Source organism: Cherax quadricarinatus, chromosome 97 (assembly GCF_038502225.1).
Source record: "Cherax quadricarinatus isolate ZL_2023a chromosome 97, ASM3850222v1, whole genome shotgun sequence".
Taxonomy (NCBI): domain Eukaryota; kingdom Metazoa; phylum Arthropoda; class Malacostraca; order Decapoda; family Parastacidae; genus Cherax; species Cherax quadricarinatus.
This window is the reverse complement of record NC_091388.1, coordinates 4,332,629-4,404,717: the sequence shown is the minus strand read 5'-3', so window position 1 is coordinate 4,404,717 and position 72,089 is coordinate 4,332,629. Positions and strand designations below refer to the sequence as shown.

The window sequence follows — 72,089 nt, the reverse complement described above, 5'->3', positions numbered from 1 at the left end:
TTCCGGGGTCACCTCACCAACCTGCCGCTACTATTGGGTGGCGCGACTTGCTGCATAAGTATTCCAATTTCTTTTTCTCCATTTACTGTTATAACCTGCTCACTTTTAGTCCTACCCATGGTTCCAATGAATAAAAGAAATGCTTTTCATTGTGGAAAGCACATACACTGTACATTGTCCATAAAGTCCATAAAAGATAAGGTGGTTTTGAAGCCACTGTCGGTCGCCATGAACTCAGCTCACTCAGATAAGCTGTGACTGGTAAATTTGGGCCTACATATGAAAGAATAGGTCTGTGTGGTAAGTGTGCACTATATAAAAAACAGTCCTGCAGCACGTAATGCATAATGAGAAAAAACTGCGACTTATGTTTATGGTGTAAATCCGAATTTGCAGTGTATTTTCATGTGGTCTGTATGGTTGTAGTCTTGTTTTTTGGTCTCATTTGATAGAATGGAAGATATATTACTGAAACAGATATAATTTTGATTGGTTTCACGCTGGAAAGTACCTTAAAATTGAGCTCAAAGTAACGGAAATGTTTGATTTTTGCCGATGTTCAAGAGTAAACAAATGACGTCACCATCCAATGTGTCCAACTGGCTGGTCTAATACACAATCACGAATGAATTGGCATTATTAACACAATTATTACAAAAATGCAGTAGCCTGTATAACAGTAAATCTTCTATTGTTTTATATGAATAAAATTCAAAATGGAAAGCAAGAATAATATAAGAGGGTCCTGGAGACGTGATTAATGAACAGAGATAATGTTATTTTAGTGCCAGGAATGTCTGCCTTGTTTATTCTGGACCCTATTTTGAAACTGGCATCTTTTTGAAATTTGTGTGAAATTGGTCAAACTACCGATTTCTGACCATGTTATTGGGTAGTTTATATCGGTGAATGAGTGGTTTCTTGTACTCAGTCGACAGAATAGAAAGAATACTAGTGAAATAGCTATGAGTTTGGTAGACAGGAACACTGGAATGGGCCAAAAGTAAGGCATAAAGTAGGTGATCTCGTCAATGCACAAATATCGCTGTTGGGTTAAGTGTATTCTAGCCTAACCATTCTGTAATCCAGCAAAATCACTAATCTGGTGCCCTACAGGTCCTAGTGATGCTGGATTAGTGATGGTCAACCTGTATTACCCTATTATTTTTATTATTATAAATACTATTATTACTATTATCATTATTTTTGTATTTATTATTAATAAATCCTGAAATGTCTATACAAAGGAACTTTACAAGTGAACTGACTGTATACAGTGGAACTTTATAATAGAACTGACTGTATATACTGGAACTTTATAAGAGAAGTGACTGTATATAGTGGAACTGGCTGAATATAGTGGAACTTTATAAGAGAACTGACTGTATATAGTGGAACTTTATAAGTGAACTGACTGTATATAGTGGAACTTAATAAGAGAAGTGACTGTATATAGTGGAACTGACTGTATATAGTGGAACTTTATAAGTGAACTGACTGTATAATAAAACTTACAGCAAGCTTGGCTCTCAGAACTTTCTGCTTGAGCTCTTCCTCAGCCTGAGCTTCATCGCGGCGCACACGGGCGATGTTGTCCTTCGTGCGCACATGCCACCTGTGAATGCAATAATAATTAGTATGTGTACATGTCTGCATACAGTATCCATACATATGTGTGCACATGTCACCTGTGAATGTAATAATAATTAGTAATGTGTACATGTGTGCATACATGTCCCAGGTTGAGGGACTGATTACCTCATACTCCTCCTCTCCTTACGCCTTCCTCTTTGTATTGGACTGATGAAGCCACTGTGTGGCGAAACATTTCCTGAATAAAGATTCCCATATGCTGCATAAGTGTCTCAATCTTCAATAACTGTGATGTTGAAATTAAGACACATGTGCAACGTCTACAATAAAGATACCCAGATGTTGCACATGTGTCTTAATTTCATCTTGTCGGTATTATATACCATTCTCGCACACCTGTGATGTTAACAAAAAAAAAGGCACAATACCGTGACTGGAATGATACACAAATAACAGTGTGACTTTGTAAATGGTCCGAGTCGGACTGAAACATCGTCGTAAAGGACGTAAAGGATGAATTGTAAAGGACCTGCCTAGTATGGGCCAACAGGCCTGCTGCAGTGTTCCTCCTTTCTTATGTTCTTATGTTATTATGTTCTTATCCCAAGAAGATGCAGTGTCTGACAGGTTTGTAGATGTTGATAAATTAGACACAAAGGTGCAGGTTATCTGTGTAACTGTGATGTTGATATACAGTAGTAAAATATTTAGTAAAAAGTAACATACGATGCTATGTAGGTACTTTATATAGCAAAGGTTTGACATTATGCCCTACCGAGTATGTTGGCAATTTTCTAAGATTTGACTTTAGTCTATTTTGACTTTCGACCGGTTGGTCGGAACCAAGCTTGGTCGTAAGTCAGATGGTACTAGTATGTACACAAATGCATACAGTATATATACACACGTGCATAAGATATCTATACACAAGTATGTGTGTACAGTATGTATACATGTGTGTACAGTATACACACATGCATACAGGCCATGTGTACACACAACAACATCTATACATATGTATAATGTATTAAACACAACACATGTCTCATACAAAACTCTGGCGACTCCCAGGAAATACAAAAAAGAAGAAACAGATTCACCATTGTTCATACAGTCCTCGTCTTCTAAGAATTATTATAATCATAACCAAGCACTTAACCCTTAAGGGTCTGTCTTGCCGGCCTCAGACATGAAATCTTAAGAGAATATCTGGGGAATCATGGACTGAATGGGGTTCAAACCCATGGTATGTGAATCCTGAATAATAATAAGTCTTATTATAATAAAAATAATAACAGCAATAATAACATTAATATTTATATTATTATTATAATCCTTATATTTAGGGTGAAGCACTAAACCCACAGGGGTCACATAGCATAAGGGTTACCGTGAAGCCCTGAGCTTCACTCCCTTGGATCAAGAACCTCAACCCCAGGGGGCTGCATGACCCCTACAGGTTTAGCTCTCAAAAGACCAGCAGACTCACCTCTTCTTGGGTAAGATGTTCATCTTCGGAGGTCAGGTCTGGGACCAGTCCTAGGGGGGTCCTGGGAGTCCTAGGACCAGTCCTTAGGGGGCCAGTGGCTCCCCAGAAAAGCTGTGACTTCAAGAAAGCTTATTAAGCTTGATAATAAGCAATGTAAGCTTAGTCTGGTCTGGGACCAGTCCTAGGGGGGACAGTGACCCCGAAGACACTACTGGCAACTTCGACCCTATTTTGGGGGGATTTGTAGCTTAGGATGCCTTAGTGATGTGTGCTGAGTAAGCTTATTAAGCTTGACAGTAAGCGCTGTCAGCTTAAACAGTCAGGTCTGAGCCCCAGTTCGTCCTCAGAATCAACACTGAAAATAATCATTTTTATTAACATTTCTGCTTTATTTTGGGTTAAAATTAGATAATATAACTTATATGTGTCCATAACAACTGTGTGCAGTCATTAATATTGCAAAAGATGTTGAATATATTGTAAAAAAAAAGGTTAAATATTGACTTACTTTCGTCGTTTTGTTGTTGTTGTTGGTTTATAGGGCCGCCGCTGATAGCGCCGTATTGAACCCTCTTTCCTGGGGGTACGGTCTTATTTTATTGATTTTACTGAGTTATCCTAGATTAAGCCTGCATAATATACTATGCATGTGTTTATATCACGTATGTGTCTTCTATTCCATTACAAAAATGTTGTATATCATCCATGAAAAGGTTAAATAATGACTTATAATCACTTCCAGCGCCGTAATGAATCCTCGTAACTGGAAACATAAACACATTTGCAGTTTGCAACTAATGTGACATTTTATTGTCGCAATGTTTCGCTCTCCATGAGCTTTATCAAGCAGTTACAAGCAATACATGGACACAGAGGGTATATATAGGCTCAGAGTGAGGTGCAATACTAGTGAGGTAACATTTCGATGTTCACTAGTGGTAGTAGTAGTAGTAGTAATACAATATGGTGGAGCAATTAATTCGTACATGAGTAAAAGGATATAAAAGCTATTACTTGGGTAACATAAAAATAGGTTGGACAAATATAGACTGGAAATAGGCAGCTTGTTTCAGTGTTCACTCTGTAATGTGCTTTGTGATTATCAAATGGTATACAATACCGACAGGTTGGTAGATAAGACACATAGGCAACTTTATTTCGAAACGTTTCGCCTACACAGTAGGCTTCTTCAGTCGAGTACAGAAAAGTTGATAGAAGCAGAAGAGACTTGAAGACGATGTAATAAGAACATAAGAACATAAGAAAGGAGGAACACTGCAGCAGGCCTGTTGGCCCATACTAGGCAGGTCCTTTACAATTCATCCCACTAACAAAACATTTGCCCAACCCAATTTTCAATGCCACCCAAGAAATAAGTACTGATGTGAAAGTCCCACTCAAATCCAACCCCTCCCACTCATGTACTTATCCAACTTAAATTTGAAACTACCCAAAGTCCCAGCCTCAATAACCCAACTAGGTAGACTGTTCCACTCATCAACTACCCTATTTCCAAACCAATACTTTCCTATGTCCTTCCTAAATCTAAACTTATCTAATTTAAATCCATTACTGCGGGTTCTCTCTTGGAGAGACATCCTCAAGACCTTATTAATATCCCCTTTATTAATACCTATCTTCCACTTATACACTTCGATCAGGTCTCCCCTCATTCTTCGTCTAACAAGTGAATGTAACTTAAGAGTCTTCAATCTTTCTTCATAAGGAAGATTTCTAATGCTATGTATTAATTTAGTCATCCTACGCTGAATGTTTTCTAACGAATTTATGTCCATTCTGTAATATGGAGACCAGAACTGAGCTGCATAATCTAGGTGAGGCCTTACTAATGATGTATAAAGCTGTGTACGAATGGTATATAATACCGACAAGATGAGAGTATGACCTCTGGACTTCTGTTGCTTACACTTCTTGATATAAATCCCAGTAATCTATTTGCCTTATTACGTACGCTTAGGCATTGCTGTGAACATTAAAATGGTATATGTGGCATATGTGTCTTACCTAACAACAGGCATTGCTGTCTTGGTTTAAGGTTGCTGCTCACCATAACCCCCAAGTCCTTTTCGCAATCTGTATGGCTAAGTTCTACATCATTTAACTTATAAGTACTAGGGTTATGGGCACTCCCAAGCTTCAGAACCTTGCATTTATCTACACTGAACTGCATCTGCCACTTTTCTGACCAAGAATAGAGTTTGTCTAAATCCTCCTGAAGTTCCCTAACATCTACGTTTGAATCAATTATCCTGCCTATCTTCGTGTCATCGGCGAATTTGCTCATAAAGATGCCAAAGTTTTGAGGTGGTCAGTCCCTCAGTCCGGAGAAGAGCATTGTTCCATAGTCTGAAACAATATGGAATTGAAGTAACAAAATCTACTAGTGAGAACGGCTGGATTTGAGAGGGACCTGACCTCCCAACATCTGCGTTCTTACTTCTACTAGTGACCTTCGTCTCACCTCTTGGCGCTATATAAGGCTCCATCCTGTCACTTCAACTCCATATTGTTTCAGACTATGGAACAATGCTCTTCTCCGGACTGAGGGACTGACCACCTCAAAACTTTAAGGGTGATGGACTGATTACATCGTCTTCAAGTCTCTTCTGCTTCTATCAACTTTTCTGTACTCGACTGAAGAAGCCTACTGTGTAGGCGAAACGTTTCGAAATAAAGATACCTAACTGTTGCATATGTGTCTTACCTAACAACCAACAGTGGTACCGAGTCGCTGCTCGGTACCACTGTTGAGATGGGGTATCACCTAAGACCTCCCCCATAAGTTTCATGGCTCTGGCAGCCACCAGTTTGGTCTGTCGTAGACTGATGGGGACAGTAATCCCAACATGTGGATAGTCTGTTGCTGCCTTGGCTGCATCATCTGCCGCCTCGTTTCCCCGGATGCCAGCATGGCTGGGGATCCAGTTCAATGTCGATCTGTTACCCTGAACTTCTAAGGCTGTCATTATGCTCAGGATCAACGTGATGAGGTGAACATTGTCCTGTGGTTGAGGATGGGAGAGGGCATTGATTGCAGAAGTGGAATCAACCCATCAAACCAAACCCCGGCCGGGATTGAACCCACGGTCAGAGAGTCTCAAAATTCCAGCCCGTAGCGTTAGCCGGGGTATGGTTTGTTTGCAATCGTGTCATTACGATTTCGTGAGTCGTGGAATCAACATGTATGACAGGTCGGAGTCGATATCGTAGGGCATGTGACAATGCCTGCTGAATCGCCACCAGCTCAGCTTGAAGGATCGTGCAGTGGTCAGGGAGTCGCCAGCCTTGTGTGTGACCATTGTGGTACAGTCCAGCTGCTGCTCTCTTCCCGTCAGGGTCGACAGAACCATCTGTGAAATACACTGCACATGTGCCTCCCTCTGCCAGTGCCATACTTGTCTCAGCATGATTGCTGAGGGTGTCTTGACTGCAGAGACGCTTAGAGATGGGTAGCTGCATGATGCAAACATCGGCTGGATCTGGGCGTCAAGGAGGTGGTGGATGGTACCCAGCAACAGGAAGGTCACAACTCTTCTCAAGGAGTAGTTGTATAGGCAGCAGCTTCCGCCCAGCAGCACAAAACGAACGAATTCAGGTTCAGGACTGTTTTCTGAAGCAGAGCGTGACAGAGCCTACCAGGGGTGATAATTTGCTAGACCTAGTCTTGTCAAATAAGGAAACACTCGTTAATAATCTGGAGATCACTGAAGAGTTTGGCGCAAGTGATCACAAATCCATCACTTTTAGCATTAACTGGGAATGCAAGAATAATGATAATATAGTAAAAATCCCTGATTTTCGTTCTGCCGATTATAATGGACTTAGGGAACATCTGTCTAATCTTGATTGGGGTTATCTAGCTAATGATTTTATTGACGATAATCATACTTATGAATATGAAGGGATCTGCTTTTATGATTGTTTTCTTAATAATGTACACCGTGCCCAGAGTATATACATTCCCCAGAGAGATATTAGGTCTAATAATAACGATCCCAAATGGATTAACAGTAGGTTAAAGCATCTATTAGGGGAGAAAAGGGGAATTTATAGGCGCATCAGAAGAGGAGAGGTTAACCTTACTGACCAATATGTTCAGCTTAAAAGAGAAGTAAAAAAGGCGATTAGAAAGGCTAAACGTGACTATGAAATTAGAGTTGCTAATGAATCAAAGATTAATCCAAAGGGGTTCTTTCAAGTGTATAGGACGAAGGTGAAGGAAAAAGTAGGACCTCTGAAAACTGGGAATGGACAGCTGACGGATAACGAACTGGAAATGTGTTCCTTATTTAATGACTATTTTTTGTCAGTTTTTACACCGGTAGATGTAAATGAGATTCCAGTAATTAGCAATTATTTAGTTCCTGGTGAATTTAAATTAACTAATATTACTGTCACGAGGGACATGGTTATTAAACAGATAGACAAACTGAAACAAAATAAGTCCCCGGGGCCCGACGAGTTATTTTCCAGTAATTAACAGTTATTTAGTTCCTGATGAATTTAAATTAACTAATATTACTGTCACGAGGGATATGGTTATTAAACAGATAGACAAACTGAAACAAAATAAGCCCCCGGGACCCGATGAGTTGTTTTCCAGGGTACTTAAGGAATGCAAGATGGAGCTTAGTCAGCCATTAACGAGTGTATTCAATGCGTCCATCCTTACCGGTGTTGTGCCAGAGTTGTGGAAGATGGCTAATGTGGTTCCTATATTCAAATCAGGGGATAAGTCCACTCCTTCAAATTACCGTCCAATAAGCCTGACATCTATAGTGGGCAAGTTATTAGAATCAATTATAGCTGACATTATCAGAAGTCACCTTGAAGAGCATAACTTGATAAATGAATCTCAGCATGGATTCACGAGAGGTCGTTCCTGCCTGACAAACTTACTGACGTTCTTCAATAGAACATTTGAGGCAGTTGACAGTGATAAGGAATATGATATTGTTTATTTGGATTTTAGTAAAGCCTTCGATAGAGTACCTCACAAGAGACTCTTAAGAAAAGTGGCAGCTCATGGTATAGGAGGTAAAGTTCTAGCATGGATAGAGGCATGGCTTACCAATAGAAAGCAGAGAGTTACCATTAATGGAGTGAAATCTGAATGGGGATTAGTCACTAGTGGCGTTCCACAAGGATCAGTTTTAGGCCCTCTCTTGTTCATAATTTACATTAATGACCTTGATGAAGGGATTACGAGTGATATGAGTAAGTTTGCTGATGATACAAAGATAGGCCGTATAATTCACTCTGAGGAGGATAGCAATGAACTCCAGGAGGATTTGGACAAATTAATGTCCTGGTCTGAAAAATGGCAGATGAAGTTCAATGTGGATAAGTGTAAGGTACTTGCCCTTTGTAATGAAAATAACCCTCGAAGCTATAATCTAGGTGAAGTAGAGCTTGGTCATACAGAATGTGAAAAAGACTTGGGAGTCATGGTAAGCAGAAATCTAAAGCCAAGACAGCAGTGCCTTAGTGTGCGCAACAAGGCCAACAGTTGTGATGAATGATTTGAAAAACCGGTTTTTCAAACCATTCATCACAACTGTCAGACACTGCAGCATCATGGGATCTTCTTACAAAGAATTCTTCAACGCTTGTTCAACCTTTGGACAAAGACCTACTTCGACTAGTGGATGGTACCACTATGATCCCGCCTCCGTCTGCTTCAAGTCACCTCACTACAGTATATAAGCCACGTCTACGGCCCTATGCTGTACATTCTACAAGATTGATGGACTGAACACATCGACTCCAGGCTGAGGGACTGATTACCTCATACTCCTCCTCTCCTTACGCCTTCCTCTTTGTATTGGACTGATGAAGCCACTGTGTGGCGAAACGTTTCCTGAATAAAGATTCCCATATGCTGCATAAGTGTCTCAATCTTCAAGGCCAACAGATTACTTGGATTTATCTCAAGAAGTATAAGTAACAGAAGTCCAAAAGTTATTTTACAGCTCTATACATCACTAGTGAGGCCTCATTTAGATTATGCTGCTCAGTTTTGGTCCCCTTACTACAGGATGGACATAGACTCATTAGAGAACATACAGAGAAGAATGACTAAAATGATTTACTGTGTAAGGAACCTCCCGTATGAAGATAGACTTAAAGCCTTAAATCTCCACTCTCTGGAGAGGCGTAGAATGAGGGGAGATATCATTGAAGTGTATAAGTGGATGACGGGCAGAAACAAGGGAGACATTAATAAAGTACTGAGGGTGTCGAACCAGGTAAGAACCAGGAATAATGGATTTAAGTTGGATAAATTTAGATTTAGAAAGGACATAGGTAAGTACTGGTTTTCTAACAGAGTTGTAGATGCGTGGAACAGTCTTCCCAGTGGGGTGATAGAGGTTAGGACCTTGGGTAGCTTTAAGAATAGACTGGACAAATATATGAGTGGGAGGGGCTGGGTTTGATTGGTGTCATTGGGTACAGGAGCTATTTCCAGGGAAGCTTTAGGTAGTAGTCGTTTTGATAAGGACCTGCCTCGCATGGGCCAGTAGGCCTTCTGCAGTATTCCTCCATTCTTATGTTCTTATGTTCTTAGTAGTCCGTGAAGAGTGTGGGATCTTGTCATGGTTGTTAATATCCGTCTCCTTAGTGGGGTACCTTGCTGCCGGCGCAGAATCGTGGCCACTTTGCAGGCGTTTATGTATCTTACTCTGTCAGCCAAGGAAGGAAGCCGGGCCTCAGATCTGGAGTTTACCCAGAGTTTACCTGGAGAGAGTTCCGGGGGTCAACGCCCCCGCGGCCCGGTCTGTGACCAGGCCACCTGGTGGATCAGAGCCTGATCAACCAGGCTGTTACTGCTGGCTGCACGCAAACCAACGTACGAGCCACAGCCCGGCTGGTCAGGAACCGACTTTAGGTGCTTGTCCAGTGCCAGCTTGAAGACTGCCAGGGGTCTGTTGGTAATCCCCCTTATGTATGCTGGGAGGCAGTTGAACAGTCTCGGGCCCCTGACACTTATTGTATGGTCTCTTAACGTGCTAGTGACACCCCTGCTTTTCATTGGGGGGATGTTGCATCGTCTGCCAAGTCTTTTGCTTTCGTAGTGAGTGATTTTCGTGTGCAAGTTCGGTACTAGTCCCTCTAGGATTTTCCAGGTGTATAGAATCATGTATCTCTCCCGCCTGCGTTCCAGGGAATACAGGTTTAGGAACCTCAAGCGCTCCCAGTAATTGAGGTGTTTTATCTCCGTTATGCGTGCCGTGAAGGTTCTCTGTACATTTTCTAGGTCAGCAATTTCACCTGCCTTGAAAGGTGCTGTTAGTGTGCAGCAATATTCCAGCCTAGATAGAACAAGTGACCTGAAGAGTGTCATCATGGGCTTGGCCTCCCTAGTTTTGAAGGTTCTCATTATCCATCCTGTCATTTTTCTAGCAGATGCGATTGATACAGTGTTATGGTCCTTGAAGGTGAGATCCTCCGACATAATCACTCCCAGGTCTTTGACGTTGGTGTTTCGCTCTATTTTGTGGCCAGAATTTGTTTTGTACTCTGATGAAGATTTCATTTCCTCGTGTTTACCATATCTGAGTAATTGAAATTTCTCATCGTTGAACTTCATATTGTTTTCTGCAGCCCACTGAAAGATTTGGTTGATGTCCGCCTGGAGCCTTGCAGTGTCTGCAATGGAAGACACTGTCATGCAGATTCGGATGTCATCTGCAAAGGAAGACATGGTGCTGTGGCTGACATCCTTGTCTATGTCGGATATGAGGATGAGGAGGAAGATGGGAGCGAGTACTGTGCCTTGTGGAACAGAGCTTTTCACCGTAGCTGCCTCGGACTTTACTCTGTTGACGACTACTCTCTGTGTTCTGTTAGTGAGAAAATTATAGATCCATCGACCGACTTTTCCTGTTATTCCTTTAGCACGCATTTTGTGCGCTATTACGCCATGGTCACACTTGTCGAAGGCTTTTGCAAAGTCTGTATATATTACATCTGCATTCTTTTTGTCTTCTAGTGCATCTAGGACCTTGTCATAGTGATCCAATAGTTGAGACAGACAGGAGCGACCTGTTCTAAACCTATGTTGCCCTGGGTTGTGTAACTGATGGGTTTCTAGATGGGTGATGATCTTGCTTCTTAGGACCCTTTCAAAGATTTTTATGATATGGGATGTTAGTGCTATCGGTCTGTAGTTCTTTGCTGTTGCTTTACTGCCCCCTTTGTGGAGTGGGGCTATGTCTGTTGTTTTTAGTAACTGAGGGACGACCCCCGTGTCCATGCTCCCTCTCCATAGGATGGTAAAGGCTCGTGATAGGGGCTTCTTGCAGTTCTTGATGAACACGGAGTTCCATGAGTCTGGCCCTGGGGCAGAGTGCATGGGCATGTCATTTATCGCCTGTTCGAAGTCATTTGGCGTCAGGATAACATCGGATAGGCTTGTGTTAACCAAATTCTGTGGCTCTCCCCCCAAAAATTAATTTTGATCTTCGACTCTCAGTCTGGTTAGCGGCTTGCTAAAAACTGAGTCATATTGGGACTTGAGTAGCTCACTCATTTCCTTGCTGTCATCTGTGTCAGGTCGTGCACGACCTACTTCCACATTGAACAAATGTGACACCACCTATGACTGCTGCACCTCTCCTGCCATATGGTTTATAAGCTGCTTCTCCGCTCATATGCCGTATTCTACTCAAGATTGATGGACTGAACACATCGACTCAAGGTTGAGGGACTGATTACCTCATTCTCCTCCTGTTCTTCAAGTTTCTCCTACGTATGGACTGATGAAGCCACTGTGTGGCGAAACGTTTCCTCAATAAAGATACCCAAGAGTTGCACATGTGTCTAATTTATCAACGTGTCTTTCTAAACCAACTTATCGGTATTTATTACCAAGGTTTATACCACGATACACATTAATCTCCAGTCAAATTGGTGACTGATATTAAGATATATTCTTCTGTTATGTAAATGTGTATATACATTCATATATTAATTTTAATATACAGTCCACAAATATATATATTTACCAGAGCTCCTGGTGATACATATTTTATCTGTAATTAATAGGTCCAGAGCAACTTGTGGATATGACAGTGGTAGGTATCGAAGGGGGACATTTTTTGTGACCTAGGAGTCCCAAATTCCTACTTGTCTATGTAACTTTGATAAATAATAATTATCTTTATCATTTACTGTTATGTATATAATGAGTTACATTCAGATAAATGCAATTTTCCACACAACTTGTACAGACCATAGCTCACACCAATGACATACTGCTATATAGAAAGTCACTTGTTATGTTGAGCATTTCCCGCAAATTATGTCAGTTTTGTCCCAGGATGTGACCCACACCAGTCCACTAACACCCAGAATGTGACCCACACCAGTCCACTAACACCCAGGATAACCCACACCAGTCCACCAACACCCAGGATGTGACCCACACCAGTCCACTAACACCTAGGATGTGACCCACACCAGTCCACTAACACCCAGGATGTGACCCACACCAGTCCACTAACACCCAGGATGTGACCCACACCAGTCCACTAACACCCAGGATGTGACCCACACCAGTCCACTAACACCCAGGATGTGACCCACACCAGTCCACTAACACCCAGGATGTGACCCACACCAGTCGACTAACACCCAGGATGACCCACACCAGTCGACTAACACCCAGGATGTGACCCACACCAGTCCACTAACACCCAGGATGTGACCCACACCAGTCCACTAACACCCAGGATGACTCACACCACTCCACTAACACCCAGGATGTGACCCATACCAGTCCACTAACACCCAGGTACCTATTATACTGATAGGTGAACATGGACAACAGATGTAGGGAAACACGCTGTTGTGATAGAAACACAGGCCTTATCTCTAGGCTTTATTGAACATAGAATCTTCATAGTACTTCTGCAACAACAAAATATAATGACTAGTACATCTAATAATGGCTTCTACAGGGATGGTGATGTCTTGCATATGTCAAGAGAAAAGTTATAACTACAGGCCATATATTTAAACTCACCATGTAATCTGCATCGCTGATAAATGTATAAAGTATGAGAGAATCACACACCATGTGTTGGTGCCCATGACCACACCAAACTGTTGTTGTTGTTAAGGGCCCCTAGAGGTGGTGCAGTATTATCCTGCTGCTGCTCCTCACAGGACCAGTATCACTACAATCTCCCCCTTCTAAAATATCAGAGACAGTAATCTCCCAAACTGTTAGGTGGGCGACGTACACGTCCCGACCTTCGTAGCCCTTGAGCCTCTTCACCAGGTTCGATATTTTCCAGCGGGGTTTGATTAACTGCTGGAGCAGAATCCTCTATTTCCATAGGGGTAGTCTCAAGGGGCTTTCCAGGAGAAAACGAAGCATCTTTCACATCTGTTGGTGTATCTTGAGATTCCACACTAATAGGGATTTCAACTGGGGCTAAATGTCTTGTAGATACTGTAGTCTCTTCACCATTTTGGTAGCGAATGTGGGCGTAATGTGGATTAGCTTGCAGGAGCTCTACCTCTTCCACTAAAGGATCCGTCTTGTTCATCCTACGGTGACTCTTCAGGAGAACGGGTCCAGGATGACATAACCAAGTGGGCACGGAGGCTCCCGTAGAGGAACGACGTGAATAGTTGAGGAGTCTTTCATGAGGGGTTGCATTAGTAGCTGTGCACAGCAGTGATCTAATAGAGTGAAGAGCATCCGGTAGGACAGTTTGCCAGTGTTGAACAGGTAGATTGCGCGACTTTAATGTCATTGTAACTGCCTTCCATATAGTACCATTGAACCGCTCCACTTGACCATTGCCTTGAGGGTTGTAGCTTGTTGTTCTGCTGCAGGCAATACCTTTGCTAGCCAAAAACTCCTGAAGTTCGTTACTCATGAACGAGGATCCCCTGTCTGAATGGATATAAGCTGGCATACCAAAAATAGAGAACAACTGTGAAAGACAACTAATAACAGTTGAAGCAGTTATATTTGCACAGGGGAATACAAAGGGAAACCTTGAATATTCATCTACTATGTTAAGGAAATACCTATTCTGATTTGTGCTTGGTAGAGGTCCTTTGAAATCTATATTCAATCTTTCGAAAGGCTGGGTGGATTTTATGAGATGAGTCTTCTCTGGCTGATGAAAGTTTGGCTTGCACTCTGCACATACTCTGCATGCTCTGATCACTTGTCGCACATCTTCCACTGAGTAGGGCATGTTCTTTGATTTGACAAAATGGTACAGGCGTGTAACTCCTGGGTGACACAAAGCCTTGTGGAGAGATGAGAGTGATTGCAAATCATGACATGCTGCTCCACAGTGGGACCTAGAGAATGCATCAGGTGAGATGTTCTCTTGACCCGGTCGGTACAGAATATCAAAGTCATAACACGATAGTTCCATCCTCCAGCGTAATATCTTGTCATTCTTTATCCTACTTTTGTGCCTCTTGTCGAACATATACATCACGGACCGTTGGTCAGTCCTTATGGTGAAATGTCTACCAGTTAAATAATGCCTCCAGTGGCGAACTGCTTCTATGATGGCCTGGGCTTCCTTTTCTACAGCAGCATAACATTTCTCTGATCCTTGAAAAGTTCTCGAAAAGAAGGCTACTGGTCGTCCTGCCTGAGATAAGACTGCAGCAATGGCAATGTCAGATGCATCCGTTTCCACTTCGAATGGTAGGGACTCATCAATGGCTTGAACTACTGAGTTTTCAATGTCCTGTTTGAGCGTATGGAAAGCGGCTTCTGCTTCCTTTGTCACAGGAAATGTGGTAGCACTCAATGGGCGGACTTTACTTGAATAGTTGTAGATCCATTGTGAGTAATAAGCAAAGAGACCAAGAGTTCTTCGGAGTGACTTTTTGTCTTGAGGCATTGGAAGTTCCCGTAGAGGTCGTAGTCGTTCAGGGTCTGGGAATATTGAACCTCCTTCCACTACATAACCAAGGATGCTAAGCCTTTTAGTTGAAAAAGTGCACTTTTCCTCATTGTAACTGATATTTTTCTTCTTGGCGGCTTCCAAAAACTTATCAAGGTTTGCATCATGTTCCTCCTGGGTCTTGCCACAAATGGTAACATTATCTAAATACGCATAAGTTCCCATGAGTTGCTCTTCCTGAATGAGTGAATCCATAATTCGTTGGAAGCAGGCTACCCCATTGGTGACTCCAAAAGGGACTCTGGTAAACTGATACAGGCCATCACTAGCCTGAAACGCTGTGTATGGTTTATCTTCATTCCTTATAGGGACTTGATGATAGGCACTCTGCAGATCAATTGTGCTAAACACGTAGTACTGAGCAATTTTGTTCACTGTATCGTCAATTCGAGGTAGAGGGTACCCATCAAGAAGTGTAAATTTGTTGATTGTCTCAGAGTAATCGATAGCCAGTCTCCGTTTCCTATAACCATCTTTAACAACAACAACCTATGCACGCCAAGGAGAATCACTCGGTTCTATAATACCCTCCTTCAGCAGCCTCTGAGTTTCTTTCTCAATGAACATCCGATCCTCATAAGAATAGCGGCGTGACTTAGCTGATATAGGATGGCAATCCGCGGTAAGATTTGCAAACAGCTTTGGTGGGTCTACCCTTAAAGTGCTAAGTCCACAGACAACAAGAGGAGGCAGTTCACCTCCATATGTTAAGGTGACACTACCATGCAGCTTCTGAAAGTCCTGACCAAGGATAACATCAGAGCACAGTTGTGGCAGAATAGCTAAATGTACATCTTGATAATCCTTTCCATTAACTCTGAGATTTACCTTACAAAACCCTAAGGTCTGAATAGAGAGAGATGTTGATGCCATGGAAACGGTACCTGATGAGTGATGTAGAGTCAAGGAGAGCCGTTTAACTAAGTCAAGGTTGATGAAACTCTCTGAGCTGCCACTATCAATAAGACCATCTACTTCTGTTCCTTTGATGAATACTTTCACAACTGCCTTTGACAGTGAATTTGGAGTAGCCGCAGAAGTCACTGTTGCTAGAGTCGCATGATCACTGGAATGTGTGGAGGCACTAGCTCTTGTTGATGTATTAGCACGACATACTTTCGCAAAGTGACCTTTCTTGTGGCATTTATGGCACATTGCTTCACGAGCAGGACACTTTGGACGTGGATGTCTTGAAAAACCACAAAAGAAACACACCGTACCTGCTGCTGCTGTCACTGAGGCAGGTTCCACAGTAACTTCATTGCAAGAGTCTTGGTCAGGAATTGCAGCACTTACCACTCGAGAAGGCTGAGTGGTACTGTATACTTCAGAATTCTTCTGGGCTGAATCTAGAGCTCTTGCCTGGTCAAAGGCAGCGGCTAAGTCGAGAGTTTTATTCTCCAATAAACGCTGCCTTATTATTGGTGATTGCAGGCCACTGATAAAAGCATCCCTGATGGACTCTTCACAATACTGAGCAGCTGTCACTGCTTGGAAGTGACAGTCCTTACCTAAGATTTTCAGTGCTTGAAAGTATTCCTCTAAGGACTCATCAATCTGCTGGCGGCGAGTTGCAAGGCGATAGCGTGCAAAGATTTCATTTGTAGGTTTAATATACTGAGACTTGAGGGTTTTGATAGCATCTTCGTAGGTATTACACTCAGAAATAGCCTCATATATCTTAGGTGACACAAAATTGATGAGCAGACTTAGTTTATCTAGATCTTCTTTAGGAAGGGCTCCCAAGAAGTTTTCGAAAGTCTTAAACCAGTGCTTCCATTCCTGAGCAGCCGTTGATAAGCTGGGGTCACAGTCTAGCCTCTCAGGTTTCAGTAAACGCTCCATGTTGTGATGTAGTCTAGCGCAGGATCACCACCAGGTAGCCCAGGATTCTATGTTCAATAAATTGTTGTGATAGAAACACAGGCCTTATCTCTAGGCTTTATTGAACATAGAATCTTCATAGTACTTCTGCAACAACAAAATATAATGACTAGTACATCTAATAATGGCTTCTACAGGGATGGTGATGTCTTGCATATGTCAAGAGAAAAGTTATAACTACAGGCCATATATTTAAACTCACCATGTAATCTGCATCGCTGATAAATGTATAAAGTATGAGAGAATCACACACCATGTGTTGGTGCCCATGACCACACCAAACTGTTGTTGTTGTTAAGGGCCCCTAGAGGTGGTGCAGTATTATCCTGCTGCTGCTCCTCACAGGACCAGTATCACTACACACGCCCAATGCTTTTACCCTCGCTGGGAATCAAACCCGAACACTCAACGTGTGAAGGCAGAACTTTTGCCACCAGGTCACTCTTATTGACACTTAAGGATACAACTCCACCTCTGTGTGTTTTAGCCACATGTTGTCAATACCACATATGTTTTAGCCAGACATGATGATGGATGTGACACATGTGCAACACTTGGGTGTCCTTGACAGTCGTTTCTCCGTTTCTGGTGTGCGAAACGTCTCGAAAAAACCCAGCTGTTGCAAATATGTCTTATCGACCCTGGAGTGAGTCGGTAACCGGCTCCAACAAGGCCGTAGAAATCTTCTGCTATCCAGGGATTTAGAGCCTCTCTCTCTCACTTCCTCGGATCAAATCTGCTTGTCTCATGCCCCCATTGTACCCACATGACCCTTACGGGTTCCATTTCGTCGATATATTTTGTGTTGCCTTATTATTCTTGCTAGGGGTCAAGGCAGCGGTCACCTGTGTCGGCAGATGTGGTTTAAGGCTGATTTTATCCCTTTTCTATCCATGTTTTGGTTAAAGTGAGCTATGTGTGTGTATATGCTGAGATATACACACCTCTGGGTGTGTATAGTGGTGTATATTTGGTGTATATATATATGTTGTAGGATCAGGTGGTCAGTACGATAACGTGATTTCCCTCCTCGGCAACACAGGGGAAATATAGCGGTAGCTTCGAAATATTTCCAGTGTACCGCTGGACGTCATAGAAGCGGTATCTGCAGCTCCCTTTTCCTCCACTACAATGACCACCAATATCCCACAAAAATCTCTAATTTTAAGCTAAAATTCTTGTGTGGGTGGTGAAGGTCAGGTGTGGGCAGCAATGGTCGCCTCTCAGGGCTATTTAACGCTGCTTTTAGTCATAAAAGGTGAGTTTGAAATTTCCTCTTTTTTTTTTTTGGGCGGGAATTTTCAGAAAAATATCACAGCGGAATTTTTTCTTATTATTTTGCTGATTAATTTTTTTGATTTAGAGGAGAAAATTATTATTACTAAAAGTGTAATGTATCAGTATGTATACCGGTGTATGTATGTCTGGATGTATGTATATATGCATGTATATCTGGATGTATGTATATCTGTATGTATATCTGTATGTATGTATATCTATATGTATGTATATCTGAATGTATGTATATCTGTATGTGTGTATATCTATATGTATGTATATCTGAATGTATGTATATCTGTATGTGTGTGTATCTATATGTACTCACCTAGTTGAGGTTGCGGGGGTCGAGTCCGAGCTCCTGGCCCCGCCTCTTCACTGATCGCTACTAGGTCACTCTCCCCGAGCCGTGAGCTTTATCATACCTCTGCTTAAAGCTATGTATGGATCCTGCCTCCACTACATCGCTTCCCAAACTATTCCACTTACTGACTACTCTGTGGCTGAAGAAATACTTCCTAACATCCCTGTGATTCATCTGTGTCTTCAGCTTCCAACTGTGTCCCCTTGTTACTGTGTCCAATCTCTGGAACATCCTGTCTTTGTCCACCTTGTCAATTCCCCTCAGTATTTTGTATGTCGTTATCATGTCCCCCCTATCTCTCCTGTCCTCCAGTGTCGTCAGGTTGATTTCCCTTAACCTCTCCTCGTAGGACATACCTCTTAGCTCTGGGACTAGTCTTGTTGCAAACCTTTGCACTTTCTCTAGTTTCTTTACGTGCTTGGCTAGGTGTGGGTTCCAAACTGGTGCCGCATACTCCAATATGGGCCTAACGTATACGGTGTACAGGGTCCTGAACGATTCCTTATTAAGATGTCGGAATGCTGTTCTGAGGTTTGCTAGGCGCCCATATGCTGCAGCAGTTATTTGGTTGATGTGCGCTTCAGGAGATGTGCCTGGTGTTATACTCACCCCAAGATCTTTTTCCTTGAGTGAGGTTTGTAGTCTCTGACCCCCTAGACTGTACTCCGTCTGCGGCCTTCTTTGCCCTTCCCCAATCTTCATGACTTTGCACTTGGTGGGATTGAACTCCAGGAGCCAATTGCTGGACCAGGTCTGCAGCCTGTCCAGATCCCTTTGTAGTTCTGCCTGGTCTTCGATCGAGTGTATTCTTCTCATCAATCTGAATGTATGTATATCTGTATGTGTGTGTATCTATATGTATGTATATCTGAATGTATGTATATCTGTATGTGTGTGTATCTATATGTATGTATATCTGAATGTATGTATATCTGTATGTGTGTGTATCTATATGTATGTATATCTGAATGTGTGTATATATGTATGTGTGTATATCTATATGTATGTATATCTGAATGTATGTATATCTGTATGTGTGTGTATATCTATATGTATGTATATCTGAATGTATGTATATCTGTATGTGTGTGTATCTATATGTATGTATATCTGAATGTATGTATATCTGTATGTGTGTGTATCTATATGTATGTATATCTGAATGTGTGTATATATGTATGTGTGTATATCTATATGTATGTATATCTGAATGTATGTATATCTGTATGTGTGTGTATATCTATATGTATGTATATCTGAATGTATGTATATCTGTATGTGTGTATATCTATATGTATGTATATCTGAATGTACTACACCTCACAATCACGTCACCATCACTCGTTCGTGGTTACAATAATATATAAATACTGCTGGTGAGGCTAGTACACCAAACAGGGATGAGAATGAAATTAGCTTAGAAGCTGCCACACCTCCGTATGCCCTCGGATTGCGGCCCAACAGCTAGCTATGTGCTGGCTGCACCATTCTTGTAGGTTTAAACGTGGTTTAAAACGTCATGTGGTTCTCGCTTACCATGAGGGAGGCCAGTACAACATGGGTTCGAATCCTTGGCTAGCGCAGTGTTGTTATTGATATATATATATATATATATATATATATATATATATATATATATATATATATATATATATATATATATATATATATATACATACGCACACATGCAATATCAGAATATGCAAAACAACCACTGTGCAAGGAAAGGGAAATTTCAAACGCTTTCGTGACTTCTCACATTATCAAGGATATATATATATATATATATATATATATATATATATATATATATATATATATATATATATATATATTCGTGTGTGTGCTCACCTAGTTGTGGTTGCAGGGGTCGAGTCTGGCTCCTGGCCCCGCCTCTTCACTGGCCGCTACTGGGTCACTCCGCTTTATCATACCTTATTTTTGACAGGCCTGTCAAAAACAACAGCATGTTATTTTGACAGGGTGTCAAAATAACAGCATGTGAGCTGTCACCCCAGGCTATCACCCCAGGCTGTCACCCGAGGCTGTCACCCGAGGCTGTCACCCCAGGCTGTCACCCGAGGCTGTCACCCAGGCTATCACCCAGGCTATCACCCCAGGCTGTCACCCCAGGCTGTCACCCAGGCTGTCACCCAGGTTGTCACCCCAGGCTGTCACCCCAGGCTGTCACCCCAGGCTGTCACCCGAGGCTGTCACCCCAGGCTATTAATGACTCACTAGAGTCTAGAAGGTGCGGGTAACATGGAGGTTAACCAAAGAGGTGGTGCATACTCCAGGTGTAGCCAGAGATATTTATGAGAGTATGATACACTGAGGGATGCGTATATCTGTGTATAAACACAGAGGTGTATATGTCAGTGTAAAGATACTGAGAGATGCATATATCTCTGTCTATATACTCAAGTGTATATCTGTCTATATACACTTAGCGGTGTATATCTGTCTATATACACTGAGCGGTGTATATCTGTGTATATACACTGGTATTTTACCAATGTATATATACTTGTATGTTATCAGTGTATATACGCTGGTAATTTATATTAATCACTATTTTAGGTATTAAAGAAATATGAAAAGGGCAGAGGTAGAGAGGAGGAGATATAGACGAGGTCAAGTGATGAGTGTTGTCAAGTGTGGAACATTTAACAATGTAATGAGAAATACAGGAATGTAGATTCACACTAGGAAAGTTGTGTATAAGTGATGCTTCAACAATTCTGTGTCTGAGAATTTTAGAAGAAGGGTAGACAGCGTCTGTGAAGGCTAGAAGTAGGGTAGACAGCGTCTGTGAAGGCTAGAAGTAGGGTAGACAGCGTCTGTGAAGGCTAGGAGTAGGGTAGACAGCGCCTGTGAAGGCTAGAAGTAGGGTAGACAGCGTCTGTGAAGCCGGAAGAAGGGTGCACAGTGTCTGTGAAGGTTAGAAGAAGGGTAGACAGCGTCTGTGAAGCTGGAAGAAGAGTAGACAGCGTCTGTGAAGGCTAGAAGTAGGGTAGACAGTGTGAAGTCTAGAAGTAGGGTAGACTGTCTGTGAAGGCTAGAAGAGTAGACAGCGTCTGCAAAGCTAGAAGTAGGATAGACAGTGTCTGTGAAGGCTAAAGTAGGGTAGACAATGTCTATGAAGGCTAGAAGAAGGGCACAGTGTCTGTGAAGGCTAGAAGAAGAGTAGACAGCGTCTGTGAAGCTGGAAGAAGGGTAGACAGCGTCTGTGAAGTCTAGAAGGGCATACAGCGTCTGTGAAGGCTAGAAGTAGGGTAGACAGTGTCTGTGAAGTCTAGAAGAAGGGTAGACAGTATCTGTGAAGGCTAGAAGGGTACACAGTGTCTGTGAAGTCTAGAAGAGTAGGCAGCGTCTGTGAAGTCTAGAAGTAGGGTACATAGTGTCTGTGAAGCATAGAACAGGGCAGACAGTGTCTTTGAAGGCTAAAGGGGTTGACTGCATCTGTGAAGGCTGGAAGTAGGGTAGACAGTGTCTGTGAAGCTAGAAGTAGGGTAGACAGTGTTTATGAAGGGTAGAACTAGGTAGACAGTGTCTGTGAAGGCTAGAAGAAGGGTAGACAGCGTGTGTGAAGGGTAGACAGTGGCTGTGAAGGCTAGAATTAATGTAGAAAGTGTCTGTGAAGCCTAGAAGGGTAGACAGTGTATGTGAAGCTAGAAGTAGGGCAGACAGTGACTGTGAAGGCTAGAAGAAGGGTAGATAATGTCTGTGAAGGCTAGAAGGGTAGACAGCGTATGTGAAGGCTAGAAGAAGGGTAGACAGTGTCTGTGAAGCTAGAAGTAGGGTAGACAGTCTCTGTGAATCTAGAGGTAGGGTAATCGTGTCTGCGAGGCTAGAAGTAGGGTAGAGTGTCTGTGAAGCTAGAAAGAGGGCAGACAGTGTCTGTGTAGGATGGGTATGGGGTGCATAATAAACATATTAAACTAAACTAACAGTGTCTGTGAAGCTAGAAGAAGTGTAGACAGCGTCTGTGAAGGCTAGAACAAGGGTAGACAGCGTCTGTGAATGCTAGAAGAAGGACAGACAGCGTCTGTGAACACGGCTGTTCACCTAGCAGTACGACAATTACTATTCCACACAACAGTGGATAGCTTTCCTCAGTAAATAGTAAATAAGTCACTCTGTCTGACTTTTTTGGGTTATCCCAGGTTCTCTACACATATGCTGCTATGTATGATAATTCTATGTAACTGTATTTGTGTATACCTGAATAAACTTACTTTCTCTCTCTCTCTCTCTCTCTCTCTCTCTCTCTCTCTCTCTCTCTCTCTCTCTCTCTCTCTCTCTCTCTCTCTCTCTCTCTCTCTCTCTCTCTCTCTCTCTCTCTCTCTCTCTCTTTCTACGTACTTCATGCAACCTCTCTCAACTTTTACTACCACCACCACTACCACCTCCCACCACTACTACCACCTGCCACCACCACTACCACCTCCCACCACTACTACCACCTGCCACCACCACTACCATAGTCATGCACTACCTACCATACCTTCCCATGAACACCATCTTTCTTCTTATCTGTCTGCTCATTAACTCACTCTCTCTAGCGTGTCATGCGTGTCAGCCACTATGCTGTGTCATGCACTACCGTCCTGACACTAGCATGACCCCTACAACACCATCATGCTGACATTATGTTCCTGACATGCTGCTGCTGCTTAGTTTCAGCCTGATTTAGTTAAGTAAAGTTTAAGCGGGGAATGTGGCTAGGCCTGGGGACAGTTGGTCCCAAAGATGAGGGGGTACTTGTACCTCCTCCCATGGGAGACTTAGGTCTCAGACACTCCCCAGATAGGGAGCCAAGGCCGGGTCACCACTACTTGGAAAAGACCCGGGCCGGGAGAATACCGGCGAATAAAATAATAATAATAATAATAATAATAATAATAATAATAATGTTTATTTCTACACCAGTACATGATACAACTTATACAGACCATAGCTGAAATCAATGACATACTATATAGAAAGGTTCCTGGTTATGTTCCCTGGATGCCACCCACACCAGTCCACTAACACCCAGGTACCTACTTACTGCTAGGTGAACAGTGACAACAGGTGTCTTAAGGAAACACGTCGTAATGTTTTCACCCGTACCAGGGATCGAACTACGAACCTCAGTGCGTGAGGTCAGTGCGCTACCAACCCAGCCACGGTTGGATTGTATCAGTCAGGGACTGGTGATCAATAGGTCTTGTCTGATTAACACTGCGTCAGCAGACTTCAGCAATACTACTGTGTGAGTCAGCAGAGATCACTATCACCAGTGTATGAGTGGAACTAGTGTGTTATGTATACAGGACGATACAAGTGTATGTGTGTGTGTGTCTGTGTATGACAGTGTACAATACTGGTGTATTATACACGATGATGCAAGTGTATGTGTATGTCAGTTGTGAAAAATACTTATGTATTTTGGTATACAGGATATGTATGATGACTCAGAGGATGTGTATGAAATACTGAGTGTCATTGTGGTCAGAAGGTTGATGTGATTGAGGAAGTAAGATTCTCTCATACAACAGTAAGACTGTCATTCATACAACAGTAAGATTGTCTCTCGTACAACAGTAAGACTGTCTCTCATACAACAGTAAGATTGTCTCTCATGCAACAGTAGGATTGTCTCTCATGCAACAGTAAGATTGTCTCTCATGCAACAGTAAGATTGTCTCTCATGCAACAGTAAGATTGTCTCTCATGCAACAGTAAGATTGTCTCTCGTACAACAGTAAGATTGTCTCTCATGCAACAGTAAGATTGTCTCTCATGCAACAGTAAGATTGTCTCTCATGCAACAGTAAGATTGTCTCTCATGCAACAGTAAGATTGTCTCTCATGCAACAGTAAGATTGTCTCTCATGCAACAGTAAGATTGTCTCTCATGCAACAGTAAGATTGTCTCTCATGCAACAGTAAGATTGTCTCTCATGCAACAGTAAGATTGACTTATCTTATACAACAGCAAGATTGAGTCATACAACAGTAAGATTATTTGTATCATCATTAAGGATACTTTGTGGAAGTCTCCTTGTTTTACCCCTTGTGATGTGATGTGATGTGTGTTGTGTTGTGTTGTGTGTGATGTGTTGTGTGTATTGTGTTGTGTGTGATGTGTTGTGTGTGATGTGTTGTGTTGTGTGTGATGTGTTGTGTTGTGTGTGATGTGTTGTGTTGTGTGTATTGTGTTGTGTATTGTGTTGTGTTGTGTGTGATGTGTTGTGTTGTGTGTGATGTGTTTTGTGTTGTGTGATGTGTTGTGTTGTGTGTATTGTGTTGTGTGTTGTGTTGTGTGTGATGTGTTGTGTGTGATGTGTTGTGTTGTGTGTGATGTGTTATGTTGTGTGTATTGTGTTGTGTGTGATGTGTTGTGTTGTGTGTGTTGTGTTGTGTGTGTTGTGTTGTGTGTGTTGTGTTGTATGTGTTTGTGTTGTGTGTGCTGTGTTGTGTTGTGTGTGTGTGGTGTTGTGTTGTGTATGTTGTGTTGTGTGTGTTGTGTTGTGTGTGTTGTGTTGTGCGTGTGTGTGTGTGTGTGTGTACTCGCCTAGTTGTACTCACCTAGTTGAGGTTGCAGGGGTCGAGTCCGAGCTCCTGGCCCCGCCTCTTCACTGATCGCCACTAGGTCACTCTCCCTGAACCGTGAGCTTTATCATACCTCTGCTTAAAGCTATGTATGGATCCTGCCTCCACTACATCGCTTCCCAAACTATTCCACTTCCTGACTACTCTGTGGCTGAAGAAATACTTCCTAACATCCCTGTGATTCATCTGTGTCTTCAACTTCCAACTGTGTCCCCTTGTTACGTGTCCAATCTCTGGAACATCCTGTCTTTGTCCACCTTGTTAATTCCTCTCAGTATTTTGTATGTCGTTATCATGTCTTCCCCGTCTTCATGTCTTCATGACTTTGCACTTGGTGGGATTGAACTCCAGGAGCCAATTGCTGGACCAGGTCTGCAGCCTGTCCAGATCCCTTTGTAGTTCTGCCTGGTCTTCGATCGAGTGAATTCTTCTCATCAACTTCACGTCATCTGCAAACAGGGACACCTCAGAGTCTATTCCTTCCGTCATGTCGTTCACAAATACCAGAAACAGCACTGGTCCTAAGACTGACCCCTGTGGGACCCCGCTGGTCACAGGTGCCCACTCTGACACCTCGCCACGTACCATGACTCGCTGCTGTCTTCCTGACAAGTATTCCCTGATCCATTGTAGTGCCTTCCCTGTTATCCCTGTTTGATCCTCCAGTTTTTGCACTAATCTCTCGTGTGGAACTGTCAAACGCCTTCTTGCAGTCCAAGAATATGCAATCCACCCACCCCTCTCTCTCTTGTCTTACTGCTGTCACCATGTGTGTGTGTGTGTGTATGCTTACCTAGTTGTGGTTGCAGGTGTCGAGTCACAGCTCCTGGCTCCGCCTCTTCACTGGTTGCTACTAGGTCACTCTTCCTGCTCCATGAGCTTTATCATGCCTCTTCTTAAAGCTATGTATGGATCCTGCCCCACGACATCACTTTCCAGACTATTCCACTTCCTGACAACTCTGTGACTGAAGAAATACTACCTAACATCTCTGTGATTCACCTGAGTCTTCACCTTCCAACTGTGACCCCTTATTGCTGTGTCCCATCTCTGGAACATCCTGTCTCTTTCTACCTTGTCAATTTCTCTCAGTATTTTATATGTCGTTATCATGTCTTCCCTATCTCTCCTGCCCTCCCGTGTCGTCAGGTCGATTTCCCTTAACCTCTCCTCTTAGGACATGCCCTTTAGCTCCGGGACTAGTTTTGTTGCAAACCTTTGGACTTTCTCTAGTTTCTTTACGTGCTTGGCCAGGTGTAGATTACAAACTGGTGCCGCATACTCCAATATGGGCCTAACGTACACGGTGTACAGGGTCCTGAACGATTCCTTATTGAGATATCGGAACGCTATTCTTAGGATTGCTAGGCGCCCATATGCTGCAGCAGTTATTTGGTTAATGTGCACCTCAGGAGATGTGCTCGGTGTTATAATCACCCCAAGATCATATTCCTTAAGTGAGGTTTGTAGTCTCTGGCCCCCTAGACTGTACTCCGGCTGTGGTCTTCTTTGCCCTTTCCCAATCTTCTTGACTTTGCATTTGGTGGGGTTGAATTCCAGGAGCCAGTTTCTGGACCAAAAATAAATAACAAAAAGGCACAATACCGTGACTGGAACGATACACAAATAACCCGCACATAAAAGAGAGAAGCTTACGACGACGTTTCGGTCCGACTTGGACCATTGACAAAGTGACTCTGTCAATGGTCTAAGTCGGACCGAAACGTCGTCGTAAGCTTCTCTCTTTTATGTGCGGGTTATTTGTGTATGTTTCTGGACCAAGCCTGCAGCCTGCCTGTCCTATGTGTGTGTTGTGTATGTGCGTGTGGGTGTGTGTTGCGTATGGGTGTTGTGTATGTGTGTGTGTTGTGTATGGGTGTTGTGTGTGTATGTGTGTGTGTGTGTGTGTGTGTGTTGTGTATGGGTGTTGTGTATGTGTGTGTGTGTGTGTGTGTGTGTGTGTGTGTGTGTGTGTGTGTGTGTGTGTGTGTGTTTGTGTGTGTGTGTGTGTGTGTGTACGTGTGTGTGAGTGTGTGTGTGTAAGTGTGTGTGTGTGTGTGTGTTGTGTATGGGTGTTGTGTATGTATGTGTGTGTGTGGGTGTGTGTTGTGTATGGGTGTTGTGTATGTATGTGTGTGTGTGGGTGTGTGTTGTGTATGGGTGTTGTGTATGTGTGTGTGGGTGTGGGTGTGTATTGTGTATGGGTGTTGTGTATGTGTGTGTTGAACATATCAGTATGTCTACCATGCCATTGTGTTCGTTATGAACTAGTGAAAACTGCTTCTATCTATTATTATTCAGAGAGAGACTGAAAAACATTAACCAATGCATTTGCATGTAAGATCTACCTTGCAATTGTTTGTAATGCTTCAGTTGCAACCTGTCTCTCATGGTAATTGCTTTGATGCCTCTGAGGGGCTCTTGATTCAAGGAAGTAGATATATTCTCCCCTTGGAGGGTAGATGACTGACTTCTTTATCAGAAGATGCAGTGGTACTGACTACCTTCTATCATAACTGTGGGACTGACTACCTTCTATCATGACTGTGGGATTGACTACCTTCTATCATGACTGTGGGACTGACTACCTTCTATCATGACTGTGGGACTGACTACCTTCTATCATGGCTGTGGGACTGACTACCTTCTATCATGACTGTGGTACTGACTACCTTCTATCATGACTGTGGTACTGACTACCTTCTATCATGACTGTGGGACTGACTACCTTCTATCATGACTGTGGTACTGACTACCTTCTATCATGACTGTGGGACTGACTACCTTCTATCATGGTTGTGGGACTGACTACCTTCTATCATGACTGTGGGACTGACTACCTTCTATCATGACTGTGGTACTGACTACCTTCTATCATGACTGTGGTACTGACTACCTTCTATCATGACTGTGGTACTGACTACCTTCTATCATGACTGTGGGACTGACTACCTTCTATCATGGTTGTGGGACTGACTACCTTCTATCATGACTGTGGGACTGACTACCTTCTATCATGACTGTGGTACTGACTACCTTCTATCATGACTGTGGGACTGACTACCTTCTATCATGACTATGGTACTGACTACCTTCTATCATGACTGTGGGACTGACTACCTTCTATCATGGTTGTGGGACTGACTACCTTCTATCATGACTGTGGGACTGACTACCTTCTATCATAACTGTGGGACTGACTACCTTCTATCATGACTGTGGGACTGACTACCTTCTATCATGACTGTGGGACTGACTACCTTCTATCATGACTGTGGTACTGACTACCTTCTATCATGACTGTGGGACTGACTACCTTCTATCATAACTGTGGGACTGACTACCTTCTATCATGACTGTGGGACTGACTACCTTCTATCATGACTGTGGGACTGACTACCTTATATCATGGCTGTGGGACTGACTACCTTCTATCATGACTGTGGGACTGACTACTTTCTATCATGACTGTGGGACTGACTACCTTGTATCATGACTGTGGTACTGACTACCTTCTATCATGACTGTGGGACTGACTACTTTCTATCATGACTGTGGTACTGACTACCTTCTATCTTGACTGTGGTACTGACTACCTTCTATCATGACTGTGGTACTGACTACCTTCTATCATGACTGTGGTACTGACTGCCTTCTATCATGACTGTGGGACTGACTATCTTCTGTCATGACTGTGGTACTGACTACCTTGTATCATGACTGTGGTACTGACTACCTTCTATCATGACTGAGGTACTGACTATCTTCTGTCATGACTGAGGTACTGACTATCTTCTGTCATGACTGAGGTACTGACTATCTTCTGTCATGACTGTGGTACTGACTATCTTCTGTCATGACTGTCGTACTGACTATCTTCTGACATGACTGTAATACTGACTATCTTCTGCCATGACTGTAATACTGACTATCTTCTGTCATGACTGTAATACTGACTATCTTCTGCCATGACTGTAATACTGACTATCTTCTGACATGACTGTAATACTGACTATCTTCTGTCATGACTGAGGTACTGACTATCTTCTGTCATGACTAAGGTACTGACTATCTTCTGTCATGACTGTGGTACTGACTATCTTCTGTCATGACTGTGGTACTAACTATCTTCTGCCATGACTGTGGTACTGACTATCTTCTGTCATGACTGTGGTACTGACTATCTTCTGCCATGACTGTGGTACTGACTATCTTCTGTCATGACTGTGGTACTGACTATCTTCTGCCATGACTGTGGTACTGACTATCTTCTGTCATGACTGTGGTACTGACTATCTTCTGCCATGACTGTGGTACTGACTATCTTCTGTCATGACTGTGGTACTGACTACCTTCTGTCATGACTGTGGTACTGATTGTCTTCTGTCATGACTGTAATACTGACTATATTCTGTCATGACTGTAATACTATCTTCTGTCATGACTGTAATACTATCTTCTGTCATGACTGTAATACTATCTTCTGCCATGACTGTAATACTATCTTCTGTCATGACTGTGGTACTGACTATCTTCTGCCATGACTGTAATACTATCTTCTGTCATGACGGCGGTACTTGCTGTATGTCTTAATTGCCCCTTGTTGTTACAGGGACAGTATGCCACACAACACACAACAACGAGACTGTTGTTGCTGGCATCCTGCAGGGAAGCTGGTTCTCGTGGGAGGAGGGTCGTAGTGTTAACACAGAGATCAGTGCCAGGAAGATGAGTGGACTGGGCACTGTGATCGAAGGAGAGGCACTACGAACTGGCACCTTCCAGTATATCTTGAGGCATCAGTCACCTTGCTTCACCTGTGTTGTATTCATTGTCAGGACATGGAATATATTGGAGAGATTCCAAAGTAAGATTATGATGAGCCTATCAGGTGTAGGCCTACTTCAATGTTCAGTATAACTTGTCAAGTGTAGACTCGTAGGCCTACTGTATTCTTCATTGTCAGGGCATGGAATATATTGGAGAGATTCCAAAGTAAGATTATGATGAGCCTATCAGGTGTAGGCCTACTGTAATGTTCAGTATAACTTGTCAAGTGTAGACTAGTAGGCCTACTGTATTTTTCATTGTCAGGACATGGAATATATTGGATTCCAGAGTAAGATTATGATAAGCCTATCAGGTGTAGGCCTACTGTAATGTTCAGCATAACTTGCCAGGTGTAGACTAGTAGGCCTACTGTATTCTTCATTGTCAGGACATGGAATATATTGGATTCCAGAGTAAGATTATGGTGAGCCTATCAGGTGTAGGCCTACTGTAATGTTCAATGTAGCTTGTCAAGTGTAGACTAGTAGGCCTACTGCATTCTTCATTGTCAGGACATGGAATATATTGGAGAGATTCCAGAGTAACATTATGATGATCCTAGCAGGTGTAGGCCTACTGTAATGTTCAATATAACCTGCCAGATGTAGGCTAATAGGCCTATTGTGCTCTTCATAGTCAGGTCATGGAAAATATTGGAGAGATTCCAGAGTATGATTATGATGAGTCTATCAGGTGTAGGCCTACTGTAATGTTCAATATAACTTGTCAAGTGTAGACTAGTAGGCCTGCTGTATTCTTCATTGTCAGGACATGGAATATATTGGATTCCAGAGTAACATTATGATGAGTCTATAAGGTGTAGGCCTACTGTAATGTTCAATATAATCTGCCTACTATAATGTTTATTCTTGTGTTCCTGTAACCTGTCAAATATGGTCCAGTAGACCTACTGATACATGTGGTTAAACGTGTCTTAACTGAGTGTACTTATGTGTCATACATGTGTCTTAACTAAGTGTTCTCATGTGTCATACATGTGTCTTAACTAAGTGTACTTGTGTGTCATACATGTGTCTTGTCCAATATACTCATGTGTTACACGTCTCACCAGGTACATGTGTCAGTGAAGGGACACTGAAGAACTCTGAGTGGGAGATGTGTCTTGGTTTGAGTGATGGTCGTACTGGATACATTATGTTTCGTCAGGATCCAACTTTTCTTAACTGTAGGCCGGCGATACATGGCCTGTATCACTTCGCCTGGCAGAATACATTCAGGTGAGACACACAGTCACTTAGATGGCCTGTTTAAGTAAGTGGTATTATAATGTAGTGTGTGTATGTGTGTGTGTGCTCACCTAATTGTGGTTGTAGGGGTTGAGCCATAAGTCCTGGCCTCTCCTCTTCACTGGTCGCTACTAGGTCACTCTTTCCCTGTTCCGTGAGCTTTATCATATCTCTTCTTAAAGCTGTGTATGGATCCTGCCTCCACTACATCACTTCCCAGACTATTCCACTTCCTGACAACTCTCTGACTGAAGAAATACTCCCTAATGTCCCTGTAACTCATCTGAGTCTTCAACTTCCAGTTGTGACCACTTGTTGCTGTGTCCCATCTCTGGAACATTCTGTCTCTGTCTACCTTGTCAATACCTCTCAGTACTTTATATGTCATTATCATGTCCCCCCCATCTCTCCTATCCTCCAGTGTCATCAGGTCGAGTTCCCGTAACCTCTCCTTGTAGGACATACCTCTTAGCTTCGGGATTAGTCTCGTTGCAAACCTTTGCACTTTCTCTAATTCCTGACGTGCTTGACCAGGTGTGGGTTCCAAACTGGTGTTGCATACTCCAATATGGGCCTGACGTACATGGTGTACAGTGCCTGGCGTACATGGTGTACAGTGCCTGATGTACATGGTGTACAGTGCCTGATGTACACAGTTGTGTACAGTGCCTGACATACATGATGTAGAGTGCCACACTTACACAGAGTACAGTGTCTGACATACATGGTAATACAAGGTAACTGCTGCAGCAGTTACAGTATTTGGATAATGTGCACCTCAGGAGATGTGCTTGGTGTTATACTCACCCCAAGATCCTTTGACTTGAGTGAGATTTGTAGTCTTTGGCCCCCTAGACTGTACTCTGTCTGAGGTTTTTTTTTGCCCTTCCTCAATCTTCATGACTTGCACTTGGCTGGGTTGAACTCCAGGAGCCAGTTGCTGGACCAGGCCTGCAGCCTGTCCAGATCCCTTGTAGTCCTGCCTGGTCCTCCGACTGAATTCTCCTCATTAACTTCATATTGTCTGCAAACAGGGAGACTTCTGAGTCTATTCCTTTCATTATGTCATTCACATATACCAGAAACAGCACCCCTGTGGAACCCAACTCATCACAAGCGCCCATTCTGACACCTCGCCACGTACCATAACTCGCTGTTGTCTTCCTGACAGGTATTTTCTGATCCATTGCAGTGCCTTCCCTGTTATACCTGCCTGGTCCTCCAGCTTTTGCACTAATCTCTTGTGTGAAGCTGTGTCAAGAGCCTTACAGTCCAAAAAAACACGATCTACTCACCCCTTGGTCTCTTATGTTACTGCTGTCACCCTGTCATAAAACTCCAGCAAGTTTGTGCTGGTTGTTATTGATAAGTTCTAGGTGCTCCACCACTCTTCTGATAATCTTCTCCATGACTTTGCATACATGTCAATGACACTGGTCTGTAGTTTAATGCTGCATGCCTGTCCCCCTTTTTTTTTTTAAAACTGGAACTACATTTGCTGTCTTCTATACCTCAGGTAGTTGCCCTGTTTCGATAGATGTGTTGAAGATTGTTGTTAGTGGTACACAGAGTGCCTCTGCTCCCTCTCTCAGGACCCACAGGGAGTTGTTATCTTGCCCCTTCGCTTTTGAGATATCTAGTTTGTTTAGCAGCCGCTTTGCCTCCTCAGTTGTATGTATCGTGTCCAGCACTTGATGATATACCCTACCTCTCTATCTTTCCGGAGTCCTTTCAATCTCCTCTGTGAATACTTGTTTAAATCTCATGTTGAGCTCCTCACATACTTCAAGGTCGTTTGTTGTGATTTCCCTTCCTTCCTCAGCCTGATTACCTGGTCCTTGACTGTTGTTTTCCTTGTGATGTAATTGTACAACAGCTCTGGGTTGGACTTGGCTTTCGCTGTTATGTCATTTTTGTATTGTCATTGGGCCTCCCTCCTTCTCTGTGCATATTCATTTATGGCTCTTCGACTACTCCCTTTATTCTCCTGGGTCCTTTGCTTTTTATACTTCCATTATCTAGCACATTTGGTTTTAGCGGTGAACCAAAGGCTCATCCTGGCCTAATTGATTCTGTTGGCCTTGGGTACAAACCTCTCCTCAGCTTCCTTACATATTGTTGTCACATATTCCATCATCTCATTTACTGACTTTCCTGCCAGTTCTCTGTCCCACTGAACCTCGTGCAAGAAATTCTTCATGCCTGTGTAGTTCCCTCTCTTGTAGTTTGGCTTCATCCTGCCATTCCTGCTTTCCTCTCTACTTGTAACTACTGTATATTTGAAGCTCAGAACCACATGATCACTAGCTCTGAGGGGTCTTTCATATGTGATGTCCTCAATATCTGCACAACTCAAGGTGAATACTAGGTCCAGTCTTTCTGGTCCATCCTCTCCTCTCTCTTTCAAGTAGTGTCCCTAATGTGCTGATGCATGAGGTTTTCCAGTACCAGCTCCATCATCTTAGTCCTCCATGTTTCTGGGCCCCCATGTGGCTCCAGTGAAAATAAATGGTATAAAAATAACAAAAAGGCACAATACCGTGACTGGAACGATACACAAATAACCCGCACATAAAAGAGAGAAGCTTACGACGACGTTTCGGTCCGACTTGGACCATTGACAAAGTCAATGTGACTTTGTCAATGGTCCGAGTCGGACCGAAACGTCGTCGTAAGCTTCTCTCTTTTATGTGCGGGTTATTTGTGTAAATGGTATAAAATACCGACACTATGGAAACATAAAAACATATGCAGTTTAATGTGATCCCTTATTGACAACGTTTTGCCCACACAGTGGGCTTTTTCAAGTCACAAACAGATCTGTTTGTGACTTGAAAAAGCCCACTGTGTGGGCGAAACATTGTCAATAAGGGATCACATTAAACTGCATATGTGTTTGTTTCCATGTGGCTCCAGGTTTTCCCAGTCACTTTCTTTGTGATTGAGGTCACCCACACCACTAGCTTTGCCCTGCCCACATGGGTCCTTCTGGCCACTTTAGCCAGTGTGTCAACCATTGCTCTGTTACTATTATCATATTCTTGTCTTGGCCTCCTGCTGTTCTGTGGTGGGTTATACATTACTGTAATCACCACCTTGGGACCTCCAGTCTGAAGTGTTCCTATTATGTAGTCTTCTGCTTCCCCTCTGTCCCTTCTCCCTAACTCTTCAAAATCCCATTGGTTTTTGATGAGCAGTGCCACTCCTCCACCCCCCATCTCCTGTTCCCTTTGTCTTTCCTGGGGATCTGATATCCAGTTAGAAAGATAGCATCTGTTATTATTTCTTTGAGCATGGTTTCTGTGAGAGCTGTGATGTTTGGTGATGCCTCTGTGATTCTTTTGTGCAATTCTTCCAACTTATTCGTTATACCATCAGCGTTAGTGTACCATATCTTCAGTTTCCTCTCTAACACTGTATTCTGGAGGTTTGTGGGGGTGGGGGCCTGGCAGGTGCTATGGGATTCTGCTGTGTAGTGTGGGGTGTGGTTTGTATTACGATAGTATGTTTGGCTGTGGGGTTCTCAGGGTGGTTCTGTGGGTGTTTATGCTTGTTGCTCCACTCAACTCTGGTTGTTCTCTACTGACTCTAGCTTTGTATCTCGTTCTAGCCCCTTTCGACTCTGGGTCCTCTCTCTCAGCTGTTGTCATTCTGTCCTCGTTCTGTTGCAGTCTAGGAACACCCTCTGGTATGTTGCTGGTTCTCTTAACCATGGTTTCTCCTGCAGGATCCTATCCTGCACTGTTTGTCTTGAAAATCGGTTTGACTGGCCGATTTCTCCCCTTCAAGTACCCCCCTATGCTGTGCGTATGTGTGTGTTACATGCTGGGTTAGTGGCTTAGACACCCACCAGTGTATATACACTGAGTTATGCACCTCTTAGTGTATATACAATGAGATATACACCTCTCACTGTATATAAGAACATAAGGAAGGAGCACTGGCCCATGCGAGGCAGATCCAAGTCATCTACTGGCCAAAGCAGTCATGTCCAAGTCACATCCACCTAAGAAGGATGGAGCATTGCATCATATCCATTAGTGCAAGCTAGTCAGGTCCAACACACACCTACACACACACATGTACTTGTCTAAGCTATTTTTAAAATTACACAAGGTTGTAGCTCCAATGACGGAGTTTGTTCCACCCATCCACAACTCTATTATCAGACCAGTGCTTTCCTATACTCTTCCTGAATCAAAATTTTTCCAATTAAAACCATTACTGCAAGTCCTGTCTTGGCTAGATATTTTTAGCACGCTATTTACAACCCCTTTATTTATTCCTGTTTTCCATTTATACACCTCAATCATGTCCCCCCCTAATTCTGTGCCTTTCTGGAGACTGAGATATACACCTCTCATTGTAAATACACTTGAGATATACACCTCTCAGTGTATATACACTGAGATATACACCTCTCAGTGTATATACACTGAGATATACACCTCTCAGTGTATATACAATGATATATACACCTCTTAGTGTGTATACAATGAGATATACACCTCACAGTGTATATACAATGAGATATACACCTCTTTGTGTATACACTGAAATATATATCTCTCAGTGTATATACACTGAGATATACACCTCTCAGTGTATATACACTGAGATATATACCTATCAGTGTATATACACAGATATGGTTTAGAAAGACACGTAAGCAAGCACTATGACATATTTATTAGAAAACGTTTCGGTCCTGGGACCTTGATCACTGGTTAGAAGTGATCAAGGTCCCAGGACCGAAACGTTTTCTAATAAATATGTCATAGTGTTTGCTTACGTGTCTTTCTAAACCAACTTGTCGGTATTTATTACCAAGGTTTATACCATACACAGATATACACCACTCAGTGTATATACACTGAGATATACACCTCTCAGTGTATATACACTGAGATATACACCTCTCAGTGTATATACACTGAGATATATACCTTTCAGTGTATATACACTGAGATATACACCTCTCAGTGTATATAAACTGCACTACTGTGATAAAACACTGTACTGGTCACCTTTCCAGTCAGTGACTCATGTATATTTATTACTAACCTTGGTGTGTGTGTTGCTTTGAATATCAAGTCTTGCAACATTACTATCTCAACACTTCCTCTCTGCAACACTGGTAATGACCCTTGTGTAGTACATAGTTGTTAAACCCCATTAGCCAAACAACCAGTCTTAATGACCCTTGTGGAGTATATAGACTTTAACCCCATTAACCAACCAGCCAGCCTTAACGGCCCTGGTGTAGCAGATAGAGTTTAACCCCATTAACTAACCAACTAGTCTTTATGACAGGGGTGTAGTAAATAGATTTTAAACCTCATTAACCTTAACCTCTCCTCAAGGGCATACTCCTTAGCTCTGGGACTAGTCTTATTGCAAACCTTTGCACTTTCTCTAATTTCTTGACATGATTGACCAGTAGTGGGTTCCAAACTGGTGCTGCGTACTCCAATATGGGCCTGACATACATGGCGTACAGTGCCTGATGTACACAGCGTACAGTGCCTGATGTACACAGTGTACAGTGTCTGACATACATAGTGTACAGTGTCTGATGTACACAGTGTACAGTGTGCTAAATGACTCCTTACTTAGATGTCGAAACACTGTTCTTAGGTTTGTCAGGCGCCCATATGCTGCAGCAGTTATTTGGTTGATGTGTGCCTCAGGAGATGTGCTCAGTATGATGCTCACCCCAAGATCCTTTTCCTTGGTGAGGTTTTGAATTCTTTAGCCCTTTAGCCTGTACTCTCTCACCAGTGTTCCTTGACCTTCCCCAATCTTCATGACTGCACTTGGTGGGGTTATTCTCCAGTTGTTGGACCAGGCCTGCAACCTGTCCAGATCCCTTTGTAGTTCTACCTGATCCTTATCTGAGTGAATTCTCCTCATTAACCTCACGTCGTCTGCAAACAGGGACACCTCTGAATCTATCCTTTCAGTCATGTCATTCACATGTACCAGAAACAGCACCAGTCCTAGGACTGACCCTTGTGGAATCCCGCTTGTCACAGGTACCCACTCTGACAACTTATCATGTACTATCACTCATTGTTTCCTTCCTGTCATGTATTCTCTGATCCATTGCAATACTTTTCTGCCTATTCCTCCCTGCTCCTCTTGCTTTTCAACCATTCTCTTGTGTGGTACTATGTCAACAGCCTTTTTACAGTCCAAAAAGATGCAGTCTACCCATCCCTTTCTCTCTCCTGTCTTACTTCTGTTGCCTTGTCATAAAATGTGCTGGTTATCATGCATAAGCTCATTCCTTTCTAGGTGCTTCACCACTCTTCTGATAATCTCCATAATTTTACATACTCTTCATGTCAGTGACACAGGTCTGTAGTTAATGATACATGCCTGTCTTCTTACTTAAAGATTGGGACTACATTTTCTGTCTTCCACACCTCAGGCAGTCATCCTGTTTCGATAGATGTGTTGAAGATTGTTGTTTATGGTACACAGAGTGCCTCTGCTCCCTCTCTCAAGACCCATGGAGAGATGTCTGGTCCCACCACCTTTGAGGTATCTAGTTACACTTAGCAGCTTCTTCACTTCCTCAGTTGTGTGTATTGTGTCCAGCACTTGTTGGTGTACCCTACCATTCTTCTTCACATAATTCTTTGTCATTTCTTGTGATCTCCCCTCCTTCCTTCCTCAGTCTGATTACCTGATCCTTGACTTGTTGTTTTTCCTCCTGATATGGCTGTACAACAGCTTCAGGTCAGATTTGACTTTTGGTGCTGTGTCATTCTCGTATTGTCACTGGGCCTCCCTCCTCATTTGTGCATTTTCATTTCTGACTCTTTGGCTGATCTCCTTATTTTCCTGTTTTCTTTGTCTTTTTACTTTTTCCATTTTCTAGCACACTTAGTTTTGGCCTCTCTACACTTTGAGTGAACCAAGGGCTCATTCTGGTCTTCCCATTATTTCTTCTACCCCTTGGGAACAAACCTTTCCTCTGCCTCCATGCATTTTGTGGTCAAGTATTTCATGATTCCATTTAATGTCTTTCCCTCTAGTTCTCTTTCCCTCTAGTTCTCTTTCCCTCTAGTTCTCTTTCCCTCTAGTTCTCTTTCCCTCTGTACCTCATGCAGGAAATTCTGCATGCCTGTGTAGTCCCCTTTTTTGTAGTTTGACTTCTCATATCCTACTCGTGCTTCTTTGCTCTCCACTTGTAACTCTACAATGTATTCAAAGTTCAAGACCATGTGATCACTAGCTCCAAGGGTCCTTTCATATGTGATGTCCTCAGTGTCTGAACTACTCAAGGTGAATACAAGGTGCAGTGTTGCTGGTTCATACTCTCCTCTCTCTCTGTGGTAGTATCCCTAACATGTTGATGCTGGAGGTTTTCCAGTACCACCTTAACCATCTAAGCTCTCTCAGGTCCCCCATGTGGCTCCAGGTTTTCCCAGTCACTCTCCTTGTGACTGGAATCACCCACAACTAATAACTTTGCCCTGCCCATGTGGGCTCTTCTGGCCACCTCACTCAGAAGGGCCCATATGTCATCTGTGCATTGTGTATGTGTTATTTTTTTTATTAACACATTGGCCATTTACCACCAAGGCAAGTGGCCCAAAAAAGAAAAACTTTCATCATCATTCACTCCATCACTGTCTTGCCAGAGGCACGCTTACACTACAGTTATAAAACTGCAATATGCGTGTGGTGTGAATTTGTTTGTTGTGTGTAAGTTATCACCAGTTATCAGCTATCCCTGAGTGTAAGATATATTTTAGTTTCACAGGAGAGTGTAACCATCCAGATGCGACAATCAGATCCTGCCAGGCTCCTGGTAGTCAGTACCTGATGGACAGTCAAACCTTCACTATTAACTACAAGAAATGTGAGGGACTTGGCCACTCCTTCCAGGCTAGTAAGTACCTACTTTACTGCTGCTCCTTGAGTTACTGCTGCTCCTTGAGTTACTACTGCTCCTTGAGTTACTGCTGCTCCTTGAGTTACTGGTAGTTTTGAAGATTCTGACAGATAGTGAGTTTCTTGAGAGTTCTGGCAAAGAGTCAGTGGCGTCGTAAAGGGGGTGGGGGCCGCCCCGGGTGACACCATTTAAGGGGTGACACCATAGAGCCTCTGAAGAAGGTGACACTAATGCCCAAAACAGTGCTGCACCAACATAAGAGAAGAATCTTTCGTTTCTATATAGCCTATATAGGCCTATAAAGGGAAAATCATTGATTTTGATGATGTGATAGATGATTTTGCAGGATTGAAGGCAAGGAAATGTAAGATCAGATTCACTGAGATGTTACCTGTACTCAAGGTCAAATCAGAACTAGTGTTTCTCTGATATTGCAATGTTTTTCTTTATTTTTCAAGTTTTTTTTTTGGGGGGGGGGTTAGGATTATTGAAGATGAATAAATGTAGGATCTGTTAGCTGTACTCAAAGTGGTATTTGAGTTTGTTTCCTCAATATTACTAGGATTATTTATTTTATCATTAATAAAGTTGAGAAGTATTCTCCTGTTCAGTGTATGGCTCTTAAACATTCTCATTGCTAAACATTAGTTACTGGTCATGCAGTAGTGACGTAACTAGAGTTTACTACCCCCCATCCCCCCGCCCTTGGATTTCATGGGGGTGACATCAATGATGCTGCCCCGGGTGACACCCAAGATTCCGCCCCGGGTGACACCAACCCTAGCGACGCCTCTGCGAAGAGTTCCAGATTTTGAGTCTTTTATAGACATTTGAGTTTTACAAAGTTTAAACTGGACATGGGAAATATCATAGAGATTCTTCTGTTTAATATTATGTCTGTATTAAAATACAGTGGACCCCCGCTTAACGATCACCTCCAAATGCGACCAATTATGTAAGTGTATTTATGTAAGTGCGTTTGTACGTGTATGTTTGGGGGTCTGAAATGGATTATTATACTTCACAATATTCCTTATGGGAACAAATTCCTTCAGTACTGGCACCTGAACATACTTCTGGAATGAAAAAATATCGTTAACTGGGGGTCCACTGTATATTGTTCTGTATATATGGTATGTGTAGTGGTATGAGTCAGTATTTGTTTTGAAGAGTGGGGGGTAGTATGATTGTTGTGTCCATGAGTATGATTGTTGTGTCCATGAGTATGATTGTTGTGTACATGAGTATGATTGTTGTGTCCATGAGTATGATTGTTGTGTCCATGAGTATGATTGTTGTGTCCATGAGTATGATTGTTGTGTCCATGAGTATGATTGTTGTGTCCATGAGTATGATTGTTGTGTCCATGAGTATGATTGTTGTGTCCATGAGTATGATTGTTGTGTACATGAGTATGATTGTTGTGTCCATGAGTATGTTGTGTACATGAGTATGTTGTGTACATGAGTATGATTGTTGTGTACACAAGTATGTTGTGTACATGAGTATGATTGTTGTGTACGCGAATATATTGTGTACATGAGTATGATTGTTGTGTCCATGAGTATGTTGTGTACATGAGTATGATTGTTGTGTCCATGAGTATGTTGTGTACATGAGTATGATTGTTGTGTACACAAGTATGTTGTGTACATGAGTATGATTGTTGTGTACGCGAATATATTGTGTACATGAGTATGATTGTTGTGTCCATGAGTATGATTGTTGTGTCCATGAGTATGATTGTTGTGTACATGAGTATGATTGTTGTGTCCATGAGTATGATTGTTGTGTCCATGAGTATGATTGTTGTGTCCATGAGTATGATTGTTGTGTCCATGAGTATGATTGTTGTGTCCATGAGTATGATTGTTGTGTCCATGAGTATGATTGTTGTGTCCATGAGTATGATTGTTGTGTCCATGAGTATGATTGTTGTGTCCATGAGTATGATTGTTGTGTCCATGAGTATGATTGTTGTGTCCATGAGTATGATTGTTGTGTACATGAGTATGATTGTTGTGTCCATGAGTATGTTGTGTACATGAGTATGTTGTGTACATGAGTATGATTGTTGTGTACACAAGTATGTTGTGTACATGAGTATGATTGTTGTGTACGCGAATATATTGTGTACATGAGTATGATTGTTGTGTCCATGAGTATGTTGTGTACATGAGTATGATTGTTGTGTACACAAGTATGTTGTGTACATGAGTATGATTGTTGTGTACGTGAATATATTGTGTACATGAGTATGATTGTTGTGTCCATGAGTATGATTGTTGTGTCCATGAGTATGATTGTTGTGTCCATGAGTATGATTGTTGTGTCCATGAGTATGATTGTTGTGTCCATGAGTATGATTGTTGTGTCCATGAGTATGATTGTTGTGTACATGAGTATGATTGTTGTGTCCATGAGTATGTTGTGTACATGAGTATGATTGTTGTGTCCATGAGTATGTTGTGTACATGAGTGTGATTGTTGTGTCCATGAGTATGTTGTGTACATGAGTATGATTGTTGTGTCAATGAGTATGTTGTGTACATGAGTGTGATTGTTGTGTCCATGAGTATGTTGTGTACATGAGTATGATTGTTGTGTCCATGAGTATGTTGTGTACATGAGTGTGATTGTTGTGTCCATGAGTATGTTGTGTACATGAGTGTGATTGTTGTGTCCATGAGTATGTTGTGTACATGAGTGTGATTGTTGTGTCCATGAGTATGTTGTGTACATGAGTGTGATTGTTGTGTCCATGAGTATGTTGTGTACATGAGTATGATTGTTGTGTACATGAGTGTGATTGTTGTGTCCATGAGTATGATTGTTGTGTCCATGAGTATGATTGTTGCATCCATGAGTATGATTGTGGTGTCCATTAGTATGATTGTTGCATCCATGAGTATGATTGTTGTGTCCATGAGTATGATTGTTGTGTCCACAAGTATGATTGTTGTGTCCACAAGTATGATTGTTGTGTCCACAAGTATAATAACTACCATCATGTCACAGGTATAATAACTATCATGTCACAGGTATAATACCTACCATCATGTCACAGGTATAATAACTATCATGTCACAGGTATAATAACTACTATCATGTCACATTTATAATTACTATCATGTCACAGGTATAATAATTACCATCATGTCACAGGTATAATAACTATCATGTCACAGGTATAATAACTACTATCATGTCACATTTATAATTACAGTGGACCCTTGCCTAACGATATTAATCCATTCCTGAGAGTTCAACGTTAAGCGAAATTATCGTTAGCCGAATTAATTTTCCCCATATGAAATAATGTCATGTACAATTACATGACACTTACCTTTATTGAAGATCTGGTGATGATTGATGGGATGGGAGGAGGGGAGAATGTGGATGGTGTTAATGTTTAGAAGGGGAATCCCCTTCCATTAGGACTTGAGGGTGTCAAGTCCTTTTCCGGGGTTACTTCCCTTCTTCTTTTAATGCCACTAGGACCAGCTTGAGAGTCACTGGACTTTTGTCGCACAACATATCTGTCCATAGAGGCCTGTACCTCCCGTTCCTTTATGACATTCCTAAAGTGTTTCACAACATTGTCAGTGTAATAGTCACCAGCACGGCTTGCAATAGCTGTGTGAGGGTGATTTTCATCAAAAAAGGTTTGCACTTTAAGCCACATTGCACACATTTCCTTAATCTTTGAAGTAGGCAACTTCCTCAATTTCTCTATCCCCTCCTCCAGAGCAGTTTCCTCAGGTCTGGCCTCTTGCTGTTGAAGATGATCTTGCAGCTCATCAGTGGTTAGTTCTTCATTGTTCTCCTCCACCAACTCTTCCACATCCTCCCCACTAACCTCCAACCCCAAGGACTTCCCCAATGCCACAATTGATTCCACAACTGGCATACACTTCTCAGGGTTAGCCTCAAACCCTTCAAAATCCCTTTTGTCTAGACATTCTGGCCACAGTTTCTTTCAAGCAGAGTTCAAGGTCCTCTTAGTCACTTCCTCCCAAGCCTTACCTATAATGTTTACACAATTGAGGATGCTAAAGTGATCTCTCCAAAACTCTCTTAGAGTCAGTTGAATTTCTGAGGTCACTACAAAGTGCCTTTCAAACATAGCTTTTGTGTAGAGTTTTTTGAAGTTTGCAATGACCTGCTGGTCCATGGGCTGCAGGAGAGGAGTGGTATTAGGAGGCAAAAACTTCACCTTAATGAAGCTCATGTCCCCAGAAAGTCGCTCTGCCACATCTGAAGGATGACCAGGAGCATTGTCTAATACCAGGAGGCACTTAAGGTCCTATTTATTTTCCAGGAGGTAATTTTTAACAGTGGGGGCAAATGCATGGTGTAACCAGTCATAGAAAAGGTCTCTAGTGACCCATGCCTTACTGTTTGCCCTCTACAGCACACACAAATTAGCCTTGAGGACATTGTTTTTCCTGAACACTTTGGGAGTTTCAGAGTGATACACCAATAAAGGCTTCACTTTGCAATCACCACTAGCTTTAGTATACATCAACAGAGTAAGCCTGTCTTTCATAGGCTTATGTCCTGGGAGTGCCTTTTCCTCCTGAGTAATGTAGGTCCTGCCTGGCATTTTCTTCCAAAACAGGCCTGTTTCATCACAATTAAATACTTGTTCAGGTTTCAGTCCTTCACTGTCTATGTACTCCTTGAATTCCTTCACATATTTTTCAGCTGCTTTTTGGTCCGAACTGGCAGCCTCACCATGCCTTATCACACTATGTATGCCACTACACTTCTTAAATCTCTCAAACCAACCTTTGCTGGCCTTAAATTCACTCACATCACCATTAGTTGCAGGCATTTTTCTAATTAAATCCTCATGCAACTTCCTAGCCTTTTCACATATGATCGCTTGAGAGATGCTATCTCCTGCTATCTGTTTTTCGTTTATCCGCACCAATAGCAGTCTCTCAACATCTTCTATCACTTGCGATCTCAGTTTCAAAAATATAGTTGCACCTTTGGCAAGAACAGCTTCATTGATTGCCGTTTTCTTAGCCACAATAGTAGTGATGGTTGATTGGGGTTTTGTGTACAACCTGGCCAGCTCAGAGACACGCACTCCACTTTCATACTTAGCAATGATCTCTTTCTTCATATCCATAGTAATTCTCACCCTTTTTGCTGTAGGGTTGGCACTAGAAGTTTTCTTGGGGCCCATGGTGACTTATTTTGCAGGTGCAATCACTAAAAAGGCTGTGATAATATGAAATGTTCCGATTGTATGTTTGGATGCGACCGCAGTGGCTGGCTTGTAAACACTGGCACCCACGAGACAAGTGAGGCGCGCTCAGGCCACACGTGGACGCGTCTTGAACGGAACGAATCGCATTGGGCGAGTTTTTTAGCACTAGCCGAGGCAAAATTTTTGCGTTAAAAATGTATCGCTAGGCGGATTTAACGTTATGCAATGCATTCGTTAGGCGAGGGTCCATTGTACTATCATATCACAGGTATAATAATTACTGTCATGTCACATGTATAATAACTGTCATATCCACAGGTGTGGTGTTTTCATGTCTGGGCGATTGGTTTGTGGGCAAGAACCACTACTTTGCAGTCGTCAACACGAAAGAGTCACGCAAGGAGGAGAAGTATCGTTGTTTCATTCGTAATCGTGAGGACGACTTATACCTGGGACACTCTATCACTCCAGAGTGTTCCCCTCTTAAGACTCCAGAGAACAGTCCTATCAGGTTCAGACTCTCTTATGGTGAGGTTCAGTTCTGTGGAACCTTGGGCAACCAGTGGCTTCTCCAGTGTGAGATGGGAATGTAAGACAGTTGTAGAAATGGTAATAAGTCCCAAGGACTGATCACCTTATGTTCTACTTTTGCACTGATGAAGTCACTGAATGACCCAACATCTACAACATAAATTCACATTGTCAGCATTGTGTACAGGTGATATTGTCAGCCTAGTTGTGTCAGGAACCTTTAGCCTATGGTGACATTGTTGGGAGTTCTTGCAATGATACATGCCTCTGTATGTACCTTTGTAGTGCTTATTGCAACCCCAGTCTTCAACCTTTCCTGCTGTTGTGACTTTGTAACCACACCTAACTAGCTACAGAGCCACTAGTATAAGTAGCACCTTCCATTTAACCTTTCCTGCTACTGTGACTTTGTAACCACAACTAGCTACAAAGTCACTACTATACTAGCACCTTCCATATAGCCATAATCACTAGTACCATATAATCCTACATAGAACACTAATAATAATAATATTTATTACAGTAAAACATGAGGTGGTACCACCTGGATGTTTCCTGCCCAGGAACCTGACAGGTGACTGGCAATCTACTGGCCCAGGTGAACCTCACCTCACCATCAATGCTACACACATACAGGAGACTACCTGGAGGGGCTACTCTGCCAAGACTTCCATCTACGTGTGTCTACAACACCGGGGTAGTCGCTACCTGATGGCCAAGCTTAGTGTAGAGGGTTGGTGAGTGTGTGTCTTGTTGTTTGTTAGTGAGTGTTTTGGTGTGAATATTGGGAGAGTATGTATGTGTATTAGTGGACAGAAGGAGAGAAACAAGAGACAGTGAGTGAGCGTGTGATTGTACTCACCTAATTGTACTCACCTAATTGTGGTTGCAGGGGTCGAGACACAGCTCCTGGCCCCGTCTCTTCACTGATCGCTACTAGGTCCTCTCTCTCTCTACTTCCTGAGCTGTATCATACCTCTTCTTAAAACTATGTATGGTTCCTGCCTCCACTACTTCACTTGCTAGGCTGTTCCACTTCCTGACAACTCTATGACTGAAGAAATACTTCCTGACGTCCCTGTGACTCGTCTGAGTCTTCAGCTTCCATTTGTGACCCCTTGTCCCTGTGTCCCCTCTCTGGAACATCCTATCTCTGTCCACTTTGTCTATTCCCCGCAGTATCTTGTATGTCGTTATCATGTCTCTCCTGACCCTTCTGTCCTCCAGTGTCGTCAGTCCGATTTCCCTCAACCTTTCCTCGTACAACATTCCCCTGAGCTCTGGGACTAGCCTTGTTGCAAACCTTTGTACTTTCTCTAACTTCTTGACGAGGTGTGAGTTCCAGACTGGTGCTGCATACTCCAGTATGGGCCTAACATACACAGTGTACAGTGTCTTGAACGATTCCTTATTAAGGTATCGGAACGCTATTCTCAGGTTTGCCAAGCGCCCGTATGCTGCAGCAGTTATTTGGTTGATGTGTGCCTCCGGTGATGTGCTCGGTGTTATGGTCACCCCAAGGTCTTTCTCCCTGAGTGAGGTCTGTAGTCTTTGCCCACCTAGCCTATACTCTGTCTGCGGTCTTCTTTGCCCCTCCCCAATCTTCATGACTTTGCATTTGACTGGATTGAATTCGAGAAGCCAGTTACTGGACCACATGTCCAGCCTGTCCAGGTCTCTTTGCAGTCCTGCCTCATTTTGTTTTGTGGGCTAGGGGCTTGGACTTCCAGCAAGCGTGCATGAGCGTGTTAGATAGGAGTGAATGGAGGCGAATGATACTTGGGACCTGACGATCTGTTGGAGTGTGAGCAGGGTAATATTTAGTGAAGGGATTCAGGGAAACCGGTTATGTTCATATAGTTGGACTTGAGTCCTGGAAATGGGAAGTACAATGCCTGCACTTTAAAGGAGGGGTTTGGGATATTGGCAGTTTGGAGGGATATGTTGTGTATCTTTATACGTATATGCTTCTAAGCTGTTGTGTTCTGAGCACCTCTGCAAAAGCAGTGATAATGTGTGAGTGTGGTGAAAGTGTTGAATGATGATGAAAGTATTTTCTTTTTGGGGATTTTCTTTCTTTTTTGGGTCACCCTGCCTCGGTGGGAGACGGCCGACTTGTTGAAAAAAAAAAAAAAACTTCACATCATCTGCGAACAGGGACACTTCAGAGTCTATTCCTTCCATCATGTCGTTCACATATATCAAAAATAGCACTGGTCCTAGAACTGAACCCTGTGGGACCCCGCTCGTCACAGGCACCCACTGTGATACCTCTTCACATACCATGACTCGTTGCTGCCTCCCTGTCAGGTATTCCCTGATCCATTGCAGTACCCTCCCTGCTACATGTGCCTGATCCTCCAGCTTCTGCACTAATCTCTTGTGGGGAACTGTGTCAAAGGCCTTCCTGCAGTCTAGGAAAACGCAATCTACCCACCCCTCTCTCTCGTGTCTTACTTCTGTTACCTTGTCATAAAACTCCAGGAGGTTTGTGATACACGATTTGCCTTCCATGAACCCATGCTGGTTTTCATTTATAATCTTGTTCCTTTCCAGGTGTTCGACCACTCTCCTCCTGGTAATCTTCTCCATGACTTTGCACACAATACATGTCAGAGAGACAGGTCTGTAGTTTAGCACCTCGTTTCTGTTTCCTTTCTTAAATATGGGAACTACATTAGCTGTCTTCCATTTCTCAGGTAGTTGCCCAGTTTCAAGGGATGTGTTGAAGATTGTGGTTAGAGGCACGCACAGCATCTCTACTCCTTCTCTAAGGACCCATGGGGAGATGTTGTCCAGTCCCATCGCCTTTGAGGTGTCAAGGTCACTTAGGAGCTTCTTCACCTCCTCCTCGGTTGTTCGTATGTCATCCAACACTTGTTGGTATATTCCCTCTTGATGTTCCCTTCTGTGCTGTCTTCCCACAGCCCTTCCTGTCTCTACTGTAAAAACTTCCTTAAATCTCCTGTTCAGCTCCTCACATACCTCCTGATCATTTCCTGTGAGTTCTCCACCTTCTGTCCTTAATCTGATCACCTGGTCTTTGACTGTTCTCCTCCTCCTGATGTGGCTATACAACAGTTTCGGGTCAGTCTTGATTCTCGATGCTATGTCATTTTCATACTGTTGCTGGGCCTCCCTCCTTACCTGTGCATACTCATTCCTGGCTCTGCGACTGATCTCCCTATTTTAGTGTGTTCTCTGCCTTCTGTACTTTTTCCATTCTCTATTGCACTTTGTTTTTGCCTCCTTACACCGTCGGGTAAACCAGGGGCTCGTTCTGGTCTTCCCGTTGTTACTGTTGCCCTTGGGAATAAACCTTTCCACTGCCTCCTTGCATTTTGTTGTTACATATTCCATCATTTCATTTACTGGTTTTCCTGCCAGTTCTCTGTCCCACTGGACCTCCCGCAGGAAGTTCTTCAACCCTATGTAGTCCCCTCTTTTATAGTCAGGCTTTTCCCATTCAACTCCTGTTATTCTCTCCACTTGCAGCTCTACTATGTATTCAAAGCACAGAACCACGTGATCGCTAGCTCCTAGGGGACTCTCATACTTGATGTCCTCAATGTCTGAGCTGCCCATGGTGAACACAAGGTCCAATCTTGCTGGTTCATCCTCCCCTCTCACTCTGGTAGTGTCCTTAACATGTTGGTGCATGAGGTTTTCCAGCACCACGTCCAACATCCTGGCTCTCCATGTTTCGGGATCCCCATGTGGCTCCAGGTTTTCCCATTCAATCTCCCTGTGGTTGAAATCTCCCATAACCAGCAACTTTGCTCTGCTGGAGTGAACTCTTCTTGCCACCTCAGCAAGTGTGTCCACCATTGCTCTGTTGCTCTCTTCATATTCCTCTCTTGGCCTCCTGCAGTTCTGTGGTGGATTATACATCACTGCAATGACCACTTTGTGTTCCCCAGACTGAAGTGTACCTACTATGTAGTCTCTTTCTCCCGTCTCATCTATGCCTTCCATTTTCTCGAATTTCCATCTGTTTTTTACGAGCAGAGCAACCCCACCTCCCCCTCTGCCCCTTCTATCTTTCCTCATGATCTGGTATCCTGGTGGGAAGATTGCATCTGTTATTGTCTCCGTGAGTTTTGTTTCTGTAACTGCTATGATGTCTGGGGACTTCTCATTGATTCTTTCTTGCCATTCCTCATGTTTATTCGTTAATCCATCTGCATTTGTGTACCAAACCTTCAACTTCTGTTCTAGTACTGTAACTGTGGTGCAGGGGGTGGGAACAGAGGGATCGATGTGTGATGGTTGGTTTGGATTGTTCAGTTGCCTTGGGGGTGTCGTGGCTGGAGTCCTTCTGCAGGTGTTTCTGGGGGGTGTGCTTGTCCTTCCATTTGATCCTGGGTTATTCTGCTCTCCTTTTTCATTTCCTCCCATTTCTCCTTTCGTTTTTGAACTCTCTCTTTCATCGCCTTCCTTTCGTCCTGTGTTCTGTCTCGATCGAGGTACACACTCCGGAACTCCTGCTTGCCTCTCAGCCGTGCTTTCTCCTGCAGGATCATGGTTCGGGTTGATTCTGCCTTGAAAATTACGTTGAGAGGCCGATTGTGTGAGTGTGTGTGTGTGTGTGTTTTCTGGTGTACATGTGTGTGTGTGTGTGTGTGTGTGTGTTAATGGGAGGGTATATGTGTGAGTGTACTGGTGTGTGTGTGTGTGTTAATGGCAGAATGTTCTCGCAGCTGGGGTTGATGGGATGAAGACAGAAATGTTAAAAGCAGGGGGTTATATAGTTTTGGAATGGTTAGTGCTTTTATTTAATAACTGTATTTAAGAGGGTAAGGTACCTAGAGACTGGCAGAGACCATTCATAGTTCATTTATATAAGGACAAAGGGACAAGAAAGTGTAAGAATTATTGGGGAATAAACCTGTCAAGTATACATGGTAAAGTGTATGCTAGAGTTATTGTTGAAAGAATTAAGAGTAAGACAGAGAGTAGGATAGCAGATGAGCAGGGAGGCTTTAGGAAGGGTAGGGGGTGTGTAGATTAAGTGTGTACAGTGAAACATATAGGTGAACAGTATTTAGATAAGGGTAAAGAGGTTTTCTTTGCATTTATGGACTAAGAAAAGGCATAGGGAATAGGGAAGCAATGTGGCAGATGTTGCAGGTGTATGGAATAGGTAGTAGGTTACTGAAAGCAGTGAAGAGTTTTTACAAGAATAGTGAGGCTCAGATTAGAGTATGTAGGAGAGAGGCCTTAGACAAGGCTGTGTGATGTCACCATGGTTGTTCGACATATTTATAGATGGAGTTGTAAGAGATGTGAATGCTTGGGTGTTGGCAAGAGGTGTGGGATTAAGAGATAAAGAATCTAACACAAAGTGGGAGTTGTCACAGGTGCTTTTTGCTGATGACATTGTGCTTTTGGGAGATTCTGAATATAAGTTGCAGAGGTTGGTGGAGGAGTTTGGTAGGGTATGTAAAAGAAGACAGTTAAAAGTGATCATAGGAAAGAGTAAGATCATGAGGATAACAAAAAATTTAGGCAGTGGAAGATTGGATATCACATTGGAGGGAGAGAGTATGGGAGAAGTGAATGTATTCAGATATTTAGCAGTGGACGTGTCAGCAGATGGGTCTATGAAAGATAAGGTGACCATAGAATTGATGATGGGAAAAAGGTGAGTGGTGCACTGAGGAATCTGTGGAGACAAAGAACTTTGTCCATGGAAGCAAAAGGGGAATGTATGAGAATATAGTTATGCCAACACTTTTGCAGTATATGGGTGTGAAACATGGATGGTGAATGTTGCAACAAGGAGAAGGCTGGAGACAGTGTAGGAGGAGGCTGGTGGCAATGGATAAAGAGGCTGGAGGCAGTGGAGAAGGAGGCTGGAGACAGTGGAGGAGGCTGGAGGCAGTGGAGGAGGCTGGAGGTAGTGGAGAAGGCTAGAGGCAATGGAGGAGGAGGCTGGAGGTAGTGTAGGAGGAGGTGGCTGGAGGTAGTGGAGAATGCTAGAGGCAGTGGAGGAGGAGGCTGGAGGTAGTGGAGGAAACTGAAGGCAACAAAGGAGGAGGCTGGATGCAGTGGAGATATGTCTGAGGACAATGTGTGATGTGAATACAATATGGAGAATCTGTAGCTTGGAGATCAGAAGAAAGTGCTGTGTTACTAAAAGTATTATCCAGAGGGCTGATGAGGGGTTGGTGAGGTGGTTTGGTCATTTAGAAAGGATGGGACAAAATAGGATGACTTGGAGGATGTATATATTTGTAGTGGAGGGAAGGACGGGTAGGGGTTATCTTAATAAATATTGGATGGAGTGGTAAAAGAGGTTTTGTATGCAAGGAACTTGGACTTCCAGGTGTGTGTGAGCAGATTAGATAGGAGTGAGTGGAGACAAGTGATTTTTTATGACTTGATGTGCTGTTGGAGTGTGAGCAAGGTAACATATATGAAGGGATTCAGGTAAACTGGTTAGCTGGACTTGAGTCCTGGAGGTGGAAAGTACAGTACCAGCACTGAAGGATGAATGGAGATATTTGCAGTTTATTGTTAACAAATCTATACTTATTTCACTTGTTTTACAATAACTGTTAACAAGGCATCCCATAGCTGGATTGGTAGTGCACTCAACTCACACACTGATGTCCTGGTTTGATCCCTAGTATGGGTGGAAACATTAGGGCATGTTTCCTTAAGACACCTGCTGCTCACCTAGCAGTAAGTAGGTACCAGGGTGTTAGTCAACTGGTGTGGGTGGCATCCTGGGGATATAACCAGGGACTTTCTATATAGTTTGTCATTGATGTCAGCTATAGTGTGTATAAGTTATATCATGTGCTGGTGTAGCAATAAGCATCATCATTATTATTATTCTTACAGCCTCTCCTCACTTAACGACAGAGTTCCGTTCCTAAGATCACGTCGGTAAACAAATTCGTCGCTAAGTGAGGAGCATACTATAATGGTAGTGGGTTTGTGTGAGTCATCTTTATTATTGTTTTAATGTCACCTTTGCACCATTTATAACATTTCTGGTATATTATTAAATGTTAATACAGTAGTGTACCATATATTGTAATAAACAGAATAGAGGAAATTGGCTCTAATATGCATTATTTGGGTATGCATACTGGTCAGAGAGCCCGTTGTAAGTCCGAGTCGTCGGTACTCGAGTACGTTGCTAAGTGAGGAGAGGCTGTACTGGTGTAGAAATAAACATTATTATTATTATCATTATCATTATTATTATTTTACAGTCAAACAGAGTACGTGTGTTGGGAGATGGTTCCTCGTCACCACAACATCGTCAGGTTTAGGGTAACCTGGCCACTTATCTACCAGGGTTACTACCAGGTGTGTGACTACGCTAACTTCCGCAGTGGTAGGGAGTGGCAATACCACACACTAATAGGTAGGTGAACCAGCCTGTGTTGGTGGGTGTGAGTTAGATCTGACTAGCATGGGCCAGTAGGCATAATGCAGTGCTCCTTCTTTTTTTATATTCCTAAGTGTTAGGTGGGTTTACTGACCTGACTGTATATAGTGGAACTTAATAAGAGAACTGACTGTATATAGTGGAACTTTATAAAAGAACTGACTTCATATAGAGGATCTAAGCCTACTGAAAATTTTACTGGCCCACAGCTGATCCTCCAGAGCCTATCTCCTGTCCCATTGGTGGACGATTCTCCTTTGTGCAGCGTGGACCGTCACCCCTAACTAAGAGGATTCTAGGGGGTATCACATCCTCTCCCCTGGACACCTACCCCTGCCACAGACAGGTGTCAGATCTGTCTGTCTGTACACCGGATCGTCGGTGGATCAATATTGACATGGATCTCTGTCTGTCTCTCAATAAGGATGGTCATCATGTTGATTATAACAGTAAGTATGTCTCTTGTGGGGCCAGGAGCTGTGACTCAACCCCTGCAGCCACAAATAGGTGAATACTGATTGCTTATGCATTGGTCGTTGAACACTAAGGTACTGTAAGTTTAGGCACTGTACTTCACTCATCCTTCAGAGTACAGGCACTGTACTTCACCCATCCTTCAGAGTACAGGCACTGTACATACTTCACTCATCCTTCAGAGTACAGGTACTGTACTTCCCACCTCCAGAACTGTAACATCCTCACTCATCCTTCAGAGTACATGCACTGTACTCACCTTTGAGGACCCTGTCTGTCCTACTAGGATAAACTGAGGTCCCTGTCTATCCTACAAGGATAGACTGAGGGCCCTGTCTATCCTACAAGGATAGATTGAGGGCCCTGTCTGTCCTATGAGGATAGACTGAGGACTCTGTCTATCCTACGAGGATAGATTAATTAGAACTGCAACAGGCTTACTGGCCTATGCTAGAAATATCTAGCCAAGACAGGACTCACAGCAATGGTTTCAAGTTAGAAAAAAATTAGATTTAGAAAGAATATAGGAAAGCTTTGGCAATATAATTGTCAATGAGTGGAACAAACTGCCAGATAATGTTATTGAAGCTAAAACCTTGTGTAGCTTTCAGAATAGGTTGGATGAATGTATAAGTGGGTGTGAGTTGAACCTACCTAGTATAGGCCTATTGTGGTATTGTATCATATTTATGTTCTGTTATTTTTACAGCATATTTGAGCACTTTTTCATGTCAGATTATGAAATGAGTGAGAGTTTAAACTTCTGTGTTTCCAAAATTTATCAAACACGCTCCAGCAGGCATGCATGAGCGTGTTTGATAGGAGTGAATGGAGACAAATGGTTTTTAATACTTGATGTGCTGTTGGAGTGTGAGCAAAGTAACATTTATGAAGGGGTTCAGGGAAACCGGCAGGCCGGACTTGAGCCCTGGAGATGGGAAGTACAGTGCCCGCACTCTGAAGGAGGGGTGTTAATGTTGCAGTTTAAAAACTGTAGTGTAAAGCACTCTTCTGGCAAGACAGTGATGGAGTGAATGATGGTGAAAGTTTTTCTTTTTCGGGCCACCCTGCCTTGGTGGGAATCGGCCAGTGTGATAATAAAAAAAAAACTATGTAGAGACTGCATATATGATCAGTTGATTAGTTATTGTCTTATTAGGCTTAAGATAGGCCTATGTTTATGTAAATGCTCTGCTTATTAAGAAGCTTTCTGCTTGTACACCTGAATGCCATTATCACTGTACAAACATTGTATCAGGTACGGATCTATTATGAAAATAATAAAGGCTAAGCTTCAGGGCCCCTAATCCAGAAAGAGAGAGAGGGGTAGGTAGTTAAGTAGGTACTGGTCATGCCACTTCAGGGTCTCTAATCCTGGAGGCACCCCTGGAAGTGACCTTAGTCAACATTACTTAAAAATTTTGAGTCTACTGTAGGGGTTGCAAAGGGGCTCCCATAATGGTCTAAGCTTCAGGGCCCCAGAAATGTAGGTCCCCCCCACTGGGCCAGTGTATTCACCATGAGTACAGACCTCACCCATTACCTTAGTTGCTTACACTGTTGTCATGGGTTGATATCTGCAACTTCTGCAATAGACGAAGATTCTCGTGGCACTAGGAGAGTTAAGAAGAGATCGGACAAATATATGAGTGGGAAGGATTGGCTTTGGTTAGTACCTACCTGGAGAGAGTTCCGGGGGTCAACGCCCCCGCGGCCCGGTCTGTGACCAGGCCTCCTTAGGTCAGTGTCCCAGGATGCGACCCACACCAGTCGACTAACACCCAGGTACCCATTTTACTGATGGGGAACATAGATAACAGGTGGAAAGAAACACGTCCAGTGTTTCTACTCTGGCTGGGAAACGAACCCAGGCCCTCGCCATGTGAAGCGAGAGCGTTAACCACCAGGCCACCAGAGCCCTGAGGTACTGAAGGTAATGCTTAGGTAGCTTTATAATAATACTAATAATAATAATAATAATAATAATAATAATAATAATAATGTTTATTTCTACACCAGTACATGATACAACTTATTTAGACCATAGCTGACATCAGTGACATAATACGTATATAGAAAGTCCTTGGTTATGTCCCTAGGATGCCACCCACACCAGTCCACTAACACCCAGGTACCTACTTACTGCTAGATGAACAGTGTCAGCAGGTGTAACATGACTAACACCCAGGTACCTACTAACTGCTAGGTGAACAGGGATAACAGTTGTCTTTAGGAAACACGCCCACAAGTGGATGGGTGAGAATGGTTGGTTTAAAGAAGAACCTGCCTAGTATGGGCCAGTAGGCCTTCTGCAGTGTTCCACCATTCTTATGTTGTTCTATTTGTTTTCAGGAATGTTGGACTACCGACTACAGTGTGTAGGATTCTGGCATGAGAATCTTCGATCATACCTCGTTACCATTGATCCTTCCGATCCTGTCTCCAGGTTCAGGTGCTGGGTGAGTAACAGGTCCAGGTACTAGGTACAGGTGCTTTACGACTTACAATGGGGTTAAGTCGAAAATATCGTAAGTTGAATATGAATATATGCTAAATTAACAAGTCAATAAGTAACTACTGTCACTGAATGAGTCGGTAAACAAATAATTACTGTAAGTAAATACCAGTATTGAAAAGTCAATAAATGAATACAAGTTAGGGACTTGCCACCTTCATGCTGGGTAATTATCTTAAGTTTCATCTCTAAAGTAATTGTTGCTGCTTTATTGTAAAGTTGAAATATTGTAAGTTGAACCATTGTAAAGCTGAAATATTGTAAGTTGAACCATTGTAAAGCTGAAATATTGTAAGTTGAACCATTGTAAAGCTGAAATATTGTAAGTTGAACCATTGTAAAGCTGAAATATTGTAAGTTGAACAATTGTAAAGCTGAAATATTGTAAGTTGAACCATTGTAAAGCTGAAATATTGTAAGTTGAACAATTGTAAAGCTGAAATATTGTAAGTTGAACCATTGTAAAGCTGAAATATTGTAAGTTGAACCATTGTAAAGCTGAAATATTGTAAGTTGAACCATTGTAAAGCTGAAATATTGTAAGTTGAACCATTGTAAAGCTGAAATATTGTAAGTTGAACCATTGTAAAGCTGAAATATTGTAAGTTGAACCATTGTAAAGCTGAAATATTGTAAGTTGAACCATTGTAAAGCTGAAATATTGTAAGTTGAACCATTGTAAAGCTGAAATATTGTAAGTTGAACCATTGTAAAGCTGAAATATTGTAAGTTGAACCATTGTAAAGCTGAAATATCGTTAATTGAACCATTGTAAAACATGGAGCACCTGTAAGTGAAGACCTAAACACATGTACAACATCTGGGTATCTTTATTGTAGACATTTCACCATCCAGTGGCTTTATCAAAACAAGTTCAAGATATATTTGGGAGACTGAAGAAGTATCATATTTCACTACTTATTAGGCGCATTTTCTTTCCATAAAATGCCTCCAAAAACAACCCTGCATCCTGTAAACTAAAGGTCAGTGATGGGAGGTATAAATTTGGGGTGTGGGGTGAGCTATAGCTCTCCCAGTTACGTCTGATGCTGAGCCACTGAGACTAAAACAGGTCTCATAATCCGCATCTTATAAGCCGCGAAATACGATATATACAAAAAATTAGGTAATCAGTTGCTGAGCCCCGTAGTCTTGAAGAATCTGAAGCACAGGCACGAAGATTGGCACTTATGTACTGGCATCAGGTGATGGATTTCTGGCAGATGGAAGTAGGTCATAACCAAGGGTTGGGTATGACCTACGTCTACATTTTTAACTACTGCTAGCCACTACTATAGTACTCATCACCAATTTCAAGGCTGAGGGACTGATTACCTCATCTTTTGTATATACTTCTTCAGTCTTCCTAATATGTCCTTGTTAAAAATTTGTTAAATAAATACTTGAGTGGGTGTGAGTTGGACCTGACTAGCTTGTGCTAATAAGTTGGACTTGCAGTATTTGGGTATTGTAGATCGCACATGTACAACTATGTAAGTGGTTGTTGTGTTACAGGTATACCAGTCAGTGGGACTGGTTAAGCAACAGTTCCAGGTACTAAGTAGTTGTTATATTACAGGTATACCAGAGAGTGGGACTGGGTAGACTGGTATTATCACAGTCAGTTGGTGCCGCTTGTGGTCTACATCAGAACTTCCTCTCTTACACCTATGATGAGGGCGCCGCTGTGGGTCTTAACCTCACCTTCAGTGAACGAATACGTAGGTCAACTGTTACCTTAGTTGTTAATGCATGTGTTAGTCTTTAATGTTAGTTGTGAAGGAATGTGTAAGTCTTTAACGTTATTTGATACTGTGTGTGTGTACATTCATCTATGTGTAGTTGCAAGGGTCAAGTCACAGCTCCTGGCCCCACTTCTTCACTGGTTGCTACTAGGCCCACTCTCCCCCTGCTCCATGAGCTTTATCGTACCTCTTCCTAAAGCTGTGTATGGATCCTGCCTCAATTACATCACTCACCAGATTGTTGCACTTCCTGACAACTCTGAAGAAATACTTCCTGACATCCTTGTGACTCATCTGAGTTTTCAACTTTCAGTTGTACCTACCACTACTACTACTACTACTACTACTACTACTACTACTACTACTACTACTACTACCACCACCACCACCACCACTACTACTACTACTACTACTACTACTACTACTACTACTACTACTACTACTACTACTACTACTACTACAACCACTACTACTACTACCACTACTACCACTACTACTACCACTACTACTACTACTACTACTACTACTACCACTACTACTACTACCACTACTACTACTACTACTACTACTACTACTACTACTACTACTACTACTACTACTACTACTACTACTACTACTACCACCATCACCACCACTACTACTACTACCACCACCACTACTACCACCATCATCACTACTACCACCTCTCCACTTACAGACGACCAGTGTCCTATCTACTATGATGATGGTCATGACCCCTGGAAGATCCAGAATGGTGCAGTGACGGTCTTCAGATTCGCAAACAACAATTCTACCTCCGTCTACGTCACTACCACCTTCATCATCTTTCTACAAGTATTAGCGCTAATCTTCACTATATCTACAGTACTGAATAATTTTTATGTGTATATTCACTGATACGTGTGTGTATATACTGGTGTATGTTGGTTTTCATGTAGATTTTGAGTAGTGTAGATTACTATAGGTGTTGTGTAGTTGTAGGGATTGAGATATAGCTCCTGGTCCTGTTTCTGCTGGTTGTGTGTGTGTGAGAGTATCTGAGTGTGTGTGAGAGAGTGTGTATATGTGACTGTTTGTATGTGGATATTCATATGTATAGGTGTATGCAAGTGTATGTTTGTTAATTTTAACCAGTAATACAACATACAAAAATTGTATTATCTAGATAATTTAGTTGTCCTGCACTCCAATATTTTTCAAAATGCATTATAATCCTAAAATACAGTATTAGTATTATTATTATTCATTCCTATAGTCATTATGCAACCAATACCACATAATGGTAATAATAATAATAATAAAAATAATAATAATAATTATATAGCTGTAAGCCAGTCACATTCTCCTGAACATTCACTTATCATTACATTTAGTGAGTTATTATATTTATTGTTTCATTATGTTCATTCCCTTTTCACATTCACTGAACACTTGTGTTCTGTGTTCTGTTATGCAAATGAATAAACCATATCACGGATGTGGATAGAACCCGCAATCAGAGTTCTATCCCCGTCTGTGGTATGGTTTGTTTGCAATTGTGTCATTACGATTTTGTGAGTCATGCAAATAAACACTTAGGAAAGTGTGTGAGTGTTCTGGGGGCTTGTGGAAGTGTGTTCAGGGTGGTCTTTGTATACAGGTGGTCCTTGACTTACTGTAGGGTTAGGTTGCGGTAAATCATTTTATTTATTTATTAACACATCAGCCGTCTCCCACCAAGGCAGGGTGGCCTGAAAGAGAAAAACTTTCATCATTATTCACTCCATCACTGTCTTGCCAGAAGGGTGCTTTACACTACAGTTATAAAACTGCAACATTAACACTTCAGAGTGTAGACACTGTACTTCCCATCTCCAGGACTCAAGTCCGGCCTGCCGGTTTCCCTGAACCCCTTCATAAATGTTACTTCGCTCACACTCCAACAGCACGTCAGGTATTAAAAACCATTTGTCTCCATTCACTCCTATCAAATACGCTCATGCACGCTTTCTGGAAGTCCAAGCCCCTCTCACACAAAACCTCCTTTACCCCCTCCCTCCAACCCTTCCTAGGCCGACTCCTACCCCGCCTTCCCTCCACTACAGATTTATACACTCAGAGTCATTCTGTTTTGTTCCATTCTCTCTGCATGTCCAAACCACCTCAACAACCCCTCCTCAACCCTCTGGATAATAGTTTTGGTAATCCTACACCTTTTCCTAATTTCCAAACTGTGAATTCTTTACATTATATTCACACCACACATTGCTCTCAGACATGACATCTCCACTGCCTCCAGCCTTCTCCTCGCTGCAACATTCATCACTTATGCTTCATACCCATACAAGAGTGTTGGTACAGCTATACTCTCATACATTTCCCTCTTTGCTTCCATGGACAAAGTTCTTTGTTTCCACAGACTCCTAAGTGCACCACTCACCCTTTTCCCCTCATCAATTCTATGATTCACCTCATCTTTCATAGACCCATCTGCTGACACGTCCACTCCTAAATATCTGAATACATTCACCTCCTCCATACTCTCTCCCTCCAATCTGATATCCAATCTTTTGTCACCTAATCTTTTTGTTATCCTCATAACCTTACTCTTTCCTGTATTCACTTTTAATTTTCTTCATCTACATACCCTACCAAATTCATCCACCAACCTCTGCAACTTATCTTCAGAATCTCCCAAAAACACAGTGTCATCAGCAAAGAGCAACTGTGACAACTCCCACTTTGTGTTTAATTCTTTATCTTTTAACTCCACGCCTCTTGCCAAGACCCTCGCATTCACTTCTCTTACAACCCCATCTATAAATACATTGAACAACTATGGTGACATCACACATCCTTGTCTAAGGCCTACTTTTACTGGGAAATAATCTGCCTCTCTCCTACATACTCTATCCTGAGCCTCACTATCCTTGTAAAAACTCTTCACTGCTTTCAGTAACCTACCTCCTATACCATACACCTGCAACATCTGCCACATTGCTTCCCTATCCACCCTGTCATATGCCTTTTCCAAATCCATAAATGCCACAGAAACCTCTTTACCTTTGTCTAAATACTGTTCACCTATATGTTTCACTGTAAACACTTAGTCTACACACCCCCTACCTTTCCTAAAGCCTCCTTGTTCATCTGTTATTCTACTAAAGTGCAGGCATTGTACTTCCCATTTCCAGGACTCAAGTCTGGCTATATAAAAATAACCGGTTTCCCTGAATCCCTTCACTAAATATTACCCTGCTCACACTCCAACAGCTAGTCAGGTCCCAAATACCATTCGTCTCCATTCACTCCTATCTAACACGCTCATGCACGCTTGCTGGAAGTCCAAGCCCCTCTCCCACTAAACCTCCTTTACCCCCTCTCTCCAGCCTTTTTGAGGACAACCCCTACCCCGCCTTCCTTTCCCTACAGATTTATATGCTCTCCAAGTCATTCTACTTTGATCCATTCTCTCTAAATGACCAAACCATCTCAACAACCCCTCTTCTGCCCTCTGACAAATACTTTTATTAACTCCACACCTTCTCCTAATTTCCACACTCCGAATTTTCTGCATAATATTTACACCACACATTGTCCTTAGACAGGACATCTCCACTGCCTCCAGCCGCCTCCTTGCTGCGGCATTTACAACCCAAGCTTCACACCCATATAAGTGTTGGTACTACTATACTTTCATACATTCCCTTCTTTGCCTCCATAGATAACATTTTTTGTCTCCACATATACCTGAACGCACCACTCATCTTTTTCCCCTTCATCAATTCTATGATTAACCTCATCCTTCATAAATCCATCTGCTGACACGTCAACTCCCAAATATCTGAAAACATTCACTTCTTCCATATTCCTCCTCCCCAATTTGATATCCAATTTTTCTTCATCTAAATCATTTAATACCCTCATCACCTTACTCTTCTCTATGTTCACTTTCAACTTTCTACCTTTACACATCCCAAACTCATCCACTAACCTTTGCAATTTTTCTTTAGAGCCTCCCATAAGCACAGTATCATCAGCAAAAAGTAACTGTGTCAATTCCCATTTTGTATTTAATTCCCCATAATTTAATTCCACCCCTCTCCCGAACACCCTAGCATTTACTTCTTTTACAACCCATCTATAAATACAGTGGACCCCCGGTTTACGATATTATTTCATTCCAGAAATATGTTCAGGTGCCAGTACTGACCGAATTTGTTCCCATAAGGAATATTGTGAATTAGATTAGTCCATTTCAGACCCCCAAACATACACATACAAACGCACTTACATAAATACACTTACATAATTGGTCGCATTGGGAGCTGATCGTAAACCGGGGGTCCACTGTACAGTGGACCCCCGGTTAACGATATTTTTTCACTCCAGAAGTATGTTCAGGTGCCAGTACTGACCGAATTTGTTCCCATAAGAAATATTGTGAAGTAGATTAGTCCATTTCAGACCCCCAAACATACACGTACAAACGCACTTACTTAAATACACTTACATAATTGGTCGCATTCGGAGGTAATCGTTATGCGGGGGTCCACTGTATATTAAACAACCATGGTGACATAACACATCCCTGTCTAAGACCTACTATTACCGGGAAGTATTCTCCCTCTCTTCTACACACCCTAACCTGAGCCTCACTATCCTCATAAAAACTCTTTACAGCATTTAGTAACTTACCACCTATTCCATATTGGACCCTCGAATTTAGTAGTGCCATTTCTGTATGCAAAACTATTTTTATTATCTATGAAATGTATTTTCTGTTAATATTTTTGGGTGTCTGGAATGGTTTAATTGGATTTACATTATTCCCTATGGGAAATATTAACAAAAAATACATTTTATAGATAATAAAAACAGTTTTGCATACAGAAAAGGCACGACTAAATTCGAGGGTCCACTATACTTGCAACATCTGCCACATTGCTCCTCTATCCACTCTATCATATGCCTTTTCTAAATCCATAAATGCAATAAAAACTTCCCCTATAATCATTTGTAAGTTGAAATACTGTAAGTTGAACCATTGTAAAGTTGAAATATTGTAAGTTAAACCATCATAAAGTTGAAATATTGTAAGTTAAACCATCGTTAAGTTGAAATATTGTAAGTTAAACCATCGTAAAGTTGAAATATTGTAAGTTAAACCATTGTTAAGTTGAAATATTGTAAGTTAAACCATTGTTAAGTTGAAATATTGTAAGTTAAACCATCGTAAAGTTGAAATTTAGTAAGTCGAACCATCGTAAAGTTGAAATTTAGTAAGTTAAACCATCGTAAAGTTGAAATATTGTAAGATGAATGATTGTGAAGTTGAAATATTGTAAGTGGTACCATCATAAGTCAAGGAGCAGATGTATAGCAAAGATATGGTCGGGTAATACTGCTAGTCGTAAGATAATATGTGTCTTAGCTATCACCCAGGTGTATATTACACTTGTATGAGTGTATGAAGTGAGACTGTCAGTGTATAGTACTACTGTGTTATACGAGTGTATTAAGTAAGACTGTTAGTGTATAGTACTACTATCTAGTGTACAGTTGTACTGTCAGTGTTGTACAAGTGTACTGTCAGTGTTGTACAAGTATATTGTCAGTGTTGTACAAGTGTACTGTCATTGTTGTACAAGTGTATTGTCAGTGTTGTACAAGTGTATTGTCAGTGTTGTACAAGTGTACTGTCATTGTTGTACAAGTGTATTGTCAGTGTTGTACAAGTGTACTGTCATTGTTGTACAAGTATATTGTCAGTGTTGTACAAGTGTATTGTCAGTGTTGTACAAGTGTATTGTCAGTGTTGTACAAGTGTATTGTCAGTGTTGTACAAGTGTACTGTCAGTGTTGTACAAGTATATTGTCAGTGTTGTACAAGTGTACTGTCATTGTTGTACAAGTGTACTGTCAGTGTTGTACAAGTGTACTGTCAGTGTTGTACAGTTGTACTGTCAGTGTTGTACAATTGTACTGTCAGTGTTGTACAATTGTACTGTCAGTGTTGTACAAGTGTACTGTCAGTGTTGTACAAGTGTACTGTCAGTGTTGTACAAGTATATTGTCAGTGTTGTACAGTTGTACTGTCAGTGTTGTACAAGTGTACTGTCAATGTTGTACAATTGTACTCAATGTCAATAAATTCTTATTAAAACTACTGTATGTATGTTTGTCCTCAGTATACATAGTACAAGTATACATAGAAGTATACATAGCTAGTGTTAAGTATACCTAGCAGTATACATAGCTAGTGTTAAGTATACCTAGCAGTATACATAGCTAGTGTTGAGTATACCTAGCAGTATACATAGCTAGTGTTAAGTATACCTAGCAGTATACATAGCTAGTGTTAAGTATTCCTAGAAGTATACAAATGATCCAAACTGTCATTATCCAGCCCTGTCATCCAGGCTGTCATTATCCAGCCCTGTCATCCAAACTGCCATTATCCAGCCCTATCATCCATGCTGTCATTAACCAGCCCTATCATCCAGGCTGTCATTATCCAGCACTATCATCCATGCTGTCATTAACCAACCCTATCATCCAGGCTGTCATTATCCAGCCCTATCATCCAGGCTGTCATTATCCAGCCCTATCATCCAGGCTGTCATTATCCAGCCCTATCATCCAGGCTGTCATTATCCAGCCCTGTCATCCAGGCTGTCATTATCCTGCCCTGTCATCCAGGCTGTCATTATCCAGCCCTATCATCCAGGCTGTCATTATCCAGCCCTATCATCCAGGCTGTCATTATCCAGCACTATCATCCATGCTGTCATTATCCAGCACTATCATCCAGGCTGTCATTATCCAGCCCTATCATCCAGGCTGTCATTATCCAGCCCTATCATCCAAACTGCCATTATCCAGCCCTATCATCCAGGCTGTCATTATCCAGCCCTATCATCCAAACTGCCATTATCCATGCTGTTATTATCCAGCCTTATCATCCAGGCTGTTATTATCCAGCCCTATCCATGCTGTCATTAACCAGCCCTATCATCCAGGCTGTTATTATCCAGCCCTATCATCCAGGCTGTCATTATCCAGCCCTATCATCCAAACTGCCATTATCCAGCCCTATCATCCAGGCTGTTATTATCCAGCCCTATCATCCAGGTTGTCATTATCCAGTGCTATCATCCAGGCTGTCATTATCCAGCCCTATCATCCAGGCTGTCATTATCCAGCCCTATCATCCAGGCTGTCATTATCCAGCCCTATCATCCAGGCTGTCATTATCCAGCCCTATCATCCAGGCTGTCATTATCCAGCCCTATCATCCTGACTGTTGTTGTCCAGCCCTATCATCCAGGCTGTCATTATCCAGCCCTATCATCCAGGCTGTCATTATCCAGCCCTATCATCCTGACTGTTGTCCAGCCCTGTCATCCAGGCTGTCCTTATCCAGTCCTGTCATCCAAGTTGTCATTATCCTGGCCTGTCATCTAGTCTCTCATCCAGCCCTGTCATCCAGGCTGTCGTTATTTAGCCTGTCATCCAACCAGTCATCTAAACTGTCATTATCCAGCCCTGTCATTCCAGCTGTCATTATGCAGCCTGTCATCCAAGCTGTCTTTATCCAGTTCTGTCATCCAAGCTGTCATTATCCAACCCTGTTATGCAAGCTGTCATTATCCAGCCCTGTCATCCAGGCTGTCATTATCCAGAACTATCATCCTGACTGGTATTATCCAACCTGTTATCCTGGCTCTCATTATCCAGCCCTGTCATTCAGGCTGTCATTATCCAGCACTGTCATTCAGACTGTCATTATCCAGCTCTGTCATAGTGGCTGTCATTATCCAACTCTGTCATAGTGGCTGTCATTACCCAGCCTATAATCCAGGCTGTCATTATCCAGCCCTGTCATGGTGGATGTCATTATCAGTCTCATTCAGGCTGTCATTATCCAGTCTGTCATTCAGGCTGTCATTATCCAGCCTATAATCCAGGCTGTCATTATCCAGCCCTGTCATCCTAGGTGTCATTATCCAGCCTTGTCATCCTGGCAGTCATTATCCATCCCTGTCATCCTGGGTATCATTATCCAGCCCTGTCATCTTAGGTGTCATTATCCAGCCTTGTCATCCTGGCAGTCATTATCCAGCCTTCATCCTGTGTATCATCCAGCCTTCATCCTGTGTATCATCCAGCCTTCATCCTGTGTATCATCCAGCCCTGTCATGGTGGTTGTCATTATCCAGGCTGTCATTATCCAGCCTATAATCCATGCTGTCATTATCCAGCCCTGTCATCCTAGGTGTCATTATCCATCCCTGTCAACCTGGGTATCATTATCCAGCCTCCTCATCCAGGCTTTCATTATCCAGGATGCCATTATCCTATCCATCAACCCACCAAATACAACCCACCACCTTCACCAACCCACCCTCTATAATCCACCACCTTCACCAACCCACCACCTTCACTAACCCACCATCACAGGTCCTGAGCTGCTTTGTGGATTAGTGTGGATTTTTACAAAGCCATGGCTTGCTTCTGCAGTGTTTTAAAATCTGAGGTTAGAGTGTTGAAGGAGGAGGTCCTACTTCTCCAGGAGGAAATTAGGAAGCTGAAGGTTCACCTCGATGGGTTTGGGAGTGAGTGTGAGGTGGCTGGAGTGGTTGAGGGGAATGAGGCTACCAGCAGTGAGGTGCAGTATGTCACTCTCTGCGAGGAGGCTGAAGGTGGTGAGGATGAAAAGGCTACCAGCAGTGAGGTGCAGTCCAGCACCTGCTACCAGTGGCTAGTGGTTCCCAATAAGGGAAGGAGCATCAAAATAAGGAAAGTTAAGAGAGAAGATTTTATAGGTAAGAAATTGCTTCTCTTCTCTTCAGGATGAGTGTACTTCAGTGACCAGTGAAGGTAAAGGTACTACTTCCCCTGCTAATAGAGGTAAGTGAATTTTTGTGGTTGGTGAATCACAGGTAAGTTATATAGATCATGCTTTCTGTAATATGAATAAGGTGAGAGAGAGTGTGTGCTTCCCTGGAGCTGGTGTTAGTGACATAGTCACCAAGTTGGATAATATCATGTCAAGTAATGGAAACACACCCATTATCTGTCTCAGTGCTGGTGGAAATGATATTGGGAAGGGTAGGAGAGAAGAGCTGCTAGATAAGTACAGGACAGCTATAGATTTAATTAGGTCTAAGGGAGGGGTCCCAATCATATGTAGCATCTTGCCTAGAAGGAGTGGACAATGAATGGTTGTCTAGGGCAATTGGCGTAAATTGCTGGCTAGACAGATACTGCAAGGAACTTGCAATCCCATTCATTGACAACTGGGACAACTTTTATGGCAAACATAATACGTATGCAAGGGATGGGGTACATGTTTCTGGGGCAGGGGTGGCACCACTTACCAACTCGATCGAAAGGGCCATTGCTGAAATGTCTAAGACTTTAAACTGATAGAGGATAGAGGTATGGGTGTGTGGGAAACAGTCAGGTTGCAACACTAGGGTTGAAAACAGGAAAAGTTTAAACGACATTAATTATACAATTACAAATAATGACACTGGATCAGGTCAGCAAACAAAGGGGGACAGCAGAGGGCAGCAAGGGACTAGCTCCCTTAAGGTTTACTATACTAATAGCAGGAGTTTAAGAAATAAGATAGATGAGCTAAGATTAATTGCAAGTGCAGGAAGCATAGATATTATTGGTGTAACAGAGACTTGGCCCAATCTGAGAGATAGGGAAATGCCATCTGAATGTCATACAAGGGTATAAATTATTCCACACTGATAGGGTCAACAGGAAGGGTGGTGGAGTAGCGATGTATGTCAGAGACAATTTAAATTGTTGTGTTAGACAAGATATAAAATTAGAAGCATCAGCCACTGAATCTGTTTGGTTACAGCTTCTAGAAGGCCGTGAAAAACTAATCTTGGGTGTGATTTACAGGGCCCCAAACCTTGATAGGGAGTACAGTAAACTTATATTCGTAAGGCATCTACATAAGAAAATGTGCTAATGGGAGATTTTAACTTTAGACAAATTGACTGGAGCAATTTGACAGGAAATTTAGTCAAGTGACTTTCTTGATACAATTCAGGATTGTTTTTAAAATAGTTTGTAACAGAACCAACTAGAAGAAATAACCTGCTGGACTTGGTTCTTGCCAGCAAGGAATTGCTAATTAATAATCTTGAGGTTAATGATGACTTGGAGAAAGTGATCACAAATCACTCAGTTTTAATATATCATGGAATTCCCCTAATAATGACAAGTCTGTCCCTGACTTCTTCTTGACTGATTTCATAGGACTGAGAAATTACCTGGGTGGGCTGAACTGGAATGACCTGACTTTGGGTCAGGTAGGTGGTGATGGTTGCCAATATTACGTTTTCGAGAGCATAGTTCTAGCTTCTCAGACAACTTATGTTCCAAATAGGGAAATCAGATTAAGCAAAAATGATCCTAAATGGATAAACAATAGATTAAAACTTTATCTCACTGGTCAAAAGAGAGGCAGGTGAAAATAAATGGTATAAAATACCGACACAATGGAAACATAAACACATATGCAGTTTAATGTGATCCTTTATTGACAATAAAGGATCACATTAAACTGCGTGTGTTTATGTTTCCAGAGAGGCAGGTAGTTAAGAAATCAATATATTCAGAAGGAGAGAAATAAAAAAGGGAATAAGAAAAGAAAAAAGAGATTATGAGGTTAAAGTTGCAAGAGAATCGAAGACTAACTCAAAACGATTCTTTCAGGTATACAGAAGTAAGATTAGAGACAAGATAGGCCCACTCAAAAGTTACTCGGGTCAGCTCACAGACAGTGATATAGAAATGTGTAGAATTTTAACACATTCTTCCTCTCAGTTTTTACTCAGGAAGATATTAGCGATATTCCAGAAATAATAAATTACGTAGAGCAGGACGATAATAAACTATACACGATTAGGGTCACAAGTGACATGGTCCTTAGGCAAATAGATAAATTAAAACCTAACAAATCCCCAGACCCTGATGAATTGTACACAAGGGTTCTAAAGGAATGTAAAGAGGAGCTTAGCAAACTTTTGACTAATCTTTTCAACAAATCACTACAAACTGGCATGGTGCCAGATAAGTGGAAAATGGCAAATGTGATACCTATTTTCAAAGCAGGTGACAGGTCCTTAGCTTCAAACTATAGACCAATAAGCCTTACCTCCATAGTGGGGAAATTTATGGAATCAATAATTGTCGAGGCAATTCGTAGCCACCTTGAAAAGCATAAATTAATCAACGAATCTCAACACGGGTTTACGAAGGGACATTCCTGTCTTACGAATTTATTAACTTTTTTCACTAAGATATTTGAAGAGGTAGATCATGGTAATGAATATGATATTGTGTATATGGACTTCAGTAAGGCTTTTGACAGGGTCCCACATCAGAGACTATTGAGGAAAATTAAGGCACACAGAATAGGAGAAAATTTTTGCTGGCCCGGTGGCCTGGTGGCTAAAGCTTCCGCTTCACACACGGAGGGCCCGGGTTCGATTCCCGGCGGGTGGAAACATTCGACACGTTTCCTTACACCTGTTGTCCTGTTCACCTAGCAGCAAATAGGTACCTGGGTGTTAGTCGACTGGTGTGGGTCGCATCCTGGGGGACAAGATTAAGGACCCCAATGGAAATAAGTTAGACAGTCCTCGATGACGCACTGACTTTCTTGGGTTATCCTGGGTGGCTAACCCTCCGGGGTTAAAAATCCGAACGAAATCTTATCTTATCTTATCTTATCTAGAGGCATGGTTTTGCAATTCAAAGTTTATTCTCTATAAAGATTACAATGTTGAATTTACAGAATTTGGTTGTTGTGTGGTTTACATGTAGTTAAATAATGATTACAGAGTGTACCACTAGAACGCCTAGCATGGCTAGGCATTTCGGGCAGACTTAGTTTAATTCTTTATTTTAAAATATTACAAATTATGAGGTAAGTTGGTATTATGGCTAAGTGACTAAATACTAGTTTGTGAGTTTAGCAATGTGAATGCTTTTGTTTTGGCACAGTACATAGTTTCAGTATTGGAGTATCATAGGATTCATTATTTTAAGATTGAGATTAATATTTCTGTTTATGGTCAAATGAGTGAGTGAGTGTAAGTGTGAACCACCAGGTGGTATTCGTGTAATTAGTTGATGGGGTTTATCAGGGAGATAAGATGTTTTCTAATGGTAGTTTTGAAGGTGATGAATGTGTCTGCAGTTCTAGAGTTCTCAGGTAGGGTGTTCCAGATTTTAGGGCCTTTGACATACATTGAATTTTTGTAAAGGTTTAGTCGGACATGGGGAATGTCGTAGAGATGTTTGTGTCTGGTGTTGTGCCTGTGGGTTCTGTCACAACTATCAAGAAAGCGTTTTAGGTCAAGGTTGATATTGGAGTTTAAGGTCCTGTAGATGTAGATTGCACAGTAGTAAGTGTGGATGTACTGAACAGGGAGTAAGTTTAGATCTATGAAGAGTGGGGGGGGGTGTTGCCAGGGATGGGATTTAGTGATTATTCTTACTGCAACTTTTTGTTGGGTTATTATTGGCTTTAGGTGTGTTGCTGCAGTTGATCCCCAAGCACAAATAGCATAGGTGAGGTATGGATAAATAAGTGAGTGGTAGTGTGAGAAGGGCATTTTGCGGCACGTAGTATCGTATCTTGGAGAGGATCCCAACTGTTTTGGATACTTTTTTGGTTATGTGTTGGATATGGGTGCTGAAATTCAGGTTGTTGTCAAGGTATAGGCGTAGGAATTTGCCCTCATTATGTCTGGTAATTAGTGTTGTCGATCTTAATGTTAATTTGTGCATCTCCTGCTCTGCTACCAAACATAATATAGTAGGTTTTGTCAGTGTTAAGCGTAAGTTTATTGGCTGTCATCCAAGTCGATATTTTGATCAGCTCCTCGTTAACAATGGTGTTGAGGGTGGCAAGATTAGGGTGAGAGATGACATAAGTCGTGTCGTCAGCAAAGAGAATGGGTTTCAGGTGTTGGGATACGTTTGGAAGATCATTGATGTATATGAGGAGGAGCAGGGGACCAAGGACACTTCCCTGCGGAACTCCAGTATCAAGTGGCCGTGTTGCTGATGCTGTGTCTTTAATGGTGACGTACTGATACCTATTAGTAATGTAAGATTTGAAATAAGCAAGCGCATGGCCTCTTATACCGTAGTGGTCAAGTTTGTGGAGTAGGATTTCATGGTTTACTGTGTCAAAAGCTTTTCTTAGGTCAATAAAAATTCCTAGTGGATATTCCTTATTTTCCAATGCTGTGTAAAGCAGATCTAGCATTTTTATGATTGCATCATTAGTGCTTTTATTTTTCCTGAATCCAAACTGGCAGGGGTTGAGTATGTTTTGATCCGTTATAAATGAATATAGTCTCCTGTGCACGAGTTTCTCAAAGATTTTGGATAGCAATGGTAAGTTTGATATTGGCCTATAGTTGTTTAAGTCTGTAGGGTCACCACCTTTATGTATTGGTGTAACCTTTGCCATCTTGAGTAGTTTCGGGAAGGTGCTAGTTTCTAGTGACTTCTTAAAAAGTAATGAAATAACATGCGAAAGGATATGGGCCGCTCGCTTGTACAGTAATGGTGGGACATTAGACAGATTCCCTGAGTTGTTTTTAAGTGACTTTATAATCTCGGTGACTTCCGAGGGCTCAGTTGGTGCAAGATAGAAGGAATTTGGGAAATTCCCATCTAGGTAGTCCCCAGCATGGGCATTAGTATGTGGGATTTTATTGGCGAGATTAGATCCTATGGTTGAGAAGAAGTCGTTTATCTTGTTAGCTGTGTCAGTGGGATGTAGTGGTGTTTCATTAGGTTTAGTTAGGACAATATTCTTGTTTTTTTTTCAGTTTGTGGGTCCCTAGAATCTGAGAGAGTGTTTTCCAGGTCTTTTTTATACCTCCTCTTGTGTCTGTGAATCTACTGGAGTAGTATAGTTGTTTGGCTTTCTTTATTACTTTGGTGAGAACTGATGAATAGTGTTTAAGAATATCTTTGTGTATTAAGCCCTGTCTATATTGCTTTTCATATTGGTGTTTCTTGTCAATGGATTTCAGAATGGTGCTGGTTAGCCATGGGCAACCAAGCCATTTGTTTGTGATCTGTTTCGTTTTTATAGGACAATGTTTGTTGTATTACCTGGAGTTTACCTGGAGAGAGTTCCGGGGGTCATCGCCCCCGCGGCCCGGCCTGTGACCAGGCCTCCTGGTGGATCAGAGCCTGATCAACCAGGCTGTTGCTGCTGGCTGCACGCAAACCAACGTACGAGCCACAGCCCGGCTGGTCAGGAACCGACTTTAGGTGCTTGTCCAGTGCCAGCTTGAAGACTGCCAGGGGTCTGTTGGTAATCCCCCTTATGTATGCTGGGAGGCAGTTGAACAGTCTCGGGCCCCTGACACTTATTGTATGGTCTCTTAACGTGCTAGTGACACCCCTGCTTTTCATTGGGGGGATGTTGCATCGTCTGCCAAGTCTTTTGCTTTCGTAGTGAGTGATTTTCGTGTGCAAGTTCGGTACTAGTCCCTCTAGGATTTTCCAGGTGTATATAATCATGTATCTCTCCCGCCTGCGTTCCAGGGAATACAGGTTCAGGAACCTCAAGCGCTCCCAGTAATTGAGGTGTTTTATCTCCGTTATGCGTGCCGTGAAGGTTCTCTGTACATTTTCTATGTCAGCAATTTCACCTGCCTTGAAAGGTGCTGTTAGTGTGCAGCAATATTCCAGCCTAGATAGAACAAGTGACCTGAAGAGTGTCATCATGGGCTTGGCCTCCCTAGTTTTGAAGGTTCTCATTATCCATCCTGTCATTTTTCTAGCAGATGCGATTGATACAATGATACAATGTCTAAGTAATTTGTTAAGAAAAATGTCTGTCCAGTCATCAATACCATTGGCCTTGGAGAATTCTGTAGGCCAGTCAACAATCTCTAGGTCAGTTGTGAACTTCCTTATTGAGGCCTCGTCATGGAGTCTAAATGAGACTTTGTTGTATTCAAGTGGTGGTTTACTAATGTTTGTCAGGAGGA

The 72,089-nt window shown here is 42.3% G+C and overlaps 2 protein-coding genes across 3 annotated transcripts in view; one reads left to right on the top strand and one right to left on the bottom strand.

The window, feature by feature from the left end:
- The window catches only part of LOC128705025 (pre-mRNA-splicing factor CWC22 homolog), an 8,948-nt gene extending 5,286 nt beyond the window's left edge, over positions 1–3,662 (bottom strand). The window contains exons 1-3 of the mRNA XM_053800273.2: positions 3,591–3,662; positions 3,083–3,437; positions 1,516–1,615 (exon numbers count right to left, since the gene is read on the bottom strand). Of these exons, the coding sequence (XP_053656248.1) occupies positions 1,516–1,615; positions 3,083–3,105 (123 nt within the window). The 5' untranslated portion in view covers positions 3,106–3,437; positions 3,591–3,662. The remainder of the gene's footprint in view (positions 1–1,515; positions 1,616–3,082; positions 3,438–3,590) is intronic.
- A 14,353-nt stretch (positions 3,663–18,015) lies between these two features.
- Positions 18,016–66,165, top strand: LOC128704956 (uncharacterized). 2 transcript variants are annotated; one of them, XM_070105144.1, is made up of 12 exons: positions 18,016–18,193; positions 29,790–30,044; positions 31,080–31,245; positions 39,021–39,157; positions 44,700–44,909; positions 45,436–45,649; positions 52,139–52,293; positions 52,527–52,766; positions 55,144–55,250; positions 56,886–57,027; positions 57,749–57,885; positions 65,886–66,162. In XM_070105144.1, the coding sequence occupies exons 1-12, from the start codon at positions 18,148–18,150 to the stop codon at positions 65,949–65,951; spliced, it is 1,875 nt and encodes a 624-aa protein (XP_069961245.1). In that variant the 5' UTR covers positions 18,016–18,147; the 3' UTR covers positions 65,952–66,162. The 2 variants fall into 2 exon arrangements, with proteins under 2 accessions (XP_069961245.1, XP_069961246.1); XM_070105145.1 differs by lacking the exons at positions 18,016–18,193; positions 29,790–30,044 and adding an exon at positions 30,114–30,172 and having other exon boundaries at positions 65,886–66,165.
- Positions 66,166–72,089: the final 5,924 nt, after the last annotated feature.

What these genes read in the sequence shown, in the direction of transcription:
- LOC128704956 (XM_070105144.1), top strand. Translation starts at nt 18,148, where the DNA reads ATGGTCGCCTCTCAGGGCTATTTAACGCTGCTTTTAGTCATAAAAG. An exon ending in TGGCCACTCCTTCCAGGCTA is followed by an intron (nt 39,158 to 44,699) that starts GTAAGTACCTAC and finishes TCATATCCACAG; the next exon opens with GTGTGGTGTTTTCATGTCTG. An exon ending in GCAATACCACACACTAATAG is followed by an intron (nt 52,294 to 52,526) that starts GTAGGTGAACCA and finishes ACTGGCCCACAG; the next exon opens with CTGATCCTCCAGAGCCTATC.